Here is a 72089-nt window from a genome sequence, read left to right as displayed (position 1 = left end):
TTTACCTCGTCGAAAACTTATTTGGTCCGAAGATCTCCTGTCCTCTCTTTCTTATATGGATCGGGAATTATTCTATTTTCCTCCGATTTTTTCCTTTTTACTTTCTTCTGATCTTTGATTGGGAATCCTTCTTTTCCTTTCTTTTCATTTCTTCCTTTTCTTTCTTTTCATTTCTCCCTTTCCATTTCTTTCTTTGGGAATTCGGGTTTTAGCATTCCTTATTTGCTCTCTCTTGAGGAGATTCTGTTGTCCTTTTCTTCGGGGGAAAGGATGAGGATTCTTTTCATAGTCCAAGGTTCAAAGTAGCCTAAGGTTGTGTCTCAACATGGTCTTTTCATCGTGGGAGCCCGATCTTGATATATGGGGCAAAACAAACTCGTGTGTCAAGGTGTCGGTCTCGAGTTGAATTTCCATATTATTTCGACGAGGCACGTGTAATAATGATGATTTGGAAACAACGTGCAAAATTAGTCATGGCCACAACTAGGTGGGTACTCAAGCATCCAGTTTATGGCATTGTGATACTAAGGCTTAGGATTTACACAAGTAGACCCAATATTTCCAAATTATGTTCTTTCATCGGTTCAATGAATCCATCCATTCTTATCTCGGTTATCCAGGAAAATAAACTCTTAGCGTCAGTCCCTTTTTCCAAAAGATATGTTTACTCTCTACGAATGATTTATGCTTCCTATGACCATAACATGCCGACCTTTGAGGTCTTTCTTTCTTTTTCTTTTTGTTTCATTTTTTATGTTTACAAAAAACTATACATCCATTGCCATCTATGAGAAAAACTTTCCTTTGTACACCTACATTCCTATACATGACGAACTTTTTCTGTATACACACGCATTAAAACTCTTTCTCTTTACATCAACACGGTCTATATACAAACCCTATTCCTGTTCAAAGATTTCTTTTTTTCATTTTTTCCAACACACACTCGTAGTTTATACAAAAATTTCTTTATATCCACTCATAGCTCACACACAAGAATTTATTTTCACACATTATTTACACACACAAAATCCTTCTATACACATTTTTTCTTTTACATATAAAAAAAACTCTTTTCTTTTCTTTATATATATAGACATGAGATTTGTTCACAACGGTTCTTTCTTTTTTTCTTATTTTTGGCGTTATCATGATTTTTGTTCATTTTATTTTTAGGACGACGTTCCTAAATGAAAACTCTACACGGTTCCGGAATTTCAACAAACACTATTGACAACAACGAAGTAAGCACTAACGTAACAGTTCAAATGACATGTATGCACAAAACAAAGGATGATCGAAAAAACAAAACAAACGTTAGTCCTTCAAGTCAAAGAAATAAGATAACATACAAATGATAAATGATGGAACATACGAATTTGGGGATCCCACGGTCATGTGGCTCCGCATGCCACCGGACTCTTGGGTCACGGTAAAAAAAGGTGGGGTGGTCGACAAAAACAGGGCTTTTGCTCCTACGTATCCTCAATTTGTGATGAGGAACTCAGACCTACGTAGTTCTTGATAACTGTGAGACTAAAAATAGTCTCGGTGTTTTCTTCACTAAAATGCGAACATGCTTTAGTAAAGAGACAAAACTTCCAACTGATCAGAGCAACATATGCTTTTTTTTTTTTGAAAAATGATATGTCTATTGGGGAAGGAGAGTATGCTGATGAAATTTTCTCATAACCATAAATGAGATTTGGGATGTTAGCATTTTGTTTCTAAACGACCATTTAGAGGAAACACTAGGTCCATCAAAGATAGGAGAAAATCACTCAAAGTGTATCAATCTCACACAGGTAAGTGTTTTATCCTAATTCCGAACCATAGATATGTCATGACTTGATTTTGCAAATCATTTCCTATCAAATCAAAGATTACATGCGTGATCATGGATCAATAGAACTTATTTTGGGAATGGTTTTTAGGTGGGGAATTTGGCTTTGAGTGTTTTTTCCTTTTCCTCTTCTGTTTTTGTTTAGTACGTGGCGAAAAAGTCGCTAGCGCACAGGATTTTGTCGGCAATCAAAGGGAGAGGACCACTTTAGGTCGTGGTTTCCTTTTTCTTGTTTACTTGGTGACAATTCTGTATTGTTCAGATATTGTCTGGTCCAAAGACCTTTCTGGATGTTTCTTCTGTTTTCTTTCGATCCTTGATCGGGAATTTTCTTTCCTTTTTTTGCTTTATCCCACTCTTTGATTGGGAATTTTTCTTTTCTTTTTTTTGTTGTTTTCCGAGGGCAAGGATTGACATTCTCACCCTAGGTCAAGGTTTATGATAAGTTGGGATTTTGGCTCAAGGCTTGTAGAACGGTTGGTCATGATATATGTCAGGGTTTGGCCAGCGGTTCGGGGATAAAGGGGACGTCCTACATTATTTCCATGATACACATGCAACAATGATGATTAGGAAATTTTATGCAAAACTGGTCATGCATGCACCTGTGTGGACACTCAAGCATCAAGTTTTTATGGTCATGTGACACTAGGGCTCAGGATTCATTTTCCCTATTATAAGTCAACCCAATGTTTCCAAAATATGTTCTTTTATCAAATCATGCATTCATCCAAATCCATTTTGGGCATTCGAAAAATTTTCACACCATTCACTCTTCAGGTGTATACACATTTTTTTCAAAAACTGGTTAAGATTAGTAAAATCTTTCAAAGAAAAGTTGGAAATGATCTCTTTTCACAAGCATGTTGTTTTTTAGCTAGACAACTTTTTATTTTTTTTTTCTATTTTTTTTCTTCCTTCTTTTTCTTTTCTTGCTCGCTCTTTTTTTTTTCATGAGGTATTTTGCTACCTAAACATAAGTATATTTTTGTGAGGTATTTTGCTATATACATGCGTGTCCAAGGTATCTTGCTACCTAAACATACATATATATGTTTTGTGAGATATTTTTGCTATATACATGCATATCCAAGGTATCTTGCTACCTAAACATACATATATATATTTTGTGAAGTATTTTTGCTACATACATGCATATCCAAGGTATCTTTCTACCTAAACATACATATATATATATATATATATATATATATATATATATATATATATATATATATATATAACAATCACATGCTCATTCTCTTCTAATGACTGCAAACTTGATCAAAACAATTATCTAATCATCCCAATCCATTCAATTCATACATTTTCTCAATCAAATCATTTTCAAACACTCATTTCATACCAAACAAGCCACTGCATACAAGGTTCAACCAATTCACTGTTCAATCAAGCTTTTTGTACAAGCAAACAAACAACTACACTACTAAAATTTAAATGCTTAAATTTAAAGAACTGAAGCATAAAAGCTGAAATTTAAATGACATAAATCATAAAATAACTGAAAATAAACTAAACTGTTTAGAGTGCAAAAATTTAAATGTCCTGCTCCTCCTATGGCTAGTCTTCATTCAAATCCAATGCTAGAGCTGCTGATGAATCCTGGATAGGCTGCTCTGGCTCCGCAACTAGTGTAGATGGCTGGGTCTCTTGAGGAGTAGTCTCCTCCTCTGTTGTTGTTGGTGCTGGTGCTGGTGGCTCCTCAGTCACAGGCTCCTGGGCTGCAGAGGCTCCACCCTCTCCAGAAGAAGAGAGTTGGTCTCCTGGGCAGGCCACCTGAGCATCAAACTCCTCCATGCTCATAATGGAGGGCAAGCCCAAGCCCTGAAGGCTCTGCATGATAATGGACTGCCCCCTATGGATGCTCTGGAGCATAGAGTGCAACATTTGTGGTGTAAAAATAAAATCTAATGGACCTGCAGAGATAGAAACTGGAAAAACAGATATGGATGCAGATGGGACAGATGAGGGAACCTCAAAAGATGGGGGAGCCTCATACCTTTTCCCCTTGGCCTTGCGCGGCCCTCTGAAAGTAACTGAGAGGTTATCTAGGTTCCAACAGTTTTTCTTAATATATGCCAAATTAATGGTAGGACTTAATCTCTCATAGGTCAAGGAAACAGAGTGGACTCCCCAGGCTTTACATAAAGCAGTGATTAGGGTAGGAAAGCCGAGCCTCGAGGAGTCATGCTGGGCCATGAGTGTAATCTGACTAGAAATGAAAGATCCAAGATTCATATCCATCTTCTATATAAGTGCATATACTAACTTGGCCCTATCTAAATTGATGTCAGATGCATGAGAGGTGGGGGCCAAGTTAGAAAAAGAAAAGACACTCCAAGTTTGAGCTAGAGTAGTCAAGTTTTTCCTTAAAATCTTCAAAGGTAGTCCGTCTGAATTCAATTCAAATCCCTTGCCTGGGATACACAAACAGGCTGCTAACTCTTGCTGATTTGGCCTTAACAAAACAAATCTTGCATATGTCGGAAGACTTTCTCCATCCTCTATAACCACTGGTGTTTCCAAAAAAGAGTTGAGGGCAGCTGAGTCAAATGGAATCCACTGCCCCCTAACTTTAACCTGTTTTGGTCACTTGTCTTCAGGATCATAAACATTTGCATAAATCTCCTTTACAAGTGCCACATCTATGCTTCCCTCTACCAAATTGGCGATCTTCTTTTGCTAGTTCCTCATGTTTAACTCCCTTTGAAATTCCTCAAAGTCATTGAACGACAATTGCACATTCCTTTCAGGTATGATCTTTCTGCCGAAGATATTGTTTGTGTAGCAATCCCATGCTTCAGGGGAAGAAAATTTGTGTCTATCATATCTTATCTGAGAAGATGAAGAAGCAAGGGAATTTCTTTTCTGAGAAGCCATCTTCAAAATATAAGACAAAAAACAAGAGATTAGCACATGTTTATTCTCAAGAAAACAAAAAAATTTAAATTGAAAATAGAGTTAGGCGCTTAGCGTAGTATGCTAAGCTTAGCATGCGTTATGAAATACTCACAGGGGTTTTCACCCCTTTTTAGCCACATTGCCCCTAATGGGCTTCTAAACTACCTAAAATACCTAACCCTAAAACTAAGTAACTTACCTAACAGCAACTAACTACAAAAACCATAAATCAACTATCCTAAGGTTTGAAGCAAGAAAAGTAAAAATAGAAGTATGCTAACTTACTTGGATTGTCTTTGAAATGAAGAAAAAATGATGCAGAGAAGCAGTACACACGTAGCAGAAAGCAAAAGAATGCTCAGAGATGAAAAGGTGCAGAGGTTTGGGTGCATAGGTAGCAACCCAAGTGCCTCTGCCTTTGCTTTTTAAAAACTGAATTTTGTATGGTGCGCTTAGTGGGCAATTGTGCTTAGCGTGCCAACGTGACGTTTGAGTTTAAAAACACTAGCGCTTAACCTAGCCTCGTGCTAAGCCCAACTTGAAGTTGTAAAATCCTGTAAGCATTTGGGGATTAGCGAGACAGGCGGCGCTTAGCGCTTTCTGCATCACCAAAAATCTTTCTGCATTATGCGCTTAGCCTGAGATGCAAGGCTTAGCGTAACATCAAGCTTCAAATTACAGTGAGTGATTCAGGCTTAGCGCCACTTCTTGCGCTAAGTGCACTTCCAATGATTTCAAAACAGAACGATGTTGGCGCTTAGCGCATCCTTTTCCGCTAAGCCCAGCTTGATAGCTCAACTTACAGAATGAATCTGGGGCTTAGTGTAGAATGGCGCGCTTAGCGCAGCTATAATAAATTTTCACATAGAGGAAGGGGCGCTTAGCGCATCATCCACACTAAGCCCACTGCTCAAGGTGCAACTTACAGTGAAGATGTTGGGCTTAGCGCAGCGATGTTGATGGAAGCTTGCTTGTGGAGCTTCTATGGACGCTGGATCTTTGAGCTTCAATGAGGTCCTTTAATGGTGACTTTCCACCATGGAGATGCAGCGGAAAACAAAGGAGAAGAGGTGAGAGGAGGCGCCATCCACTAGGGAATAAGCCATGGAAGAAGGAGCTTCACCACCAAGATGAGCCTTGGATAAGAAGCTTGGAAGGAGGCTTCAATGGAGGAAAAGAAAGAGGGAGAGAAAGAGAGAGGGGGGAGCACGAAATTGAAGGAATAAAAGAGGGAGAGAAGTGGAACTTTGAAGTATGTCTCACAAGACTCTCATTCATCAAAGTTACAACAAGTGTTACACATGTTTCTATTTATAGACTAGGTAGCTTCCTTGAGAAGATTTCTTGAGAAAACTTCCTTGAGAAGCTTCTTTGAGAAAACTTCCTTGAGAAGCTAGAGCTTAGCTACACACACCCCTCTAATAACTAAGCTCACCTCCTTGAGAAGCTTCCTTGAAAAGATTCTTAAAGAAGCTAGAGCTTAGCTACACACACCTCTCTAATAGCTAAGCTCACCTCCTTGAGATGAGAAGCTAGAACTTAGCTACACACCCCCTATAATAGCTAAGCTCACCCCCATGACAAAATACATGAAAATACAAAAAAAGTCCATACTACAAAGACTACTCAAAATGCCTCGAAATACAAGGCTAAAACCCTATACTACTAGAATGGCCAAAATACAAGGCCCAAACGAAGGAAAAACCTATTCTAATATTTACAAAGATAAGCGGGCTTATACTTAGCCCATGGGCTCCAAATCTACCCTAAGGCTCATGAGAATCCTAGGGCCTTCCCTTGGATCTCTGGCCCAATCTACTTGGAGTCTTCTATCCAATGCCCTTGCGGGGTAGGATTGCATCATTCCCTCCACCTTGGAAAGGATTTGACCTCAAATCCCTAGGTTCTTCATACTCTGGGCTCCTTCCCTCAACACCTGTAAAAAGAACAAAAACATATCTATTAGTGGTGTTTGGTATGTTGAAGTAAGGTAAGGTCTGAAAACCCATTTCTTGGGCATCTTCCCATGAAGGAACATGGTTTCTCACCAACTCAATGAGTGGTGCTACAAGTATAGAAAAATATGGGACAAACCTGTTGTAAACGTTTGTTAAGTCATGGAAGCCCCAAATTTTTCTTATACTTGGTGGAGTGGGCCACTCAGGAATGACCTTTATTCTCTTAGGGTTCATGGGAACCCCTTGATCACTATTTGAAAAATTAAGAAAAGTAACACAATAAAACATACCTTTTTTTGTATTTTCATATTGATTATTCTTACCAAAAAGTATGACAAACCTAAGGTGTCCCATATAAGTACCTAAGTTTGTATTGAAACTAAAAATAAGAACAAACCTACCTAATGGGTCCCTATGTTCATACATCATGAAGATGTTAGGTGTACGAGTGATTTTACAAAAGAGGGTTGCACCACTAAAAACATTCATCATACCACCTATTTTAGGGACTTGGTGCCTAATAATACCTATTTTGGGCACCAACAAGGCACAAGGATTTAAGCTCTTGCGAACCAAACCCTCATCCAACAACTTCTTTACTTGAGGAATAAACTCAAGCCCAAGAGGTGTGGCAATGCTAGCAAGTGTCTTTTTACAAAAGAGAAAATGTGGAGGTTGTCTAAGAGGGAAAGTTTCTTTAATGTTTGTCTTTATTTCAAAATGACTTTCCTTCTTAACTAACCTCTTGGAGGAGACACTTACCTCCTTACATTCCTCCTTAACCATTAAAGGTTGTCCTTCTTCTTGGGGGTAGATTTCTTCACTAGATTCTTCCCCTTTTGCTTCTTCACTTTCACTAGAGGAAGGTAACGTAGTAGCCTCATCTTGGCTACTATAAATGTCTTGGCTCCTCATAATCATGGTTTTTGTGGTGGGGCATTGAGAAGTAATGTGTCCTCTTCCAAGACATTTAAAGCACTTTATAGAGCTAGTCTTCTCTTGCATACTAGCCTTAGGGGTTGGTTTTCTATTGTCTTCCCCTTATCACCTTTGGGCTTAGAAGGTGTCACCCCTAAGATGCCTTGACCTTGGTCTTTCTTTGGATAAGAGTGAGAGCCGTAAAATTTTGATGTAGACTTCTTTTTAAGTTGTTGCTCTACCCTTATTTTCCAAACTAAGTTAGCCTCTACATTGTCCTTCCCATGGAAGTATGGGAGGTTAATGTTAGCCTCTTGAGGCTTTCTTTCCTTTTCTCTTCTATGGGAGTGAGGTCTAAGATGTGACCTATGCCTTCCTTCATAATAGTCACGAAGTTCTTCACTTAGGCTCTTGCAAGAGTTATGACTACTATAGGAGGCATGTTTTTCTCTTTTCATTTCTTTCATTATTTTTCTTCTTTCTTCCTCTCTTATTTTCTTTCTTTCATCTTGACTTATTTCTTCCACTCTTTTTTTTTCCTTTTTCTTTTCTCTCTTGTTTTTCTTTCCATAACTTGAGGGAACTCAACTCATCTAAGATTCTAGATAAAGGGTCTTTATGACTAGTACCCTCGCCATTAACACTAGATGAATGATGACTCATGTTGGTTCCTAAGTTGTGGTTCTTTCTTGTTGGAGGTTTGAAAACAAAAGATAAAAGAAACTATGGTTGAAACTAGCCAAAATAAACACTAAAAGAGGTGTGAAAGATAAGGGAAAAAACTAATTGGTAAAATGCAAGCTATCTAGGTGGTTTGACAATGGAAGGTAAAGGAAATAAGCTATGAAAGTAAGCAAGAAAAGTAAACTAGGCGAATCCTAAGAGTGTTTGGATGACCACATTCAAGGTTCCCAACAAAACACTCACTATCCTAAGTAAAAATTGTCTAAAATTATTACACACAAATGGAAGTTTGGTAACCTATTGGAGGCTCCCAACACACTTCCAATGAAAGGCCTTTTTGTTACAAAAACTTGAAAGCAATAAAGGGAAGTAAATTGCAAATTACAAAATTACAAAACGGTCCTCAATTTTGGTGGTTGTTCTGTCTTTGGTGATTCACTCAATTTGGAGTGCTTCTTAGTCCAATAGCTCTTAAGGTGGTTGGCCCCTTGCTTTTGGACTCAAATTCTTCAAGGGATGGCACCAATCCTCCTTCCAATTCCCTATATGGCAACCCACAAACAAGGAAACAAAGAGACAAGCAATAACCAAAGACCAAATAAAATGAAATGAAAGCTAAACCAATGGAATTTTAACAAGACAATTTTTCAAGGATTACTCAACAATTAAAGCAATGAAAAGGACATAGAAGCAAGCTAGGACTCAAAGAGAAACTTAGTATGGCTCTAGAGTAGAGTAAAAAAAACTGAAAAAAAAGACTCAAAAAACCTCTATCTTTGGCACTTGTCTTCACACTAATTTTCAATTGAAATTTCCAATTATAGAATAAATTTTGAGCCAAAACAACAAGCACACTTCTCTTTCACCTTTTTTTTCTGGATACTGATTTTCCTGCCAACTTGTGTGATTTTTCGTATTTTTTCCTTTAATCCAAATCACTTGTTTCTTTTTTTCTAACTTTTTTCCAGATGTCTAGAAAATTCAGTAAAAATTTCAGCTCAAAATTCGAAGTAACCAATTCTCAGTAATTTTTACAAGTTTGTATGTCCAAGCTGCCAGCACCAGCGATTTTTTTTTTTAAGCATGGTATATTGATTGCCTTGGGCTTACTTTCAACCTTCCTATGTATGTTGAACTCACTAGGATTGTTTAGCACAGTTTTAGGAGTTCAATATTCACTTAGGATCAACATTTAAGCCAGCAATTCAATCACCAAAACTCAAATTCACAATAGACACAATCATAAGGAAACATAAAAGTTCAAGAAAAGGTTCACAATCAAAGATTCTCTAAGAATTTTGCATGAACATGTTAAGGACTAATTAACATGAAAGATTTGACTCAAATCAAATAATAGGCTAAAAGAATTTCATACACTCATGAACAAATGAGTTAGACAAAGAAACTAGAAAATAAAATTTAGCACAACATAAGAAATCTTATGTGACAAGTTTCATGACTAGACATGACTTCTATGACAAAACTACAATAGGTGAACAAGTCACTCTAGATTTTTGAGGTTTTCTTCTACTTTAATATTTTTGTAAGAATTTTATGGTTTAGGTTTCAGCCACAAAAAATAACAAGACAAAACTCAAAGGAACCTAAACTCAACACAATTCATGGTTCAAGAACAAGAACAAGAAATTTGAACCATAGAAAATCAAATCTAACTTCTATAGCAAGTTTAATCGGTGCAAACTCTAAAGAATCATGTTAAAAACATTTAGCACAAGACATTTGAGGAGATACATGGTGAAAAAAAATGAAGAAACAACAATGGAAGAGAAGGTAAAGCAAAAAATTAATGGAGGTTTAAGGAGCACCTACTTGAAGCTCTTGTGCTCTGATTACCACTTGATGGAAGCTTGCTTGTGGAGCTTCTATGGAGGCTGGATCTTTGAGCTTCAATGAGGTCCTTTAATGGTGATTTTCCACCATGGAGATGCAGCGGGAGACAAAGGAGAAGAGGTGAGAGGAGGCGCCATCCACTAGGGAATAAGCCATGGAAGAAGGAGCTTCACCACCAAGATGAGCCTTGGATAAGAAGCTTGGAAGGAGGCTTCAATGGAGGAAAAGAAAGAGGGAGAGAAAAAGAGAGGGGGAGCACGAAATTGAAGGAATAAAAGAGGGAGAGAAGTGGAACTTTGAAGTATGTCTCACAAGACTCTCATTCATCAAAGTTATAACAAGTGTTACACATGTTTCTATTTATAGACTAGGTAGCTTCCTTGAGAAGCTTTCTTGAGAAAACTTCCTTGAGAAGCTTCTTTGAGAAAACTTCCTTGAGAAGCTTCTTTGAGAAAACTTCCTTGAGAAGCTAGAGCTTAGCTACACACACCCCTCTAATAACTAAGCTCACCTCCTTGAGAAGCTTCCTTGAAAAGATTCTTAAAGAAGCTAGAGCTTAGCTACACACACCTCTCTAATAGCTAAGCTCACCTCCTTGAGATGAGAAGCTAGAACTTAGCTACACACCCCCTATAATAGCTAAGCTCACCCCCATGACAAAATACATGAAAATACAAAAAAAGTCCATACTACAAAGACTACTCAAAATGCCTCGAAATACAAGGCTAAAACCCTATACTACTAGAATGGCCAAAATACAAGGCCCAAACGAAGGAAAAACCTATTCTAATATTTACAAAGATAAGCGGGCTTATACTTAGCCCATGGGCTCGAAATCTACCCTAAGGCTCATGAGAACCCTAGGGCCTTCCCTTGGATCTCTGGCCCAATCTACTTGGAGTCTTCTATCCAATGCCCTTGCGGGGTAGAATTGCATCAGATGTGCGCTTAGCTGAACCATTCAGCCAATCAATCAGGGGTCTTAGCGCTTAGCATGAGCGAGCTCGGCTTAGCGCGTGAAGAGATGGCACTTAGCGCAAGGTTTGCGCTTAGCAGATAAGCAATCTGAAAATTTTTCTAAGTTATTTTTTGCTTATCTCTTCACGTATAATTTAAAAACCCTTTTTGTTCATTACTAAACAAGCTGAAATAAATCACAATCACAAGCAAGATGTTTTAACTACATGCAAGAAAAAAAATGGAGATACAGAAGGGAAAGAAAAGCTGGGTTGCCTCCCAGTAAGCGCTTCTTTAACGTCACTAGCTTGATGCATCATCCTGTTATCTAGGATCCAATAAACTTCAAGGACCTTCTTCTCAAGCCTTCTTTCTCCATCACATGAACTTTAAAACAGACCTTCCAGTCAGGTGGCTCTTTATCTTCATGAAATAGATCAAAGCTTATTTTTTTATCTTCTATGCCCATTTGCAACATCTTCTTTCCCATATCTACTACACAGCTTGTAGTAGACATGAATGGGCGGCCAAGAATGAGATGAATATCAGCATCCTCTTCTATGTCTATCACCACAAAATCAGCTGGAAATATAAGGTGCTTCACCTTCACCAAAACATCTTCAATCACTCCATACGGTCTTGTGATGGAGCGATAAGCTAACTGGAGGGTCATGTGTGTAGGTATTATCTCTATCTCTCCAAGTCGCCGACACATGGAGAGAGGCATTAAGTTGATACTAGCTCCCAAGTCTATGAGAGCTTTTCCTATAACAACCTCACCAATGGAACACGGTATCATGAAAACTCCCGGATCTTTGTGCTTAGGTGGAAGAATGCATTGAATCACAACACTAAAATTTCCTTCCACCATAATTTTGTCACTATGAATGTACCGGTTCTTCTTTGTCAGCATATCTTTTAAAAATTTGGCATAAAGGGGCATTTATTGAAGTGCTTCTCCAAAGGGTAAAGTAATTTCTAGTTCCTTAAAGATATCAAGAAATCTGGCCAAATGTCTTTCTTTCTCTTTCCGGGAAGGTACCAAAGGATAAGGTACTTCCTTGCCTTTATTTCGAGTAGTATCCTTCTTCTTTTCAGTGTTTGCCTCACTCTAGCCTCTCCTCATCTCATCATCAACAAATTTCTCCTTTTGTTTTTCATTTTTCAACTTGATGCAATCCTACCCCAGAAGGGCATTGGATACAAGACTCAAAGTAGATTGGGCCGAAGATGCAAGAGAAGGCCCTAGGGTTCTCATGAGCCTTAGGGCAGATTTTGGGCCCATGGGCTAAGTATGAGCCCACTTATCTTTGTACATATTAGATTAAGGTTTCGTTATTTTTGGACCTTGTATTTAGGGCTTCATAACATTGGTAGGGTACCCTAGAAATGTAAGATTTTTCATCCCTTGTATTTTATAGCACCTAGACTAGTTTTTGTATTAGGGGTAGTTTTGTAATTTCACATGCATTAAGTGAATATTTAATGTGTGTGTTGGAAAATAAATTTAATTGAATTGGGAGAAGCCCAATCCAATTAAATTTTAGAGGGGGGTGAGCATTTGCTTGCTACACCCCATTGCGACATCATATAGTCACACTTTGTGCATGTCCTTCATGTTTTACATGCCTTATGACACCTAAGCACACTTAGTGGAGAATCTTGGACTTGATCTTTGATTAGTGGGCTGAACCATAACTAAAATTCACTAATCATAATTAGTGAAATTTTGGCTCCACAAATTCAATTTCAAATCCAAGTAAAATTCGAATAGAAATTCAAATTTCCCTCCAATTTTGTGTGACACTTAGGCTATAAATAGAGGTCATGTGTGCGCATTTTTTTTAACTTTGATTATTTGAAAATTAAACTTTAGATTTCAAAGCTCTCTTAGAGCACAAAATTTCGTGCTCTTCTCTCCCTCTCCCTTCATTCATCTCCTTCTTCCTCCTAGCTCTTATCCATGGCCCCCTATGGTGGTGAGCTTCTTCTAGACTCAAAACTAACTTGACATGCAGAGAAAAAACAAGGATTTCAATTCACAAAATGCCAAGAAACTCCTATTTCAACAACAATTACCCATTACTTGTACATAACCTACAATTCAAAGAGAACATGCAATGTTGTACACAAAACATAAAACCAAAATTAACCTAGAAAACCTAACAAAATTAAACTAGAATACCCAACAAAATTAAAGAACAATCTTCTCTCCCCCCCCCCCCCCTCACACTTAAACAACACATTGTCCTCAATGTAGCACAATCATAAGATCAAGAACAATCAAAGCAATCAATAAATTTGGACAAGTGCAATAAAAGTAAAGAAGGAGACAGAAAAAGAAAACTCTCTAAGTCATGGCGGAAGAGAAGTAGGGTGCAGTAGGAGGTCTCCTCCACCACTACATCCACGAAGGAGGGATTTGTGAGAAATGGTTTCAGCCGGTGTCCATTGACCTTGAAGCTCTTATCTGTGTACTCACTTTTGATCTCAACTGTACCATAAAGAAAAACATTAGTCACCACAAAAGGACCAATCCACTTTGACCTCAACTTACCACTCATGAGTCCGAGCCTAGAGTTATACAATAAAACTTTCTGTCCAACCACAAAGTCCTTCTTAGCTATCAAGCTGTCATGGAACTTCTTGGTCTTCTCCTTGTACAATTTGGAATTCTCATAGGCTTCTAACCGGATCTCATTTAGCTCACTTAGTTGCAACTTCCTTTCCTCTCCAGCCTGATCAATAGAGAAGTTGCAGGTCTTTACAGCCCAGTAGGCTTTGTGCTCTATCTCTACAAGGAGATGACATGCTTTCCAAAGACAACCCGATAAGGAGACATTCCTATGGGTGCTTTGTAGGCAGTCTTATGCGCCCAAAGAGCATCATCTAGCCTGGTGCTCCAATCCTTTCTGTTCGGCTGCGCAATCTTCTCCAAAATCCTTTTTATCTCTCTGTTTGAAATCTCAACCTGCCCATTAGTTTGGGGGTGGTATGGTGTGGAAATTTTGTGCACGACCCTATACTTTTTTAGCAAGGCATACATGGATTTGTTACAAAAATGGGTGCCTTCATCACTAACGATGGCTCTAGGGACTCCAAACCTGTGAAACAGATTAGATCTAACAAAATCCACAACAACCTTAGCATCGTTAGTTCTGGTGGGTTTGGCTTCCACCCATTTTGAAACATAATCAACAGCAAGGAGAATATAAACAAAACCAAAAAAGACAGGAAAAGGCCCCATAAAATCTATACCCCAGACATCAAACACCTCACAGAATAACATGGGTTGTTGAGGCATTTGTTGTCTCCATGAAAGTGAGCCACCTGCTCTCTGACAAGGCTCACAAGTGCTACAGATTCTCCACGCATCCTTGAAGATGGTGGGCCAATAGAAACCGTAGTCAAGCATCTTGCAAGCTGTCCTTTGTATGCCAAGATGGCCACCTGGTGCGGAAAAATGACAAAATTGCAGGACTGAGTCAATTTCATGGTCCAGAATGCATCTCCTAATAACCTGGTCACTGCACAACTTCCATAAATAGGGGTCATCCCAAATATAATGCTTAGCATCGCTCTTATTTTTATCATTTTGAGCTTTAGATGCTAAGGGAGGAAAAACAGAAGCAACCAAATAATTCACAATATTAGCAAACCAGGGAGTAGGGAAGGAATCAGAAATACTATACAGAATGTACAAATGGTCATCCAGGAAATCATCCTGAATGGGTGAGTCCTCAGACACACGCTCAATCCTACTCAGATGGTCAGCCACAAGGTTCTGCGCACCACTCCGATCACGGATCTCCAAATCAAACTCTTGGAGCCAAAGCATCCACCATATCAATCTAGGCTTTTATTCAGGCTTCTTCAATAGGTACTTTAGAGCTGCATGGTCAGTATAAACAATAACACGAGTACCAAGCAAATATGAACGAAATTTTTCAAGAGCAAAAACTATCGCTAATAGCTCCTTCTCTGTGGTAGTGTAATTTGCTTGAGCAACATCCAAAGTTCTGGAAGCGTAGTAGATCACTCGAGGCAACTTATCAATCTTTTGAGCAAGGACAGCCCCCAATGCATCGCACATTAGCTCAAATGGGGCTGTCCAATCAGGTGCCTGAATGATATGGGTGGTAGTCACCGCACGCTCTTTGCATTGGTCATCAAAATCAAACTCCACCTCCTTTTGCAGCAGATTGGATAGTGGGAGGGCCACTTTGCTAAAATCTTTGGTAAAGCGCCTGTAAAACCCTGCATGACCAAGAAAAGAACGAACTTCTCGCATGCAAGAGGGGTAAGGCAATTGTGAAATAACATCTATTTTTGCAGGGTCTACCTCTATGTCCCTATTCGAAATGATATGCCCTAAAACTATACCTTGTTCTACCATGAAGGGACATTTTTCAAAATTCAGCACAAGGTTAGTTTCAATGCATCTATTAAGAACTCTATCCAGACTATCCAAACATGTATCAAAAGAGGATCCATAAACAGTAAAATCATCCATAAACGCCTCTATGCAACTCTCTAAAAAGTCACTGGAAATGCTAAGCATACACCGCTAGAAGGTACCAGGGGCGTTGCATAGGCCAAAGGGCATCCTCCTATAGGTAAAAGTGCCAAAGGGACAGGTGAATGTGGTCTTTTCTTGATCCTCAGGAGCAATATGAATTTGTAAATAACCAGAAAAACCATCAAGAAAACAGTAATGAGACTTACCTTCCAAGCGCTCAAGCATTTGATCAATGAAAGGCAGGGGAAAATGATCTTTTCTGGTTACCTGGTTCAGCCTCCTATAATCAATGTAGACTCGCCAGTTGTTCTGCACTCTTGTAGGGATAAGCTCATCCCTTTCATTCTTAATCAGTGTGAGGCCTGTCTTCTTAGGAACCACTTGGACTGGACTCACCCACTTGCAGTCAGAAATGGGGTAGATGATTTCAGCTTGTAAGAGCTTGGTCACTTCCTTTTTCACAACATCTAGAATGACGGGGTTGAGTCGCCGCTGTGGCTGCCTCACTGGCTTAGCTCCATCCTCTAAAAGTATCCTATGCATGCAGGTAGATGGGCTAATACCAGTAATGCCTACTAAAGTCCATCCAATGGCCTTCTTGTGCTTCTTGAGCACTAGCAACAACTTGTCCTCTTGCTCAGCATCAAGGGAGGCAAAGATGATCACTGGAAATTTTTCCTTGTCCTCCAAGTAAACATATTTGAGGGTTGCTGGTAAGGGCTTCAACTCTGGTGTGGGTGGTGGCTAAACAGTGGGAGGAACCAGGGTAGGAGAAGTGGAAGGTTCCTCAGCCTGTACCTCATAAAGCAAGTCAGAAGCATATGTACTTCCTGCAACATGGTTAGTGTATTCTTACTCTAAAAAATCAACATCAAAAGGTAAAACACCCAAAAAAATCAGCATAAAAATCAGATACATGATCAGATTCAAACTCAGATTCAGATTCAATGCATAAGGAGTGACAAGTATGCAGATCAGATAAAAATGGATGTTTCCTACCATGAAGAACAAAATCAAAATCAAACATATAATCATCAACAATCTGATCAATTATCTCAGCACGAAAAACAGAATGATTCTCAGATGGATGTTTCATGGCATCAAGAATGTTAAAATGAACAACAATATCACCAAATTCCATAGACAATGTGCCAACATAAACATCTATCTTGGTTCGGGCTGTTTTCATAAATGGCCTGCCTAAAATAATTGGAACTGAACCATGGGAAAATCCCTCTTCCATATTAAGAACATAAAAATCAACAGGAAAAATAAGTTCACCAACCCGAACCAGCACATCCTCTATGAAACCTGCGGGGTAAGCAACACTTCTATTTGCCAAATGAATCACCACATATGTAGATTGCAAAGGTCCAATCAATAAAGAATTGAAAATGGACAAAGGCATGACACTAACTAATGCTCCTAGATCGAGCATGGCATTCTCAAATTTATTGTTCCCAATAATGCAAGGTATACAGAAAGTACCTGGGTCCTTACATTTCTCAGGAAGGTGAGGGACATATTTACCTATCAATGCTGACACATTTCTGCCCATGCTAATCCTTTCATTGCCTTTGAGCTTCCTTTTGTGGGTGCACAACTCCTTTAGAAACTTGGCATATCTTGGAATCTGCTTGATGGCATCTAGCAGAGGTATGTTCACCTCTACTTTCCCGAAGGTCTCCAGGATCTCCTTTTCTGCTTCTTCCATCTTTTTGTTTGGAATTGCTCTAGGTGGGAATGGAAGAGGGATAGGAGGCTGCTGTAAGTCAGAATTACTAGAAGAAGGTCCACCTACATGAAAATTTTTGTTAGGAAGTTTTCTCTTTTGTGAAACTATCTCATCCTCTTTTTCAGGTGTAGAATGAAGCATGACAGGTTCAGGTGCAGGTGCTACTACTGGTGGAGGCACTTGAATTTGGTTGCCGAACCTCAAGGTGATGGCACTCACATTTTTCGGATTTTGCACAGTTTGTGAAGGCAATTGTTAGAATTTTGGGACTGAACTTGGTTCATCTGAGTAGCCATCTGCCCCATCTAATTTGTCAGACTCTGAATGGAAGCTCTTATCTCTTACTGAAATTGCGTATTCTGGATGGTCATTTGCCTCACTAACTCTTCTAAGGAAGGTTGAGGAGGAGCCTTAGTTGCTTGTTGTCTTTGTTGTGAGTACTACTGTATTGGAGGAGGAACATATGGCTTGCTTGGACCAGCAACATTCTGGAAAGGAGGGACAGGCTGTTGTTGTTTTGGAGGACTTGTCCATCTCAGATTTGGATGATTCCTCCTACTTGGATTGTATCTGTTGCTTGAAAGATCATAATTATTCTGTTGTTGTTGGTTTTGCTGTTGAGGAGGTCTATTATAAATGTTTGCAGCATAAGCTTCAGGTTGCTCATTGACTCCAGATTGCTGCAAAGAAGGACAGAGATCTGTATGGTGATCTGCAGAAGAACATAGACCATAGACTCTTGCAACAGGTGCAGATTTCTTATTTATGGGAAGCTGAGTTACTAGGTTGACCAAGGCATCAAGTTTTCCTTCAAGCTTTTTATTTTCAGTAGATGAAGATGAATCCGTGGCCACCTCATGGACTCCTCTAAGGACAATAGCATCATTTCTTGCACTGAATTGTTGGGAGTTGGAAGCCATCTTCTCAATCAAATTCCTAGCTTCAGCAGGGGTCATATCACCAAGAGCTCCACCACTAGCAGCATCAATCATACTCCTCTCCATGTTGTTAAGTCCCTCATAGAAATATTGAAGAATGAGTTGCTCAGAAATCTGGTGGTGAGGACAGCTTGCACACAATTTCTTGAATCTTTCCCAGTACTCATACAAGCTTTCTCCACTAAGTTGCCTGATGCCTGAAATGTCTTTTCTGATGGCAGTGGTCCTAGATGCAGGGAATAATTTCTCCAAGAACACCCTCTTAAGGTCATCCCAACTGAAAATGGACATGGGAGCAAGGTAGTATAGCCAATCTTTTGCCACTCCCTCCAGAGAATGAGGAAAAGCTTTAGAAAGATATGATCTTCTTGGACATCAGGGGGCTTCATGGTGGAACAAACAATATGAAACTCCTTAAGATGCTTATGAGGATATTCACCTGCAAGACCATGAAACTTGGGCAGCAAATGTATTAGTCCAGTCTTGAGAACATATGGAACACCTTCATCAGGATATTGAATGCACAAGCTTTCATAAATGAAATCAGGTGCAGCCATCTCCCTAAGAGTCCTCTCAGGAGGTGGAGGTTGATCCATGTTCTCAGTATGAAAATTAGTAGTTGAATGCTAAAAATCAAAATATTCAAAATCGCCCTCAACAGAATGCTCAAAATGTACAGAATGACCAGGATGCACATTATGCATAACTAATCTATGAAAGGTTCTATCTATTTCAGGATCAAAGGGTTGTAAATCACCTGGATTGCCCCTAGTCATGCACTATATGCAGCAAATAATGTGTTTCTCAACAAGCACCTAACAAGGGGGTAAAACTACAGCTATAATCAAACGATATTAAAATGGGCTGAAATTTTGTGAGGAACACCCTAAAATCATGAAAAGATAGCACAAAAAAATTTCAAACAAAAATTCAAAGTCTAACTATGAAAACTACCTAAGCAAAGTTTAGAAAAAATAGGACAATAAGACTTGAAAAATAAAAAAAACTTAGTAAACGGCTGATTTATGGAGCTTGGGAGACCCCAACCAACTAAAGCAGGTTATCACAATATGGGAAACTTTTTTCTACCCCAAATGCATATATAATAATAGTCGTTCTGATACCCGGAGCAAAAGTTATGGTCGTTTTAAGTTTTGCTAAAAACAAGTCCCCAAAATATTTGTCTCTCAAATATTGCCACACCAAGTGCTCCTGGTATTTTTCACACAAAATATGGATCAAAAGAATCTACCACACAAAAAATCAGCCAAAAATAAGAACTCTGACTATCAAAACAAAAACCGCTAATCAAATTGCAAAATCAGTCGCTAATCACTGTTCACAGCAAAACACAAAGCTGAATCAGTCGCTAAAAACAATCACTAAACAGGGAATGCAACTGAAATGTAAAACAGAATGCTACACAAAATACGATAACTAAACACTATTATGAACCTTTGGCCCACTGTTCCCCGGCAACGGCGCCAAATTTGATCGAGGTCGTACCCGAATCAAATAAACATTAAAAATGCAGTATCAAGGAAGTGATCCTAGGTCGTCTCCCAACGAGCAAGGGTCAACCAAACGTTCATAACAGATAGTAATAAAATAGTAACGAATTGGGGGGGGGTTGTTTGTTTTTGTAAATTAAACAGCAAGTAAATTTGAATTAGAAAATATCAGAATTAAAACACATTGTTTCCCCTTGATGCATAAGCAAGTCTCTTATCCTAAGTTACGAGAATTTATCCTTTATCAGTTCAACCACTTAATCCAACCCTAAATTAAATTACTAAGTGAAATTTAACATAATGCATTCATTATGTGATTAAGCAATACATACACCAATTAATCATGAATGAAACTGATCATTAAGCATGAACGTAAATTAAGCGCAGAGACAATTAATCAAGTACTAAGCATGCATGGATTAATAACAACAAATATAGAGTAATTGGTGAAGAGGAAAAACTGATCAGAATTCAATGGAAATAGTAAAACCTCAAAGAGAGCTATGCTTGATCCTCAAGAGAAAACAACACTGGAGACTTAGCCTTCCATTAATTAGTAGAAACGAAATTGTAGATTGAAGCAGAAAACAAAATTTTATTGCTATGTGAATAGTAAAACTGGAATGGCAAAACCTAAGATTATTCTTTGTCCCTAAAACGAAAAAGACTATAAACGAAAAAGAGAGAGAGAGTAAAACTAGAACCTTGGTGCTGTTATATAGTTCTCAGCCCCAAAGCTTACAAATCTGTTTTAAGTCCAAGCCCATAAATAAAATAAAATCTAGATAAGATAAGATAAAACAAAATCTAGATGAAACAAAATCAAGATGAAACAAAATCTAGATAAGATAAGATAAGATAAGATCTAGATGAAATAATATCTAGATGAGATAAAATCCAGATATGATAAGATAAAATCTAGATGAAATAATATCTAGATGAGATAAATCTAGATAAGATAAGATTTGGTAGAATAAAATAGTCTGCTCTCTTCTAGTCCAAGCCCAATTATGGATTCAAGCCCAATTGCTTATAATTCTCCTGAAATTAAATTAAAAACACAAAATTAATCCAGTAGGCCCAAATGATAAAACTGCATAATTAAATTGGCAATTAAGGCTAATCAGTAATTAAAATGGTGACAAAAAGGGTTAAGAAGTATGAGAAAATGATGACACGTCACTTTCTCCATTGGGACATATAAGGATGAAGTTAATTGTGATATAGTTCCCATGGAGGTAGGACATATTCTTTTAGGAAGGCCATGGCAATTTAATTGGAAGATCATTTACAATGGCCTAACTAATGAAATTACCCTCACCCATCTTGGCACTAAATTTGTGTTGCATCCTCAAACACCTTCACAGGTGGCCAAAGATCAACTAACTATGAAAGATAAGAGGGATGAGGAAGAAAACCTAGAAAAACAAAAGAAAAAGAAGGATAGTAAGGCCTTGTCTTCAAAGGCCAAGGGGAAGGAAAAGGAGGAAAAGGATTCCTCCAAGAAGATTGTTAAGAAGGAAAATCATTTTGCAACAAAAGGTGATATTAAAAGGGCACTCCAATCAAGGGAAACATCCCTTAGCACCACCATACCTCTTGAGCTTGAGGTTATTCCTCAAGTGAAGGAGTTTTTGGATGAGGGTTTGGTTCGCATGAGCTTAAATCCTTGTGCTTTGTTGGTGCCTAAAATAGGTATTATTAGGCACCAAATCCTTATGATAGGTAGTATGATGAATGTGTTGAGTGGTGCAACACTCTTTTGTAAAATCACTCATGCACCCAACATCTTCATGATTTGTGTACATAGGGACTCATTAGGTAGGTTTGTTCTTATTTTTTGTTTCAATGCAAACCTAGGTGCTCATGTGGGACACCTTAGGTTTGTTGTAACTTTTTGGTAGGAATAATCAACATGAAAATACAGAAAAATGTATGTTTTATTGTATCACTTTTCTTAATTTTTTAAATAGTGATCAAAGGGTTCCCATGAACCCTAAGAGAATAAAGGTCATTCCTGAGTGGCCCACTCCACCAAGTATAAGAAAAATTTGGGACTTCCATGACTTAACAAACTTTTACAAAAGGTTTGTCCCATATTTTTCTATACTTGTAGCACCACCCATTGAGTTGGTGATGAATTATGTTCCTTCATGGGAAGATGCCCAGGAAATGGGTTTTCAGACCTTACCTTACTTCAACATACCAAACACCACTAATATATATATTTTTGTTCTTTTTACAGGTGTTCAGAAAAAAAGCCTAGAGTTTGAAGAACCTCAGGATTTGAGGTCAAATCCTTTTCAAGGGGGAGGGAATGATGCAATCCTACCCCAGAAGGGCATTGGATAGACGACTCAAAGTAGATTAGGCCAGAGATGCAAGAGAAGGCCCTAGGGTTCTCATGAGCCATAAGGCAGATTTTGGGCCCATGGGCTAAGTATGAACCCACTTATCTTTGTACATATATTAAGGTTTCATTATTTTTGGGCCTTGTATTTAGGGCTCTATAATGTAGGTAGGGTACCCTAGAAATGTAGGATTTTTTAGCCCTTGTATTTTAGGGCACCTAGACTAGTTTTTGTATTAGGGGTAGTTTTGTAATTTCACATGCATTAAGTGAATATTTGATGTGTGTGTTGGAAAATAAATTTAATTGAATTGGGAGAAGCTCAATCCAGTTAAATTTTAGAGGGGGGGTGAGCATTTGCTTGCTACACCCCATTGCCATATCATATAGTCATACTTTGTGCATGTCCTTCATGCTTTACATGCCTTATGACACCTAAGCACACTTAGTGGAGAATCTTGGACTTGATCATTGATTAGTGGGTTGAACCATAACTAAAATTCACTAATCATAATTAGTGAAATTTTGGCTCCAAAATTTGGCTCCACAAATTCAATTTCAAATCCAAGTGAAATTTGAATAGAAATTCAAATTTCCCTCCAATTTTGTGTGACACTTAGGCTATAAATAGAGGTCATGTGTGTGCATTTTTTTTTAACTTTGATGATTTGAAAATTAAACTTTAGATTTCAAAGCTCTCTTAGAGCACAAAATTTCATGCTCTTCTCTCCCTCTCCCTTCATTCATCTCCTTCTTCCTCCAAGCTCTTATCCATGGCCTCCTATGGTGGTGAGCTTCTTCTAGACTCATCTTCTCCTTGAAGTGGCGTCTCCTCTCTCTCTTCCTTCTCCATTCCACTGCCATTCATCTTCCAAGAAGCAAAGGAATCCATTGATGAAGAAGATCCTAGGCCTACAAGCTCCAATGGAGCTTACATCATGTGGTATCAAGAGCATCTTCATCTAGGTGATGTTCTTTTGCTTCCTCTATCTTTTTGTTCGGTGAATTCTCTTTAATTCCTTGTTCTTCATCTTATTCTCCATGTATATCCTCCATTGTCTTGTGTTTTGGTGCTGTTTAGAGTATATTAAAAAAAATAAACCGATTAAATCTTAGATCTACACTTGTTCTTGCATTTATATGGTTCAAATTTTGTAGATCTACTCTTGAATCATGTTTTTGTGTTGATTTTAGGTTCTATCATTTTTCATTCATAATATTCTTGTGCTGAACCTTAGATCTAAATTTTCTTCCAAAATATTGATTAGAAAAAAAAACACAAAATCTAAGTGTAAATCACTTAATCCATGTTGTCTTAGAGTCATGTTTAGTCATAGTAATTGTCACATTATGTTCTAAGTTTGTGTTGAATTTTTATTTTGTTTATTGAATTCTAGATACATTTGTTCATGTATTCTTGTCATTCTTAGCCTATCTTTTGAATTTTGAGTCTAATTCATGCATGTTATTTAGTTCATAACATGTTCTAAATCAATTCCTAGAAGTAGTCTTGTTGTTGAACTCTTTTTTTTTCTAAGTTTCCTACATGATGCCTACGATGAAATTGAGTTGTGGTGCTGAGTTGTGGCTGGATTTGTGAATCAAATAAGTCTTAAGCTCTCTTTAATTGTGTTATTCATGATAATTGATCATAAGCAAACAAAAATTGTAACTATCCAAGCCTTAAGCAACATAAACACTACTCTTGAGTTCTTATCCATGGCTCCTATGGTGGTGAGCTTCTTCTAGACTCATCTTCTCCTTGAAGTGGTGTCTCCTCTCTCTCTCTTCCTTCTCCATTCCGCTGCCATTCATCTTCCAAGAAGCAAAGGAATCCATTGATGAAGAAGATCCTAGGCCTACAAGCTCCTATGGAGCTTACATCACAAATTTTTTTCTTTTTTCTTCTTCTTTTATTCTTTCTTTTTCTTTCTCTTTTATTGGTGTCTGCTCTTCCTTATCATCTTCAGCCACCTCATTAATCTCTTCAAGTTCTACAAAATCAGAAACGGGTTCAAGTGCTGGCTTAGGTGCCAGATGTTGTTTATGGTTCTCCATCTTCTTCTCAGCTTCACTCTCATCCACATGGATTGCCCTTCTGCTTCTAGTCATCACAGCTTTACACTCCTCCTTGGGATTTTTCTCTGTATTAGCTATAAAACTGCTTGATGATCTATCCGCCAATTTCTTTTCAAGCTATCCCACTTGGACCTCCAGATTCTTTATGGCAGACTCTATGCTCTTCTGGTTGGACATAGAAACCTGCATGAACTGAGCTAAAGTCTCTTCCAACTTCATTGTGCGATCATAGAGACTCGGCCCTTGTTGTTGTGGCCTTGTAGACGGTCCACCTTGATCTCTATTGAATTAATTTCCAGGGTGGTTCCCTCATTGTTCTTGTTGTTGATTGTATTGCTGGCCATGCTGGAATCCATAAAATCCTCCTGCATTAAAATTGTTTTTGGGTTGATTTCCCATGTAATTGGCTTCATGAGTGGGTTGTTCTTCAATAGGGATACAGCATCCAGATTCATGAGCTCCCCCACAGATGGTACATCCTACAACCTGCAAAACAGAAGCATGTGAAGTATGTGCAAAATGAATTTGAGTTGGCAACTTACTTAGTGTTTCAGTCAATGCCTCAATTTGCTTAGACAACAACTTATTTTGTGCCAATAATGCATCTTGGGACGTTAGCTCCAATAAACTCTTTTTAGTAGGAATGTGAGCTCTATCTCTCAAAATAGCAATGTCACTTGTAGCCATATTTTCAATGAGATCCATGGCTTCTTCAGGGGTCTTCAATTTGATTTTCCCACCTGCAAAAGCGTCCAATAGCTGCTTGGACTATGGTCTTAACCCATCTATAAAAATGTTGATCTGTATCGGTTCTGAGAATTCATGAGTAGGAGTCTTTCTCAATAAACCACAGAATCTTTCCAAGGCCTCACTCAAAGATTCATTGAGAAATTGGTGAAAAGAAGGGATGGCGGCTTTGCTTTCTGCAGTCTTAGACTCAAGAAAATATTTCTTGAGAAATTTCTCCATAACCTCATCCCATGTCTTAAGACTACTTCCTTTAAATGAATGAAGCCACCTCTTAGCTTCTCCCGATAAAGAAAATGAAAACAAGCTCAATCGAATTGCATCTTCAGGCACTCCAGCCAACCTAATAGTATTGCATATTTCTATGTAGGTGGCTAAGTGTGCATATGGGTCTTCATTTGGTAAACTATGAAACGGATTATTCTAAATTAGCTGAATCAATGATGGCGGATATGTAATGGTTTGTGCTTGAACTTATGGTTAAACAATGCTGGTGAAAAATTGTGGCACGTTAGAACTTGAATAATCTTCCAGGGTGACTCTTCTTGGCTCATCAGCCATGATGTGGTCTTCGATATGATCTAAATGAGAATGTCCTGCAATAGGAAAACTAGAAGATGCCTCAGAAGATTAAGGTTCTTCCTATGGAATTACTGCTGCTTCTAAATCCTGCAAAAAATTTCTAATTCTCTCTTGATTACGCCTTCTACAAGTGGCGTTAATCTCCAAATCAATAGGGATCAAATCACCTGCAGTAGATCTTCTTTACATACAAGAAAACAAAACAGCAGTTATCTAGTTCAAAAGAACAATGAATGTGCTATAACTACTATGTTAGTCAAAAGAATCAATAAATCAAAGAAAGCAAGAATAAAGCAATGCTGCACAACTAAACTAAACTCTACTAACAACTTAGTTCCCCTGCAACGACACCATAAATACTTTGTTGGATTTCCCCTCCGGTTGCTTTTTGTTCCACTTTTTATTCGTTCAAATATATTCAAGGGAAATCCAGTTTGTCGGAAAGCGCACCGGATCGTCAAGTATTTAAAAATTAAAATGGATGAATCGGAGTATCGAACACAGGGAACTAATGTTAGCCTGAATTAAGTTCAGAAATGAAGCATTGTTGAAAGAACATGTATGATTGATAATTTCAAACAAAATTTAAACTAACTTTTATGCTGAAAACTATAAAATGCAAAGTAAATAAAAGTGACAGCAATAGGTCGAAATGTTGGGTCTTTCTAACAAACAAGTTGATGCATATAAAAATATTTCTCTAATCAATCATGCTCTTATGTTCTATGTTGTAGCCTAAATTACTAAACCTTGATCCCTCATCAGACCGAATCAATCCAAGCTTCGTCCTCAGATCCCTCTTGTTGGACTAGGCCCAATTGAGATAGCCTACTTAGGTTTAGACTAACTTAAACTGAGTTTCGTCCACAAATCCCTCTTATAAGACTAGACTCAGCTCAAGTAGCTTACGAAAGTTTAGCCTAATTTAGCCTAAGCTTCGTCCGCAGATCCCTCTTGTAAGACTAGGCCTAGACTAAACAGCATTATTGTACAACATAATTAAAACCAAAACTTAATCTGCAGATCTCTCTTGTAAGACTAAGTTTCGATCCTGCTTCAATCAAGTTCTAAGGCAATAGTACATTTCCCAATGCTAAAGTCACCTAACTATGCACACAAATGGATGATCGGACCAAAAGCATACAAACATTAAGCATTGAAGGAAGCATTGAACATAGAAAACATAATCAATTAGATATTAGGTATTTACATAAGCTATTCATTAGAAATCCCCAACTAGGGTATTTAGCCAGCCATTACAAAAGAAACCCTAACCATAATAAGCTTATAAAACCTAGGTATCTCTGCCAAAGCTGCTCTTCTTGCTGCCTCCAGAGCTTTTTTCCCGAAGTAGGCACTATGGTGTGCTCTGGAATCTGTGCCAATCATCTACTTAAAGTCTCTACCCTAATTCTGCACAAGATAGGCATTAAATAGGCTCTGAATTCGCAACGTTGTGCTTAGCGCCACCCTCGCGCTTAGCGCGGGTAAGTGGATTCAGGCTTAGCGCCAGTCGTGCGTTGAGCCTGGATGAAGACACCTGTTGTGCTTAGCACACTAATCTCGTGCTTAGCATGCGGCCTTGATGCTGATGCCTTGCTAGATTCTTCTGTCGCACTAAGTGCACTGAAGCTGCGCTTAGCGGTGGATGCGCGCTTAGCCCACTGATGAGCTAAGCTCAACTGTCGCTTTTGGCACTTCATGACTTAGCCTCTTTTTCACCTGAAATTGCACATATTTCATCATTAAATCCAATGGACATATTCTAGAGACAGCTTTATCCATAAAACAAAATTTATTTACAAAAATCACTAAAATAACCATAAATTGGGGAACTATACAAGTTTTGGAAAATGATTTCTATACAAAAGTTAGTCGTATAAGGCGACTAACAATTTGTTGATCATGAGGTTAAGAACCAAGAGTTGCAGCATTTGAAGCAATTGGTGTCTCAATACCAAGAGTAGATTAGAACCCTCGAGGTTTGAATCAACTTTCTCTCTTTTTTGTTCAGCCACAGCTGACCCATTAAGCTAAGGATATAATTATTATCTCTTTTAATTTGGTTTTATAAATTTTAAAAAAATATATTGGAAATTCAAATATAATCTGCTTAAATTTTATGTCTCCTCCCTTCACACGAAGTTTAAGGTGAATTCGTGTACCTACCATTGATGGAATGTTGAAATCGGAACCTTATTAGTTATTATGTGGAACACCTAATGGTTAAGTTAAATCTTAATTAGACAATGCATGTTTTGTCTTGGTGCTGAAATTTCCTCTTGTTATGAGGAATGATTTGGTCTTAGGCTGAAGTATTGGGCTGTCCCATTAGAATAACTTTCAAGTGTTTGCTTATCACACACAGTATCATAGTAACTTAATTTATAACCTCTGCTGAAAGAACCAGCATTTCAGCTGTGAGAAGTGAGAACAACATTCAATGAAATAAATTGTAGCTTGTTGGGTTCTTACGATGGGCGTATGGTGATGAGATTGAATGTGTTGCTCAATCTATCCTCCCTTTTTTACTCTTCACACCTTTTTTTTTAAAATACTCAAACTACTTTGCCTTCTCCCACCCCAACCCTCTCTCCCTCCCACAATCACCCTCCCTTCTCACTTTTCTATCTATTTTCTTCTCTTTAAAGCCACCTTGATCATTCTTTCTCCACACCTCCATTGCTTCCTCACTGGTGCTTCCTTTGTTATTCTATTTTGTATGTCATTGATTTCATGGAAATTAATTTCTTTGTATAAGAACACAAAGAAAATTAGTTTTTCTTGTGTTTCTTGTTAGGATACACAGCTGAAACAACAAAATACACAAAAAAAAATCAGTTTCTATAAAAAGCATTTTCGTTAAACAAAAATTACAAAACAAGTGGTAGAAAGAGTAAAAGGACATTGCGGGTACCAGCCACATACTGGATCAATCTCAAGCAGTGATGGATTGCAAATAGAATGAACTAGAAACCAAAAATCAATGAAGTATATGATAAATAGAATAATGAAAGCAAAAGCTCGATAGAGCAAGAATATAGTTTCTTTTTCCTTCCAAGTAACTCACCTAATAAGAGTTTTGGTGAATACAAATTCTATAGGAATGAACTAATTTATTAAGCTTTACAGGAATTATAAAAGCATAATTTACACCTTGCAATGAACATATAATTGGTAGTTGTAGGTAGATTGAAAGAGCGTATAGATAACACTGAACATTTAGTTGAAATCAACTACCAAATCAAAATCAAGTATGGTTTCCCAATGTGTCTAGCATAAATAGGTATAGTCACCATGCTTAGTATTAGGGACTGGTCTAGAAGGTACAGTTCCAGTTTACCAATTTTTTTTACCAAAAGTCTAAAAGAAAAAGGTAAAGGCATGAAATTATATGAATAATAGTAGTAATAAATTTTTCATAACTGTTTATTCTAGAGATTCAACAAGCACTTTAAATTTATCATTATACATATATTATTGCTGTTAAAGATGTATATAAATAATACTTCTTCCTGCTTATCATAGCTGATAAAAGCCTTTAAATACACAGACTAAAGCATGTATTAACACACTACGGCCAAATACAGCTGGCAACCAGGTGTTAAAGTCCTAGAAGCTTCAAGCTGACAGACAGTTGAGAAGTTTGGATAATCTAACTTCAAGCTGTGAGTTTTCATTGATAATTTTCACATTCGTTCAACCTTCCTTACTCGAGAATGTCTCTGAAATTGCTATTTTTTTAACCATATACTCGATCTGAAATTTCTGCTTAAATGTTTTTTTTTATGAAAATTTGTTTAAAGGTGTTAATTAAAAGGATTAAGCCATATATAGTTTAACATGTATTGATATACCATTTATAGACAGACTGGTTAATCAGGTTCAACTGTTCAAATTTATTATCTCCCTCTTAAGTGCTGACACTAGCATTAGGCATTGCAAAAATCAGAATGTTGTGGTGTATGAGTAGACTTATAAGAATAGATAAGATCAAGAGTGGACATATGAAGAGAGAGCATATAAATAACATCTACTGAGAAAAGGATGATAGAATCATGTCCAAGCCCCAAGATGATAGGAGCAATACTTGAACATCAATTGGAGTTGAGAAGGTGTGTTGTCAATCAGTTGACCACTGGTCTGTGTAACTAATATATAGCTGATTTTTTAATTGCACCCCTTGTACTTATAGGTCTTTGAAATATGAAATTGTATGACTCGAATTCTGATAGAAATACACCTATTAGGAAGGTTTATGAGAGAAGGTGCAAGGTAGCAACAACTATTATGAAATTGCATTCCCGATAGTTTTTTAAAAACCTTGTATGGCATAATGGTAAAATCTGCAATTAGAAGAGAAAACTAGCTAGCTAACTAGGTAATAAATACCCAGGGTGAACATCAAATTATTATATATGAACATGCTTATTAAAGTAATTTATATATGAATTATAGTTCCCTTCTATATATTATATAATATGCATGTGATCATGAATGCTCTCTATCTTCTATCAACAACCTTAATTACCAACTAGCAATGCCTCCCTCTCATCTTTTCCCCTATTCTTCTACACCCCATATGCTGTTACCTCCCCCTAAACATAGAGATATGAAAGGGATGATGATCATCAAAGGAGAGATAGAATATCAAAGAAGAATTCGAGTTTGGATGTTAGATTTCTCACCAGGCAAGAGCACCTATTTATAGGAAAAATGCGAAAAGAATGGGTAAAAGGGCCTCAAAATATTCCACTAGATTAGTTAGCTAGCTAGTACCAATGCAATGACACTTTCCATGTACTCTTCATTTTGTAACCTTATGTAACTTCCTAACAACCCATTCACGTACTACATGTAAAACCATGCACATATGTTAATCCACTTCTTAAATTATGCATGCACATGCATAGATTTTAATCTCACCCTCCTTACTTAACGTATATACATGGAACCCACTACATAGGAATACTAGTGTTATTATTTTTGAGACACTAATGGCATGAATTAATTAATTCAAAATATAGTGCAGCTAGCATGCACTACAAGATCCCTCCTTGAAAGATTCATGCAACAGTACCAGTTATTGATATGATACTGATTTGCACCCATGTGCAATAGGATTGCTATAAATCGTGTGAGATCATGATATTATTTCCAAGTGTTAATAGTCCTGTGATGCTACTACACATAGTTGTTGTGATTCTCATCATATTATCGATGACATGTAACCACTGCATAATATCTTATAGGACATAATATTTGTTAGATCAGAAAGCACCTAGTAGAAATAACAATAGGATACTTTAAGCCAACTCACTGTCACATATTAATATCTAATGTTTTTTGGAATGATGATTGATGTAGGTGGTCATTGAGTTATTTATTGGATTGTTGCTTTGATTTTAGACCATGTTGCTCATCATCACAGGTACAAATGTTTGTTACCAATGTTGTTATTACTTGTTCATTGCCGTTAATGACAACTGATATATGCTATGCAAATTATGTTCATGATGAGTAAACCTTAGACTCCCGTTTGAGATTGAATACAATGATTCTTGCGGACAATTTGCATTAATCATTGTATTCAATCTTGAATTGTCAGTTTGGATAGTTTGGGAAGACTAATATTTTTACGGTAGATTCATGTGTTAAGGTTAACAACATTTTGTTTAATTTGATGAAATTTTGGTACAATGCATTTCTAGTTGTTCTCTGAGTGCATACTTGATTATCGGGGAATTAATCTCACCGATTTCATGTTGTGTACTTGGAGACCAATGCGATATGCTGCCAAAATTTTGTCAAATTTAACAAAATAGAATTAACCTTGACGTATGAAGCTACCATAAAAAAATGTCTTCCTGAATGGGATAGGGCCACACCTATAATTAAAAAGTGAAATTTTCATGCATCGAATAACTTTGTGAGTATCATGGAGTGATTATTTAGATGTATCAAAGTTGGATGAACGAAAATAGCATGAGCCCTGCATATGAGGAAGGTGTCGAAGTGTTCTTGCAATTTGCCTCCGAAAGAAGTCAACCGGATAAAGACGGAAAATTTTTTTTGTCCTTGTATAAATTGTTTGAACGGGAGACGACAAATATTGGACGACATACAGGAGCATCTGTTGTGTGATGGAATTAAGAAGAATTATACAACATGGATATGGCATAGTGAATTGACAGACATACAGAGTGGGTCCTAATCTGAACCGTTTAATGTAGAAATAGGAGATCACTTGGAGGATATGATTCATGACCTTGGACAAGAGTCTTTTCAGCAAGCACATGCCCCTATGTATGATACATTGCAAACTAATTCAAAGAAGCCTTTGTACCTTGATGCTGTTGTCGACGATGTTAAGTCTGGTTAATGTGAAGGCCAGATATGGGTGGAGTGGCAAAAGCTTTAGTTCATTGCTTCAAGTAGTGCACCATATTCTTTCAGAGGAAAACACGTTGCCTAAAAGTTACTATCAGGCCAAGAAGATACTGTGTCCGATGGGTATGGAGTATCAAAAGATTCATGCTTGCCCGAACGGTTGCATACTATACAAACATGAATTTCACGAAATGCCCAAATGCCCTAGGTGTGGGGTATCATGCTACAAAGTGAAGGATGATGACGAATGTAGTAGTGACAAAAACTCAAAGAAGGGCCCCCTAGCGAAGGTGTTGTGGTATCTTCCTATCATTCCAAGGTTTAAGCGCCTGTTTGCTAATGGAGACAATGCAAAGACCTTACATGGCATGCAAATGGGAGAAATTGTGATGGAATGCTCTGTCATCCGGTTGATTCCTCCCAGTGGAAGAAGATTGATCGTTTGTATCCGAATTTCAGCAAAGAGGCAAAAAATCTTAGGCTTGGACTAGCCACTGATGGAATGAATCTATGTGGCAGTTTAAGCACTCAACACAGTTCGTGGCCAGTTTTGCTAGTAATTTACTATTTTCCTCCTTGGTTGTGCATGAAGCGAAAATACATGTTGTTGTCTATGATGATATCAGGCCCAAGACAACCAGGAAATGACATCGATGTTTATCTTAGTCCCTTGATTGAATACTTGACAAAGTTATGGGACGAGGGGGTTTTAATGTTTGATGGCTTTCGAAATGAGACTTTTCATTTGCGTGCAATGCTTTTTTGTACCATTAATGACTTTCCAGCATATGGGAATTTGAGCGGTTACAGTGTTAAGGGCCATCGTGCATGCCCCATCTGTGAAGAAGACACAAGCTACATACAACTAAAACATGGTAGAAAAATAGTCTACACTAGGCATCGACGTTTTCTAAAGCCTCATCACCCTTACAGGCGATTGAAAAAAGCATTTAATGGAAGTCAAGAGCATGAAACTGCGCCGATACTGTTAACTAGTGACCAGGTCTTCCAGCGGGTTCAACACCTGAATAATATATTTGGAAAGACCCAAAAGAAGGAAAAAAGTAAGACTTGCATATGGAAGAAGAGGTCGATTTTGTTTGATCTTCCGTACTGGTCTTATCTAGATGTTAGACATTGTATTGATGTTATGCATGTGGAAAAAAATGTATGTGATAGTGTCATTGGGATGCTCCTTAACATTCAAGGCAAGACGAAAGATGGTTTGAATACTCGTCAAGATCTAGCTGAAATGGGTATACGATCGTAGTTGCATCCAAGATCTGATGGTAAAAAAATATATTTGCCTCCAACTTGTCATACTTTTTCCAGAAAGGAGAAGATCAATTTTTGTCAGTGTCTGTGCCGGGTCAAAGTCCCACAAGGATACTCTTCAAATATTAAGAGCCTTGTGCAGTTGAAAGATCTTAAGTTGGTAGGCTTAATGTCTCACAATTATCACGTGTTGATGCAAAAATTGTTAGTCGTGGCCATACGAGACATTTTGCCTAACAAATTCAGGCTTGCCATAACTCGGTTGTGCATATTTTTCAATGCCATATGTAGCAAAGTCCTTGATCCTGTCATGTTAGATGAGCTGGAAAATGAGGCTGCTATTATATTGTTTCAGTTGGAGATGTATTTTTCTTCTACTTTCTTTGACATCATGGTTCACTTAATTGTTCATCTGGTCAGAGAAATCAAATGTTGTGGTCCAGTTTATTTGCAATGGATGTACCCGGTTGAGCGATACATGAAGATCTTAAAAGGGTATACCAAGAATCTACACCATTCAAAAACATCTATTGTGGAAAGGTACATTGCAGAAGAAGCCATTGAATTTTGTTTAGAGTACATTGAAAAAGATAAACCTGTTGGCCTTCCCGAGTCTCGGCATAACAAAAGAGTGGGAGGTAAAGGTTCAAGAGGACTGCATGTTATCACTCCAAGTGTAGAAGATTTGCAACAAGCTCATTTATATGTGTTGAATAACAGTAATGAAGTTTTGCCATACAAACTTCGCCATGAAGGTTTAGTGAAAGAAAGTAATCCGAGAATGTTGAAGAACAGGGTCTTGAAAGAGCATAACAAGACTTTCCTAGATTGGTTTAAAGATACAATCATTGTCGATGATAATGCTTCTGAAACATTAAGAAAGCTAGCATATGGGCAGCCTAAAAGAAATGTTACAACTTGGCAAGGATACAATATAAACAAGTATTCTTTTTACACAAAAGCACAAGATGAGAAAAGTACAATGCAAAATAGTGGGGTTACCCTAAGGGCTAAATCTCAACACTTCGCTAGTGTACATGATGACAATCCCCGTGTAGCTTCCATCCCTTACTTTGGTTTGATTGAAGAAATTTGGGAGCTCAAATATGTCAAATTTACTCTCTGTGTTTTCAAATGTAAATGGGTTGATAGCAATAAGAGTGTGCGGACTGATGATGTAGGATTTACGTTGGTAGATTTAAAGAAACTCGCTTACTAGAATGACCCTTTCATCATAGCAGAACAAGCTAAACAAGTATTTTATGTTCAAGACCCTTGTGATGAAAGGTGGTTAGTGGTTCTACACGGGAAAACAATTGGTGTTAATGTTGAAGATGATGATTCATACCATGTTCCTTCATGGGAAGATGCCCAGGAAATGGGTTTTCAGACCTTAGCTTACTCCAACATACCAAACACCGCTAATATATATGTTTTTATTCTTTTTACAGGTGTTTAGGGAAGAAACCCAGAGTTTCAAGAACCTCTGGATTTAAGGTCAAATCCTTTTCAAGGGGGAGGGAATGATGCAATCCTACCCCTTAAGGGCATTGGATAGAAGACTCCAAGAAGATTAGGCCAGAGATGCAAGAGAAGGACCTATGATTCTCATGAGCCTTAGGACAGATTTTGGGCCCATGGGCTAAGTATGAGCCCACTTATCTTTGTACATATTAGATTAAGGTTTCATTATTTTTGGCCCTTGTATTTAGGGCTCCATAATATAGGTAGGGTACCCTAGAAATGTAGGATTTTTCAGCACTTGTATTTTAGGGCACCTAGACTAGTTTTTTGTATTAAGGGTAGTTTTGTAATTTTACATGCATTAAGTGAATATTTGATGTGTGTGTTGGGAAATAAATTTAATTGAATTGGGAGAAGCCTAATCCAATTAAATTTTAGAGGGGGAGGTGAGTATTTTCTTGCTACACCCCATTGTCACATCATATAGTCACACTTTGTACATGTCCTTCATGTTTTACATGCCTCATGACATCAAAGCACACTTAGTGGAGAATCTTGGACTTGATCTTGGATTAGTGGGCTGAACCATAGCTAAAACTCACTAATCAAAATTAGTGAAATTTTGGCTCCAAAATTTGGCTCCACAAATTCAATTTCAAATTCAAGTGAAATTTAAATAGAAATTTAAATTTCCCTCCAATTTTGTGTGACACTTAGGCTATAAATAGAGGCCATGTGTGTACAAAATTTCGTGCTCCTTCTCCCTCCACTCATCTTCTCCTACCTTCAAGCTCTTATCCATGGCTTCCTATGGTGGTGAGCTTCTTCTTGACTCATCTTCTCCTTGAAGTGGCGTCTCCAATCATCTTTCTTCCTTCTCCATTCCTCTTCCATTAAACTTCAAGAAGCAAAGGACTCCATTAATGAAGAAGATCCAAGGCCTAAAAGCTCCACAAGGAGCTACATGTGGTATTAGAGCATCTTTGTCTAAGTGATGTTCTTTTGCTTCCTCTATCTTTTTGTTCGGTCAATTCACTTTAATTCCTTGTTCTTCATCTTATTCTCCACGTATATCCTCCACTGTCTTGTGGTTTGGTGTTGTTTAGAGTATATTCAAAAAAATAAACTCACTAAATCTTAGATCTACACTTGTTCTTGCATTTCTATGGTTCAAATAGATCTACTCTTGAATCAAGTTTTTGTGTTGATTTTAGGTTCTATCATTTTTTTTTTCCAGTCATAATCTTCTTGTGCTGAACCTTTAGATCTAAATTTTCTTCCAAAATATTGATTAGAAAAATAAAAACACAAAAATCTAAGTGTAAATCACTTAATCCATGTTGTCTTAGAGCCATGTTTAGTCATAATAATTGTCACATTATGTTCTAAGTTTATGTTGAATTTTTATTTTTTTGATTGAATTTTAGATACATTTGTTCATGTATTCTTGTCATTCTTAGCCTATCGTTTTAATTTTGAGTCTAATTCATGCATTTTATTTACTTCATAACATGTTCTAAATCAATTCCAAGAAGTAGTCTTGTTGTTAAACTTTGTTTTGTTTTCTAAGTTTCCTATATGATGCCTATGAAGAAATTGAGTTGTGGTGCTGAGTTGTGAATCAAAATAAGTCTTAAGCTCTCTTGAATTGTGTTATGCAAGACAATAGAGCATAAGAAAACACAAATTGTAATTATCCAAGCCTTAAGCAACATAAACATTACTCTTGATTTCTAGGTTGAAATTGCTGGTGCTGGCAGCTTGAACATACGAACTTGTAAAAATTACAGGGAATTGGTCACTGCGAATTATGAGCTGCAATTTTTACTAAACTTTCTATACATCTGGAACAAAATTATAAAAAAAGAAACAAGTGATTTGGATAAAAGGAAAAAATACGAAAAATCACACAAGTTGGCAAGAAAATCTGTGTCCAGGAAAAAAAAGTGAAAGGGAAATGTGCTTGTTGTTTTGGCTCGAAATTTGTTCTACAACTGGTGCCTATTTTATACCAATATTAGTTTTGAAATTTCAATTGAAAATTAGTGTGAAAGCAAGTGTCAAAACTAGAGGTTTCTTGATTTTTTTTTTGTTTTTTTTTTACTCTACTCTAGAGCCATTCTAGGTTTCTCTTTGAGTCCAAACTTGCTTTTGTGTGCTTTTCATTGCTTTAATTGTTGAATAATCCTTGAAAATTTGTCTTGTTAAAAATTTATTGGTTTAGCTTTCATTTCATTTTTTTGTTCTTTGGTTATTGCTTGTCTCTTTGTTTCCTTGTTTGTGAGTTGCCATATAGGGAATTGGAAAAAAGGATTTATGTCATCCCTTGAAGAATTTGAGTCAAGAAGCAAGGGGCCAACCACCTTAAGAGCTATTGGACTAAGAAGCACTCCAAATTGAGTGAATCACCAAAGAGTGCACAACCACCAAAATTGAGGACTGTTTTCTAATTTTGTAATTGGCAATTTACTTACCTTCATTGCTTTCAAATTTTGTAACAAAAAGGCCTTTCATTGGAAGTGTGCTGGGAGCCTCCATTAGGTTACCAAACTTCCATTTGTGTGTAATAATTTTAGGCAATTTTTCCCTTAGGATAGTGAGTGTTTTGTTGGAAATCTTAAATGTGATCATCCAAACACTCTTAGGATTCGTCTAGTTTACATTTCTTGCACTTTAATTTCTTGCTTACTTTCATAGCTTATTTTCTTTACTAGTCACACCTAGTTTATCTTGTAATTACATAATACTTTCTTCTTGCTTATTCTGCTTATCTTGAGTTCTTTTGAACCCTAGCTTTTACCTTTTATAAGCCCCCAACAAGAAAGAACCACAACGTAGGAACCAATATGAGTCATCATTCATCTAGTGTTAATGGTGATGGTACTAGTCATAAGGATCCTTTATCTAGAATCTTAGATGAGTTAAGTTCCCTCGAGTTATGGAAAGAAAAACTAGAAAGAAAAGAAAAAAGAAAAGAGATGGTAGAAATAAATTAAGATGTGAGACAACAAATAAGAGAGGAAGAAAGAAGAAAAATAATGAAAGAAATGAAAAGAGAAAAACATGCCTCCTATAGTAGTCATGACTCTTGCAAGAGTTTAAGTGAAGAACTTAGCAACTATTATAGAGGACGCCATAGTTCACATACTAAACATCATTCCCAAAGAAGAGAAAAGGATAGAAGGCCTCAAGAGGCTAACATTAGCCTCTCATATTTCCATGGAAAAGATAATGTTGAGACCTACTTAGATTGGGAAATGAAGGTTGAACAACTCTTTGCTTGCCATCATATTAGCAAAGAAAGAAAAGTTCCATTGGCTACCCTTAGCTTTCAAGGGTATGCCCTCTATTGGTGGACTTTCCTTGTTAGGGAATGAAGGATTCATGGGGATCCTCTAGTAAAGTATTGGAATGATCTTAAAAGTGCTCTTAGGAAGAGACACATTCCCACTTACTATAAAAGAGAGCTTATGGACAAGCTCCAAATGCTTAGACAAGGGAGTATGAGTGCTGAAAAATATAGACAACAAATGGAACTACTCCTTTTAAGAGCTGGACTTAGGGAGGAGGAAAGAACAAGCATAGCTAGGTTCCTTAGTGGGCTTAATATGGAAGTGAGGGACAAGGTTGAACTCCTTCCATATAGGGACCTAGATGAGCTAGTCCAACTTTGTATAAAAGTGGAGCAACAACTTAAAAGAAAGCCTTCTTCAAAATCTTATGGCTTTCACTCTTATCCAAGGAATGACAAAGCCCAAGGAATTTTGGGGGCTGCACCTAGGGATGGGAATAGGCTAGGCTGGCCTACAGGGGCCTACGACCTGGCCTACATAAAGCTTGGCTTGACCTGGCCTATTTAATTAAAAGGCTAGGATCATGCTTTTTTAAAAGCCTATTAAATTAAATAGACCAGGCTTAGACTTATTAAAAAGCCTTATAAGCCTGATAGGCCGGCCTATATATATATATATATACTTATATTATTTTTTGGATACAATTAATATTATTTTTTAAAAAACTAGTAGATTCTATCCCTATAATTAAATAAAATTTTAATTACAATGTGTGAGTCAGGTGTTCCTTTATATTTCTCATTATTTTTATTAGTTTTCCTATTTCTGTTAACAGTTCCTTTTTTTATTCCTATTAGGTTTCCTTTTTCTTTTATTACGTTCCTGTATTCTAGAGCAAATGAAAATCATATCCTATCATATCCTATTACGTTCCTATACAAAAATCATACCCTATCATATCCTATTACGTTCCTATACAAAAATCATATCCTTTTTTATCAGGTTTCCTTTTTTTTTTTTTAACTTTCCTATTATGTTTCTAACCAAACAAAAATCATATCTTATCATATCCTATTATGTTCCTATACAAAAATCATATCCTATCATATCCTATTAAGTTCCTATACAAAAATCATATCCTTTTCCTATCAGGTTTCCTTCTTTTCCTATTACGTTCCTAACCAAACAAAAATCATATCCTTTTCACTTCAAGCTTTTTGATAGAGGTAATTAACATTCTATGTTTAGCCTATTATAGAAGGTGTGTTATTTATTATTTTTTTTGGAAAAAACAACTAGGAATATTAAAGATTTAATATGAAGAAGACTTTTAAATAGGCTTTTAAAAAGGCTACCAGGTCAGGCTAGGCTTTTAAAAAGGTCAGGCCAAGCCAAAATAAAAGCCTTTGATAGGCTATAGTCCAGACTCAGGCCTCAAAAATTAATCGTAGGCTAGGCTTAGGCCTTTTAAAGCCTGGCCTGGCCTATTCCCACCCCTAGCTGCACCTTCAAAACCCAAGGAAGATAAGGGTAAGACCATTGAGAAATCCACCCCTAAGACTAGTTTCCAAGAAAGGACTAGCAACATTAAATGCTTCAAATGTCTTGGGAGAGGTCACATTGCCTCTTAATGCCCCACAAAGAAAACCATAATTATGAGGGGTCAAGACATTTATAGTAGTCAAGAGGAGAGTACTTCTTTCCCTTCCTCTAGTGGAAGTGAAGATGAAGTAAGGGGTGAAGAGTCTAGTGAGGAAGTCTACCCCCATGAAGAAGGTGACCTCCTAATGGTTAGAAGGCTCCTTGGAGGTCAATCTTATGATCTATCTCAATCCCAAAGAGAGAACATCTTTCATACAAGATGCAAAATTTTAGATAAAACTTGTTCTCTCATTATGGATAGTGGATCTTGTTGCAATTGTTGTAGATCAAGATTAGTTTCCAAGTTGAACCTCACTATCATTCCCCACCCAAAACCTTATAAACTTCAATGGCTCAATGAGCAAGGGCAAATAATAGTTAACCAACAAATGAAGGTACCTTTCTCCATTAGGACATCTAAGGATGAAGTTAATTGTGATATAGTTCCCATGGAGGCAGGGCATATTCTTTTACGAAGTCCATGGCAATTTGATAGGAAGATCATTTACAATGGTCTAACTAATGAGATTACCCTCACCCTGTTGGATCAAGTGGCCTCAGAATAATTAAGAAAGGGGGTTGAATTAATTATTCCTAAACCTTTACTAATTAAATATTTACTCTTCTGAGGCTTTTACTATGTTGTTAAGTAAATGAAGAATAGAAAAGAAAATTAACCAAAAGTAAAAAGCAGGAATTAAAGTGCACAGCGGAAATTAAAAGAGTAGGGAAGAAGGAGACAAACACACAAGAGTTTTTATACTGGTTCGGCAACAACCTGTGCCTACATCCAGTCCCCAAGCAACCTGCGGTCCTTGAAATTTCTTTTCAACCTTGTAAAAATCCTTTTACAAGCAAAGATCCACAAGGGATGTACCATCCCTTGTTCTCTTTGAACAACCTAGTGGATGTACCCTCCACTAGAACTGATCCACAAGAGATGTACCCTCTCTTGTTCTCAGTCAACAACCCAAGTAGATGTACCCTCTGCTTGTACCACAAAGGATGTACCCTCCAATGTGTTAAGACAAAGTTCTCAGGCATTTAAACCTTTGAAACTTTGGGAATGGGGATACAAAAGAATTCTCAGGCAGTTAGTCCTTTGAAATCTTTTGTATATGGGAAAGGGAAAAATCAAAAGAATTCTCATACTCTGTCGTTTTGAATTCTTTGAAAAGGGAGAAGGGAGACACAAAAGAATTCAGGCGGTTAGTCCTTTGTTCTTTTGGAAAAGGGAGAAGAGAGACACAAAAAGAATTCAGGCGGTTAGTCCTTGGTGAATTCTTTTTGGAAAAGGGAGAAGGGAATGAAAAAGATGAATAGCACAAGTTTTTTAACAAAGAACTTTTCTTGGAAGAGAAAGTTTTGAACAAAAAATTTTAGAAAGATGAAGAGATGATGAAACAAAAAAACTGTTGAAAGAGATGAAAGAAAGTATTGAAAGAGATGATTGAGATGAATGTGATTGTTAAAATGTTTCATGCCAAGGTCACATATGTATAGTTTCTTGATGACTCAAGTAAAAACTTGTAACTCTTGGCAATTCCTTTAAAACTAATCACTTAAAAAGATATGACTTTTGAAAGAATCTCCATAAACAGGTCACTTGAAGAAATGTGACTTTTGGAAATGAATTTTTCGAAAACAGTCACTGGTAATCAATTACCATAAAGGTGTAATCGATTACACATCAACAGATGTGACTCTTCATTTTGAATTTTGAAAATCTTAACGTTTTAAAACCACTGGTAATCGATTACTATAATCTGGTAATCGATTACTAGAGAGTAAAACTCGTTGGTAATGATTTTGTGAAAACTTTTTGTGCTACTCAATGTTTTGAAAAACTTTTTAATACTTATCTTGATTAAGTCTTCTCTTGATTCTTGAATCTTTGAGTCTTGAATCTTGATCTTGATTATTCTTGAATCTTGAATCTTGATTCTTGATTCTTGAAATCAAATTTCCTCTTGATCTTTGAAGTGTTCTTGACTCAATCTTGAACTCATTCTTGAATGTCATCATCTTTGTTATCATGAAGTGATCTTGACTTTTGAGCTTTTTGTCATCGTCTTTGTTATCATCAAAACTCCTTGAATCAATCTTGATTCATCATGAAGCTTGCTTCTACACACCCATCTTGGCACTAAATTTGTGTTGCATCCCCAAACACCTTCACAGGTTGCCAAAGATCTACTAACTATGAAAGATAATAGGGATGAGGAAGAAAAACTAGAAAAACAAAAGAAAAAGAAGGATAGTAAGGCCTTGTCTTCAAAGGCCAAGGGGAAGGAAAAAGAGGAAAAGGTTTCCTCCAAGAAGATTGTTAAGAAGGAAAATAATTTTGCAATAGAAGGTAATATCAAAAGAGCACTCCTTCTTAAACAATCTTTCTACCTTCTCCTATCAAGGGAAATATCCCTTAGCACTGCCATACCTCTTGAGCTTGAGGTTATTCCTTAAGTAAAGGAGTTGTTGGATGATGGTCTGATTCGTAAGAGCTTAAATCCTTGTGCTTTGTTGGTGCCCAAAATAGGTATTATGAGGCACCAAATCCCTATGATAGGTGGAATGATAAATGTGTTGAGTGGTGCAACCATCTTTTGTAAAATCATCCATGCATCAAGCATCTTCATGATTCACATACATAGGGACTCATTAGGTAGGTTTGTTCTTATTTTTTGTTTCAATGCAAACCTAGGTGCTCATATGGGACACCTTAGGTTTGTCATACTTTTTGGTAGGAGTAATCAACATGAAAATATAAAAAAAGGTACATTTTATTGCATTACTTTCCTTAATTTTTTAAATGGTGATCAAGGGCTTCCCATGAACCCTAAGAGAATAAAGGTCATTCCTAAGTGGTTCATTCCACCAAGTATAAGGAAAATTTAGGGCTTCCATGACTTAACAAACTTTTACAAAAGGTTTGTCCCATATTCTTCTATACTTGTAGCACCACTCGTTGAGTTGGTGAGGAACCATGTTCCCTCATGGGAAGATGCCCAGGAAATGGGTTTTTAGACCTTAGCTTACTCCAACATACCAAACACCACAAGCATATATGTTTTTACTCTTTTTACAGGTGTTGAGGGAAGAAGCCCAGAGTTTCAAGAACCTCTGGATTTGAGGTCAAATCCTTTTCAAGGAGGACGGAATGATGCAATCCTACCCCCCAAGATCATTGGATAGAAGACTCCAAAAAGATTGGGCCAGCAATGCAAGAGAAGGCCCTAGGGTTCTCACGAGCCTTAGGGTAGATTTTGGGCTCATGGGCTAAGTATGAGCCCACTTATCTTTGTACATATTAGATTAAGGTTTCATTATTTTTGGGCCTTGTATTTAGGGCTCCATAATGTAGGTAGGGTACCCTAGAAATGTAGGATTTTTCAGCCCTTGTATTTTAGGAATCCTAGACTAATTTTTTGTATTAGGGGTAGTTTTGTAATTTCACATACATTAAGTGAATATTTGATGTGTGCGTTGGCAAATAAATTTAATTGAATTGGAAGAAGCCTAATCCAATTAAATTTAAGAGGGGGAGGTGAGCATTTGCTTGCTACACCTCATTGCCACATCATATAGTCACACTTTGTGCATGTCCTTCATGTTTTACATGCCTCATGGCTGGCACCTAAGCACACTTAGTGGAGAATCTTGGACTTGATCTTGGATTAGTGGGCTGAACCATAGCCAAAATTCACTAATCAAAATTAATGAAATTTTGGCTCCAAAATTTGGCTCCACAAATTCAGTTTCAAATTCAAATAAAATTTGAATAGAAATTTAAATTTCCTTCCAATTTTGTGTGACACTTAGGCTATAAATAGAGGTCATGTGTGTGCATTTTTTCAACTTTGATCATTTGAGAATTACACTTCAAAGTTCAGACCTCATTTGAGACACAAAATTTCTTGCTCATTCTCTCTTTCTCCCTCCACTCATCTTCTCCTACCTTCAAGCTCTTATCCATGGCTTCCTATGGTGGTGAGCTTCTTCTTGACTCGTCTTCTCCTTCAAGTGGCATCTCCAATCATCTTTATTTCTTCTCCATTCCGCTGCCATTAAACTTCAAGAAGAAAAGGAATCCATTGATGAAGAAGATCCAAGGCCTACAAGCTCCACAATGAGCTACATCACCCTTCGTGGGAGGTAAGTTTGTGATTTTCATTGTTTTGAACTTTAAATTCACTTAGTATTATACATTGTAATGATAACTTTCAATAATGTTTAATTTTTATAGGATGTGTGAAAAAAGGCACAACACAGGCCATCCAGAAACAAAACACTGCCCCTCACATGTTGTCTCGTGGGGGTTATGAATATCTAGAAATCAAGTTGATGGAGGAGAAGAAAAAGAAAAAAGTGGAGGAAGTTGCTCAATCTGGAAGCATTGACACCGTGATTGATCCCCTATCTCCCATCAGACGACATGTGAAGTGGAAGATGGCCCACATCATGAAAACTAGCCAAATGACGTCTGAGGCAGCAAAGGAAATTGCTGACAAGATTGTAAGTCACTTTCAATTGTTAATTGCAATTATTTATGTTTATTGTGTGATTGAGTAAACCAATAAATGTGTTCCTTATAGGATTCGTTGGAGGAGTAAGCCTCACAGGGTTCCTTTGTTGCCCATGGACGTTAGGATGTATTGACAGTTGCCATTGGGCAACTAGAACACCCTGGTCGTGTACGTGCTGCTGGAGCCAGTGTCACGATCAAGCAATACTTTGGATCAGCTCCAAGGACCTCCTGCACATCTTCCTCCATGGCTCCCGAAGACCTGGAGCAACTGACGCAAAAAATCAGGGACCAATTGGAGGAGCCGATCACAGAAAAAGTGACTCGACAATTAATGTTATCCTTCAGCCAGATGCAATCTCATTTTCAATCGCAGATGCAATCACAGGGACTCACACTACCTCCTGAGCCTGAGGTTAGTCCTTCATATGCTCGTGTCAGCACAAAGGAGAGTTGTGTTGATCCCTTAGGAAATGATCCAGACAAGGGTGACTCGGAAAAATATGGGTTATACGTCGAAGAAAATCCTCCCCGCCTGGTTGCCCTAGGAAGACTTTATGAGGGGTCCACAACTGTTCACAACATTCCTTTGCTCCATGATCATGTCAAGGTTGGTGTTGAGGAGGTTAAAGATGCAGACACTCTCATTCATGTACCCACTGAAGAGGTTAAGTTAGTGGGGCAAACACTAAACACCTTCCTTACTTGGTCGACACATCTTGTCAAGCGTTTATCAAAATAGGTATTTCAGTGTCATTCAAAGCTTTTTTTTTTCAATTAAAGTGTTCATTGTAATTAAATTACGTTAGTTAACCGTGTTGGATAAACAGGGAGTTGTGGGACCGGCGAAACCTGCAGATAGGCTGGATCATGATCCCCTATATCTAATGACATTGACCATCCCACAGCTTTTTCTGAAGTCGTTGCAGGTTATGTGGGATGCTACCGTGTTTGGGGTGTTTAATGACAACTTCCCCTTATACATAAAGCATGAAGATTTGTCTAAAATAGCACACGGTGGTCAATGTCTCAATATCTCTGTTATACAGTTGTGGATTTTGTAAGTCAGTTTACATTATTGTTTATTACCTAACTTATTGTTTTAAATTTATATATAATTTACTTTATGTTAACAACAATAGGCATATGACTGAGACAAGTATGCGAGCAGGGAATGCCGATGTGTATGGATTCCTTGAGCCACAGTCCATACAGAGATTTGGGCAATCCCAATTTGAATCAGAAAGTTATATTAAGAATTGGATGCAGAAATCAAAGAGGGATGTGTACCTAGCAGCCTACTTGAATGGGTAAGTTAAACTGAACAAATGAATTTAAATAATGTATAATAGTATAATAACCTATATTGGTCTCCACTGCAGTGCACATTGGCAAATGGTCATCATATTGGCTAAGGAAAATGTTGTCATCTGGTTTTTTTCGTTGCATAATAAGCCAGACAACTACCTCAAAGGAATAATTAACAGGTAAGTGTTGTTTTTCAATACATTTGCATTACCATTAGTCGGGAACATCAATATTTTAATTGTACAATAAGCATCCATGTTTGTATTCAACAGTGCTTTGAAAGGACTTGACGATACTCCACAAAGTAAATCCAAGGCTGCTGCTATGTGGATTGTTGTTAAAGTAAGTGACTTAAACAATGCTTCTAGTTATATTTTAGTATTGTGTAGACTAATTTGTACTTAACGTTAAATATCTAAATTTCATAATGTATTTAGTGTAATAGACAAAAAAGGAAGCACTGAGTGTGGGTATTACGTCATGCACTAGATGTCGACTATAATCTTAGGAAGTTTCAAGAATAATTAGGAAATGGTAATTATTTAATTCAAACAAATTTCATTTTGTTATCATTGGTATTATAATATTAACTTATATTTTATATCATGTAGTATTTCAATGATGCTAGACCATTGGAACCAGAGAGATTGAAGGCGCTTTGCATCCAATGGGCAAAGTATTATTGGAAAGTTAAAAATGAAACCTAAGATGTTTAGGCAATTTTGTAATTGTAGTTTACTTACTTTACATTTTTTACAATTCATGTCTTCTTAACATTAGATATTCTTTTAATTCATAGTAATTAATCAATTTTTGATGGAATTTCTGGTAAAAATTGTTTCAAAACAGAATGAAAATTATATGTTGTGTGATCTGCTTTTAAAATTTATAGGTTAATTTTGGGGTTATTAAAAAAACAAACACCATATTAAAAAAAATCCTAAAAAACATCATTTTTAAAAAAAAAACAAAGTTAAGTTTCATTAACAACATCGATTTTGGTAAAAATCGATATTGATGGTAATAACACAACATCGGTTCTTACCAAAAACTAATGTCTGTTATCAGAAAACAACATCGGTTTTTTTATAAAAATCGATGTTGTTTTATTACCATGAACATCAGTTTCAAAACCGATGTTAATATAGACATACAATATCGGTTTTTACTAAAAACCGATGTTGTGTTCATATATTAACATCGGTTTTGGTTAAAACCGATGTTGATATGAAGATATATAACTTTTTTTTTTATAATTCTTATTATATAACATCGGTTATTTAAATAACCAATCTTGTAATTTTATAATAACATCAGTTTTGGAAAACTGATATTAACGATAATACTTTCAACATCGGTTAATAACTAATGTTGAAAGTCCTTAATAATAGATGTGGAAATCCTATTTTTTAGTAGTGTTTATTTATTTATTTACACACAATTGAATTGAACAACGAATTGCTCCTAACCAAACAAGGACTTATTTATTAGCGACTACCGAGTTCTGCATCATCAGCTTCAGCATTATTTCTTGCGCCATTTCTTGTGACTTTTGTGTTGCATTATGCTCACGAGTGACCAAATTCCTATCAATTATAATGAAAAAAAAATTAGGGGCATGTCAAATTCTAACCCTTTAATTTTCTTTCTTTTCATGTAACTATCTCTTAGAAAGAAAATTAAACATACTAACAATTTTCCAGTTTTCTTTTTTTATTCCATTGAAAAGAAACAGAAACACGTATAAAAGTTAAAGTGAAAAATTTGTCTCACCCATGATGTTTTTCTTGAGTAGTCTTTTCACTTCCCTCACTCGACTCAATAAGCACCACGTTGTTGACAAGTTTCTGGTAGTGTTCTGTGATCTCCGCCAACGACTTGCTAGAAACTCGAGCCACGATTTTCTCCCCCCACTTCTCGTCGTTCTCTGGCACAGCGAGGAGGACTACCTCAAAGGCCTTGTTCTATGACCAACTCCACTTTTCCCTTCTCTAATCCATCTGAATTCTTCTTCCTCTCACTCATCTTGAACGCTCCAAATTTTCTCTCTCGAATATCAGTTTGCTTTGTTGTTCAATATTCTTTAAAAAAAGAGCTTGGCTAGTATCAAACGATTTAATCTTAATTTTATATATTAATCACTTGTGTCCAATAACTTAATTATTATCTCACACTCTAATCAAGGTAAGTAATTTTCTTCTCACCTACCTGTTACAGTTGTCAACCTTGTTAGAAAAAGAGAAGGGACTAGAAATTCACAACTACAAAAAGAAGCTTCTACATCGGTTGAAAACCGGTATCTACGACGGGCCCCACACCGTCTTTGTTCCAGATGTCGTTGTATGTCGACAACAACAACATCGGTCATCCTAGGACCCGTCTTTGTAATGCAAGAATACAACGTCAGTGGCTATAAAAGAATAGACGTTATAAAAAAGGATTCAACGATGCACATATTAGACAACCCGTCGTTGTTTTGGTCCATTTCAACGTCGGGTTAGCAAGACTCGTCGTTGTTGTTGTCCATATCAACGTCGGGTACGAATAACACCCGTATTTGTTTTGTTTCCTATCAACATCGGTGGCGGGCTCACCACCGACGTTGTTTGGTAGTATGTCAACGTCGGTGGTGAGGACACCATCATTGTTGTTTGAGGTTTCAACGACGGTGGCTCGAGCACCCGTCGTTGTTGGTAAATAAGGCTATAAAGACGGGTTTTCATAAGGACCGTCGTTGAAGTATTTTGCCTGCTCACAAAATTTGGGTTATACCATTCAAATTTCAAAAACAAAGCTACATTTATATACAGCAAACATATATAAATACATTTAAAGGATAAATAACACAATCATGCATCAACCAAAAGAAAAGGGATATCGACGGTGACACTCACAGTGAGAATGTTATAGGTGGTTCAAAGTTCATCAAAGCCTTTCATGCATGCATTGTTTATATATATGAAAATAAAACAAAACCAGAAAGGGTATATATATATATATATATATATATATATATAATTACCACTCGAGCCAATAAGCAAAGGGAGCAATGGACACAGTAGCAAAGAGTTGTCGATAAGCAACAAGGACAAGAGGGCTCATTCCAGATTCTATTGCAAGCATTTAAGTAATGTTCATCACTGCATAGACCAATTGCACAAGAACCATTAAGAGGAATGCAAGTAGACCGGCACCCATATTAATTGTCTCTTTCTCACCCCTCAGTCTTAATTTGAACTTTGGAGAGAGTGTTGTATGTGATGAATGAAATGCATGAGAGTGATGAAGTAACTTATAACTAGTTGATTCCAGTCATGTGCATGTCAACAAAATTTAATGATGCTTCTGATAGAAAACAAGGCAGCAAGTAGGGTTCACCGCGAATATTGAGAAGATAGATAGAACATACCTATATACAGCTGCGTTGAACCATTGCTATTCATAGAAATTGTTACTAGTCTTCTGTGTTGGGCCAAAGATCAAATTTGCATCCTTTCAGGCCAAGCAGAATTTAACCTTCGTGCAAAATCTTCCACTTCCCTACAAGAAAAGAAACAAAGTCATCAAATGCAACATAAAAGACAAAACAAAAAAATAAACCACTCAACAATTAGCTGACAAGATTATCCTCTTTCATAGGTTATATTTTGATATCACCATTCCACAAGTTGTCAACTAAAATTAAATAAATGAATGAACTACTACATAAGACAAATGCAGCACGCTCAACACTGAAGTCAATTAAGCAAGACTCCTCTTGATTAATAATATTTTAAATGGAATGCAATCAATGAAACATGCACTAAACCAGTCAGGAAGATTCTGCATTTCATCAAATGACGATATTAATTGCATGCAGCATTCAAAATATGAGAATTTCACCCAACTGCTTTAGCACTAATTACCTGAGCATGTGACAAACTCCTCAAGAACTCTCTTTAATCATATTTTTCATCCCCTGGTCCCCTTCCCTTGGAATCCCTGCAATCTCTTTAATCATAATAATGATAATATCAACCAAAATATTATTAGACTGAAAAAATGACACTAAAAGTTGATATAATGTATGCCTAGCTGATCAATTCAACAATTCATGTAAGCCTAGCTAATCAAATTTTATAACTAGAACATTTTTCAGTTTCATGTATTAACTTATAGTTCATGAATCCACAAACAAGGAGGAAACACACCTCTTCAATGCTTGTGCTGCTAGTCACTTTGCTGCTACTGAACTTTAGGAGCGGAATCAAAGCAAAAGCAAGGTCAAATGATAATATCATCTGCTCAAATGATAAAATCACTTATTAGAACAATCTTATGGTAGATAATCCACATGTTGAATAACTAGTCTTCAACCCAAATTTAGGTATATAATAAACAAACAACAACAAAAGATTATCTCAATTACCTTCAAAATAACACTTGAGGCAGATTCAACCAAAATCTCCAGCCCCAAGGTAGCCATCAGTCATGCAAAAACAATGATACCCTGCACAGGAAATCTTATTAGTTATTAGCATGTACCTCTACCAAGCAACCATCCAATGACTGTGGACACTTCATTTGTTCACTTAACTGCTGCAGTGGCAAGCTTGGTGGTACTATAGCTGCACTAAATTGTTGTTGTGGTAATCAAATGCAGATGCAATGCAGTAGAAGGGGGTAAAGACAATATATTACTACAATTATATGAAATTGAGTAGGTAATACTAAGAATAGAATATTAGTAGCATGACCGAAAATAAAATAGCCATTGTGTCAAATAACATAACAATTGTCTCAAATACAGGGAAAAAAAATACTCCAACGCCATCATTAGCCGTTTTGACTTATTGCTGTCTTTAAAAAAAATGTTGCCCATTTCTTTCGAATTGTGGTGATGATGCCGATGTCCAACGGTGTGTCATTAGCAAACCACTGCAAGTATTCATAATTGTAAGTTAGTACTGCAAATATAAAAATTCAGTTCCAATTGTACTGAAGTTTATGCATACCATGGACCGATCACTCTTTATGTCGCTGGCTATGATGTTCCAGATCCAATGCATTATGTAATATCCACATTCATAACAGCCGGTTTGAACGTGACTCTACATATGGAAAACATTTGAACATCGTATACATTACATAAGTTCATGACTTAACTAGACAACACTAACACATGGTACATAACTGACTTACCTTTACTTCAATCCACTTTGGTGCAACTGCCTTAGTTTTAGGAGACAAGGTCTTCTTCAATTTTGTCATTACACTGCTTTTAAAAAACCACATCAACGCATATACAACAAAATGTCAATCAATAATGACCATTAAAGAAGGCTTGCAAAAAGTTATATGGTATGAGATAACCTATTAATTGTAGCTTTGATATGCATATCAGGTTTCCTACTGTTGAAAATCAACCTATTGTTCATATGGAATTAGAGGTCAATTTGTTTTTTTAATAGGGCAGAAACATTTATCAGGCTGGAGGGGTAGAGAAGTGAATGTGCAACGGGATGGGTTGAGGTTGAGTACAACATGTTGGATTCTATATCCAGATGATGCAAAGGCCCAAGCTGTTCACTCAACAGAGGCAATGGAGCCTGATAGGGGGGCACATCAGGATTGACTGAGTTATATCCGAGTGCCATGGTACACAGTCCTTGAAGCTCTGAACACAGATGGAGCTTCATAAAGGGCTACATCATGGTTAGTCAAGACATATCTGGACGGTACACTAAGCAAATGGTTTTTTTTTCCTAAAATACCAGAGAATGGAGTTCTTGCTCATAGTAATGCCACCAAAAATAAGAATCCAAGGAATGTAATTAGAAACCTTGGAACAAACACCCCCTTAGATATTGGGAAAAAACTCTAACAAATGAATGAAATTAGAAACCAAGGAATGTCTATTTTTCCTTGATTAGTAATATCAGCCTGTAGAGATTATTAAATTTGATTGCATCATACAAAGAAGGATTGGTGTAACAGAAAAGTGCAACAATGAAAGCTTTCTGAACCAAATTCTCATACAAGGATGTGAGAAAATGGGCTTCAAAGTAGAGTCTGTGGCTATAAATTCCTCAGCAGATGACTATTGTGGTTCATGCTGTTATGGTTGCAGAACAGGAGATAAGAAGGGAACTGACTCCACTTGGTTGGTTGATTCTGTAGGCAATGGTGCAGTGATCCTCACTGGATGTAAAGCTGAGAGATTCATACTTGAAAATGTAAAGAATGGAATGAAGAAAAAGAAGTGCTTAGGAGTGATTGCTGCAGCAAGTTGGAGGAATAAGGTAAGAAAGAAACTCCAAATTCAATACAAGGTAACCATCTCAGCATGTGGCTTTCTCAAGACTCGTCCTCTAATGATTTCTAGTGGACTAGTATGCTACGAAGACATAATTTGCACCAAGAAAATAATTAACTAGAAACTAAAAGTTTGCAGTGCAAACCTCCTATCATTTATGCTAAAACACACTGCATTATCCCATCTTCGCGATGAGTCCATGACAACTAAGAATATAGTGAGATTTCAACTCATGTAAGCAGACAAGAATAGACCATAGTCAATGTTTACATTATTTCCTGTTTATATAAATTTCTCGTTAAATATTTAAAGAAAAGGAAAATAGTAAAGTAGAGCTATTCACCAAAATAAATTTTAATATATAAATAACAATAATAAAGAAAATCATTAAGGATTACGTTGTTTATGCCCCTCAATAACTAAAAATTTTCAAATTGAAATTCTATATTTTGTTTCAATTATTTAAATTATTAATAATTGGGAAATAAATAATTTTAAATAATATTAAAAATGTTGTAAGGAATATATCTAGTGGGAGAGCTATTTTTAAATGATTGTGAGTAAAAATAGTAGGCTTAAATATATTTTTGATTCCTGATAAATATCTGCTTTTGCGTTTACTCTTTACTAAATTTGTATTTTGCGTTGAGTTCTTAATGAAAAAAAATAATTTTATTTTGACCCTTAACACTTATTCTTAGTTCCTAATAAATTAGTAAATTTTGTATTTACTCCTTAATAAAAAAAATTATTTGTTATTAGTCGACACTAAAAAAAAATTATTATTTTATTATGGAGTAAATACAAATTAACTAATTTATGAGAGACTAAAACAAAATATCAAAAATAAAATATAAAATTGTTATTTTAGTAACGACTCAGCGTAAACCAAAAATTTATTAGAGACCGAAGAGAAAAATGAAATATTTATTACAAATCAAAAGCCAAAATAGTAAATTTCCTTCACTTGTATGATTTAATTAATTTATGATATTTAAAATTTATAATAATATTTTGAATAATATGTAAATATAAATAACAATTAATTATATGAAAACTATTAAAATTAAATATTATTTAAAATAAAATAATTAATCTTTTATTCTTTAATAGACAATTCATATTTCATTAGTAATTTTGTTACAAGAGTTGCTTAAGGTGTTTATTAGCAGTATCTTGTACTTGCGAGAGAAAAACATACTAATTGTTATATTTTGTAACATAAGTATTTTTTTTTCTTAACATAATCATACAACATTAATTGATCATAGAAAAAATATATTAATTGTAATAAATATCTACAAAAATGATATTTTTCGAAAAAATTCAATTAGTCTTTCATTGAGGGTTTCTAATGATATTAATATTGCTTGTTGTAAGTATATTAAAATTAAAAACTATAAAAAAAAAATTCATTGTTATTAATCAACACATTAAAAAATAGAAATTACATATTATAAATTAATCAAGTAGAAACACATGTGACAAACATGTCTACTAAAATGAATATCTCTACACATGAGAAGGTTATTAAATAGACCTCACTTTGAATTTCAATCAATAAATAATTTTTTTGTAAATATAAAAAAAGCAAAAAAAAAATCACTTAAATATTATATATTTTAAAATCTAAAATTTTCATGTTCTTCCAAAGAAATTGCTGGACACAAGAGAAAGCACCACCAACCAATCTTTATTTGATTTCAAATCGTGAAGGTGGCCATTGCATATGGAGAAGATACGGGGAAAATTCTAAAGTGTATCCTGAAAAGCTTTGAATTGGTCTCTGGTCTTAAGATAAACTACAATAAGAGAAAATTTGGGTGTTTGGGCAAATCCGAGGACTGGTGTAGGGAGGCAGCATCTTCTCTCAATTGTAGTCAAATGGATATTCCATTCTCTTACCTTGGAATTCCTGTAGGGGTCAGCTCTAAAAATAGGTCTGTGTGGCAGCCCATTATTAGCAAATGCGAGGCTAAACTTACAAAATGGAAGCAAAGAAATCTATCAATGGGGGGTAGAATAACCCTCATTAATTCAGTCTTAACAGCCTTACCCATTTATTTGCTATCCTTCTTCAAGATTCCTAAGCTTGTGGTGCAAAAGATTACATCTATACAAAGGAATTTTTGATGGGGCAGCCTCCAAGACTCCATTAAGATTCCTTGGGTGAGGTGGGACATAGTCTGCCTACCTAAGAGTAAAGGTGGGTTAGGGATCAAAGATTTGATTAAATTCAACGAGGCTTTGCTTGCTAAATGGGGGTGGGAGTTGGCAAATAATCAGAATCAGTTGTGGGCCACAATTCTATTGTGTAGATATGGTGGTTGGAGGGATTTGATTTCTCATAGGAACTGCAGTTTAGACTCTCCTTGGTGGAAAGACCTCAAGGTTATCTTCAAGCAGCAGCAAAGCAACACAATTTGTAAAAATAGCTTTATTTAGGCCATAGGTAAGGACGGTCCATGGAATACAAACCAAGTACTTATTGGTTGACAACAAAAAAAACACTCATTGGAAATATATATGTTTAGCAATTAGCATAGACTCGCTGAACAGGAATGGAGAAATATGACATAATTAGATTTTTCCTTTCACAAAGAATGTAGAAGAAACTAAAGACCTTCTCTTTTAGGGGTACAAATAATTTGAAATATAAGTAGAAATTGGCCTTCTGGGCAGAGAAGATGCTAATGAGGATGACAATTTGATAACACTAGTGCATTGACTAGAACTTGATTTAGACTTGGTCATGCAAATTTCATCATGCTTATGTGTGTTACATTACATGTATTACAGGTGTATGCATGTGAAAACAGAAGAGAATGTCCATGACCTTGAATGGAGGAAAGAGATACAAAAGCAGAAAAATTGCATAAAACTGGATGATGTTGGGCTTTCACATAATAGAGGAAGAGAGAATATATATATGTGTGTGAGTGTGTGTCAATCTCCTGCAGAAGCAGAAGGAACAAAAAGAAGTGGAAACCAAGCAAATCCAAAGTGATGATGCACAAAGAAGAGAGAAAAATTTGAGTGACCCAAGAAGAGATGTTTTTCTTTCTTTAAACTGACCAGAGGAATATTTTTATTTTTTATGTTTAATTTTTTGCTTTTTTCTCTTGCAGAGGGAACAAAACAACTATAAAGGAGCCTAAAGAGTGTGTGAGAGAGGAGTTATGGGGTCTATATATATGAAGATGGCAAGGCAGGTGTTGAAAAAATTGGGTCGGAAGAATAAAAAACTCGCAGTGAAAACTTTTTTTTTTAAGAAAATGTTTCATAAATACTCCATATATTATCCTACACTTAGAGAGAAAATAAAAAAGAAATAAAAAATATAAATATAATAAAATTTATAATGTGATAGCAAAAAAATATTGATGATGTATTTAAAATGAAAAATGATTCACCTACAATTATTTTTAATCATAAAAAAATGTATGATTATTTTTTTAATTACATTACGTAAGAAAAAAAGGGTGGAATTTGGGGTGTCAAAATCTGAGTGCATGACACAGATAAGAGTTGTTAAAATACATAAGAAACCAGTTCTGGACTTATCAAGGGCTGTGTGAAACCAGTTCCAGTTAAAGAAAAATGTACATGTATTTATATTGTTCACATTAAATTTTCAAGTAGTATTATATTATTTGAAAATTTGATATTTGTTTCAATAAAAGAAGCTAACGGCCTCACATCGCTAACCTTTCGCAACGGGAGAAGGTGGAGTCAGAGTTGTCTACCCTACGTTGTTAGGAATGTGGTTTCTAGATAATCAGCAAAAAGAAACTTACTAAGATTCGCCATATTTTTTTTAGTTAAATAGTTATTATTAAGGGTGAAACTATTTTTTATTCTATAACATGTATGTTTAACTTTTAACTGCAAATCATTTGCTGAATCAATGCTGAAAATAATATTTACTTTCAGTGATCTGGTTAGAGCACAAATAACCAAGGAAATTTTTATTTAAAAAAAATAGCTTCAGGGGTTCTTCACTTCTTGACTTACCAATACACTTTGAGGCTTGAGCTACTATTTCAAAATAAACAAATAATTGGCAAAGTTAGTTGTATATGTGTTTTCTAGAGTCAGCATCAGTAGTTATTACAAACTATATAATAACATTTTTTTTCTTTAATTCCATATGTATATATTGTTCGTTATCAATTCGGCCTAACAAATCTTACTATCGAGATTTCGTGGATGTTTCAAATTAAATGATATAACTAATCTTGTACATTTCTTTCAACAATACTTTCTACTTTTGAATGTTAGGAAGAAAAAATTAATTTGATGGGGGAAAAAAACAAAGTGATAATATATATCTATCTTTTAAAAGGATCTTAGTTCTACTATCACAAATATTCTTGGTATGAAAAAAAAAGGGAAATGATAGTGGAAATGATGGGGGAGGGTGGAGTAAATGAATAAAAATGCAGTTTTTTATAGGTTGCATTTGTTATTTGCTTCTAATTAATAAGAAGATAAATATGCAACCTTACGCAGCACATTGAAAAAATAAGAAAGTAAAACCCTTGTAGAGGAAAATTTTCATTTGGCAAACATAATCCATGAGAAGGAAAGATAGAAAAAAAATCCAGTTCTCATAATTAATGTCGAACTCACCTATATACCCATCGGGTCAAGTGGCATAAATAGATGTAAAAGGATGTGTTGTATTGTCGAGCCTTTGTCATGTCTCAATAATGTTCGTTATAAAGGTGAAGGGTCTAAGGTGTTAGGGAAGCGGAGAAAAAGGAGACAAACTTTTTGCCAAGAACATAAAGAAAAAGGAGGGAAGTGAGGTGTGTGAATGCGTGGGTCAGAGATGAGACAGATATGCCGTGGTCATTTGATAGCACTTGTATGCAGACACAATAACGTGGGTGGGTATTTGGCTTGGGCCTCTCTCTAGGAGCATGTGGAGTCTGTCAGAGAGTGAGGGAAAAACTAACAAAAAAGAAAGGAAGAGGTATAGTATATTTTGGTGTGCTTGATACTTCAAAGAACTTCTATTCATTTTAGAGGTTTATTTACAGACATTTTTATCAATGAAGTGTATGGAGTAACTAATAGTCTTAAAATTCAAGTATTAAGTATATGGAAGTGGGCTAAATACTTTAAGCAAGAATTTTTCCACTTATAATATATGTATTCAATTTGACTTAATCACTACTAAAAGAGAAGGCCTTTAGTTTCTTCTACATTTCAAATTATTTGTACCCCTAATGGAGAAATATGAAATAATTAGATTTTTCCTTTCACAAAGAATGGAGAAATAGGCAACCAAAGCAAGATTTTAGAAACACTTCATTGTGATGCACAGGAGTTGAGAAACCTCCAAATCACCATACAAGATTTGATGAAAAAAGTAGACATAAATGAGAAGAGCACAAAAGGAAAAAGTGTTGAGTTTGGTGAGGTGAAAGGGCATCAATCAAGATTGACATGGGTGCATTTAATACCAACTTACTGTATTGCCAGTAAGATTGCTGAATCAACCCCATGGTAACCATTCAGTCTACATCTTACTGTATTGGCAGTAATATTGCTGAATCACTTGGCAAAGCATCAATCAAAATTGACACGCATGCATTTAATACCAACTTACCAATCAACAAAAAAAACTAAGATACACAAAGTTACCAACCAATAACAACCCATAAGAAAATTTTATATTTTTAATCATTTCTAAACGCACAAAGTATATTTAATAAACAAAAAGTACCTTGTGGTTGTGGCAGCAATAGATTCAAAAGCTTGTTCAGTCCTTATGCTTGTGGCAGCAATACGTTCAAAAACTTCTTGAGTAACTCTTCCAATTGATATAACTTCCTCTGAAAAATGTAACGAAATTAATTCAAACCCACAATAAGAAGCTTTGTTCACTGCAGTTTCAAATTTCTGCTTTATTAGTCTTCTTTTTTTTTATCAGCAAAGATAAATTATATATATATAACCTGGAAGTACCAGAGGTACTGATTACAGAGTTAGTCACCATAAAAATGGTTCCTCAGTCAGACATCATAAGTCTGATTGGGAACCAAAATATGGGAAGCAAAGTATACATATATTGATCCCTACTCCCTAATGAAACCCCTACTGCTGCAAAAAATGATGTCTCAAGTTACTAGACCATTGACTAAAATGTAATATAAAGTCCTTCTCCAAATTATGGAGCCAAGTCCACATTAAGAAAGTCGCGTCTTCAAATTACCGAGATTGAAGTTCTTCTAATAATATCCCTAATCATATAACAATATTTAATTGTTTGTTGTTAAGCACATTACTATTTATACACTTTAAATTTATGAAGCTACAAAGTATAAGATTTTTATGATGATATGTTAAAAATAAATTCTGAGTCACTATATGAAAACAAAAACAATGGTATCAATTTTTATTTTGATTAGCAAAGATATTATTTTATAGATATGTAAAGAGTTACCAGAGGTACTATATTACAGCAGTATGGGTACCATAGAAATGGTTCCAAAGTCAGACAAAACAGGTCTGAGAGGGAACCAGTATATGGGTACAGTAAATGTACATCTATTAGTCAAAAATATGTATCCTCTACTGATGCAAAAGCCGTGTCTAATGCTACTTGACCATTGATTAAAATGGATAGTAAAATCTTTCTCAAAGTGCCTGAGCCACGTCCATAGAGTGAATATTGCATCTTCAAACAGTTTGTTAGCATTAAAGGTTGCATTAGAGAACACTATGTTGTTCCTAAGCTTCCAAGTGGACCAAGTTAGAGCCAACCACCAGCATTGCCATCTCTGCATCCTAACACTATGTTGTTCCTAACACTATGTTGTTCCTAACAATGGTATCAATTGAATAATAACTACAATTAATGACTCTAATTTGTTAGGACTAAGCTCAGACATATTTCTTTCTCAAAGTTCTATTCCAGCCATGACCCAAGAGCATTTCTTTTAGACTTTTCCAAAACCTAGTGCCAAATAATTATCCAACTCGAATAGCAGTTGTTGGACTCTAAGTTTCAGTTCAAGCTTAACAATCAGTGTCATACTATTGATCAAAACAAAGCAGGTATAAATATGCAATACTAGACTCAAAATATGCAACAAACACTAGACCTAAATCAGTGTCACAGAAATTGGAAGAAAATATTTTATCCAAGCACAAACTTCAAGCCTTATTCCATGTATTGGGGGGAAGTTATGGCTGGCCATATGGGTAGAGGTGTCATAGAGGAGCAGGTATGGAGGAAGGGACCTTGGACTGCTGAAGAGGACAAGTTGCTTGTTGAGTATGTCAGGTTGCATGGTGAAGGCAGATGGAACTCTGTTGCTAGGCTTGCAAGTAAGAAACACCAAACTTTTTTCACTGTTTTGTTTCTTAATATATATGATTGGATTTTCACATTTATAAGTGACAATATAGCAAAAAAACAACTGAAATTGTTTTCAACTTCTACTGTTCATGTTGGCTACATTCATGTTCACCGGAAGCTCTTCATTTTGAAAATTATACTATTGTCTGGTAGAAATTATGATATGATCTATGTATCTATAGTTTTAGTCAATCTCTACGTGATACGTAGTTGAGTTTTTCAATTCACAATAAAGACTAGATAAAACTCAATATGTATCATGGTTGAAACCATTAATCTGACACTATATATATCAAGACTAGATAATCCTTTTGGCATATTCAACGATGACATTGTTAGGGCAACTCAACACATTAATAATCACATTTTAAAAGTCTTACTTAAGTAAACCCCTAATACTATAACACATATATATCAGCAAACAAGAACTCTGAGTACTTCGACATCCTTACCTTGACAGTAGCAAGATCGCGACACCACTCCAAAGAGCACGACTTCGGCTATGGCGGTGGTGGGAACAACAGGTAGCTAGGGTGGGCACGACGGAGGTCAGGGAACGGCGATGTGAGGGTGGGCACAAAAGAGATCGAGTGGGATGAGTAGAATGTGCGCTAGGTTTTAGGTTTTCGTCGTAGAGTTTTCGAATACAGGAGATGAAGTGTTGAATCAATGGAAAGACGAGTATATATAGTACAAAATTTAAGACGGTGTATAAGCAACACCGTCTTTGTATCCTTTTATTTCTACGACGGTGTATTCAAAAGCACCATCTTCGATAAGTTGAACCAAACGTACAAAGCCGGGGTTATATTCAAACGTCGTTGTTTACGAAATGTATCTTTTAAAAATCGTATATAATTACGTAAATGCCACCGCGTTGACTACTACGTCGGCTACTGAATGACCGACGTAGAATGTGCGTCGTAAAATAGGATATTTTTAGTAGTGATTAGAGAAGATTCTCTTTATTTAGCACACTTAGCTACATGGTTTGATGCTCTATTTATAGTAGAGTAACCCATAAGCATTACATAATTATTCAATTAAGACACTAAATAGACGTAATGTTATAACCCTTTCAATATATAGTGATTACAAAAAAAATAATGTCCTTTAATTCTTATTAACTCAGATTCATTTATCTTCTAATATTAACTCACGACCCTTTATTTTGTAATTACTATTATTATTTCTAACAAACCTAACTACTGTCATGCAGATCCACTATTGTCAATGATTTAATTTCTACTCCTACTGGAATATCTCCTCTTTAAACAATAGCTAAATTTTTTCGGGTGACTAAATTTTTAACCTCTAAAAATAAAAAGTTTGACCGGCCATGTTGTTCAATTTTTTTGAAATTTGGCTTTTAATCCCTAAAAAAAATTGACTATTTAAGGCCCCTTAACTTTTTCATCTTTAAACTTTTGAAAAATTCAATTTATAATCCCTGAATCTCCTTAAATAAATAAAAATAATATATTCAAACTTATGTTTTAGGATAAAAAATTGAAATTTCTAAAATTTTAGCCGTCTTGACCAATCAAACGAAGGTTTAAAGACAAAAGATCTTAATGAAAAAAGTTAATATTAATCAATTTTTTATTTAGGGACTAAAAATTAAATTTCGTAAAAGTTTAAGTAATAAAAATTTAGTTAAGCCCATTTTTTATCTGTTAAACATTTGCTAAATTAATTTTTCAACTATCTTTCCTCAACAAAGGACGGGGTAATAGCTAAGTGTATGTTATTTTTAAACAATACACCATATATTGTTCGTCCATTTTAAAACAACGGACGAACAATTAATTTTAAACAATAGCTAACTGTATTTTTTTTTTACTTTATTTTAAAACTTGATTGAAAATCTTTCACAATATAGTATAGGATTAATAGAAGAATACACCATATGAAAAAATTATATATAATAAATGAAACTAAAAAAAGCATAGTTGATCTATAAATAAAAATTACAAGAGTATAAACTTAATTAAAAACTAAAATTATAAATACCCCAAGGTATATTTTATCAATAAAATTAAATTAAATTAATATAAACATATTTATTTTTTTCCTTTTATATTTATTAATTGTTTCAATAAATAGCTTTACCGCTGACAAAAAAAAAACAATAGTTATTTTTATCAAACATTTATAATAATTTAATAAGTAACCTTAACAACTTTGAACTACCAGCTACAAGCTTTCAAATTTTTGGGTAATTTTTGCAAACATAACCTAAAATTTGCATATTTTAATATATACTTTTAGTAGTCCTAGGATACAATGTTTTTATTATTTTAAGTTGTTGGCTATGTATCAAATTAAGTATATATATAATAGTTTAACTTTTCATATTACACGCGATATAAAAATTATTCTATTTCACTAAATATCTATAACATAGAATATATGTAGATAATATTATAAAAATTTCTTTACACCTATATAATTCAAATCTAACAACTTATATTTTCCTTTTCAAATTAAATAATTGTTTGAACAATTTTTTATGTGTACGATCATGCACAAGATAAGTGAAAAAGGGAAAAAAGAAAAAACTGAAGTTTTAAAACATCACAGCAGATCTACAAGACCATTAATCAGCCGCCCACTGACCCTCTTAGAATGTGTCTTTTAGTGATGATCCTTTTTAAGTTTCCCAAGTGCACCCATTCATTGTTGCATGGATTATATTGAAAAGCTATTGATATATTGTGGTAGTTGCATTCGACTCTGCAAAAAATAAATTCAACTTCAGTTTGTTAATTAGTTGATCAAATATAGTAAACTAGATGATTAAATTTACATGGACCGGCCTAATGGTAAAAGTTGTGATCTTATATATATTTTTTATACATTTTAAATTTAAGACGAGGGGATGACCTCCCAGTCCAAGACTGGAAAAATATCTGGGCTCAACAAACGATTACAGAAGTACTTAATTACATTTATCGCATTTCAAATGGAACAGCAGGGGTTCAAACTTGCGACCTGTCAGATACGAGATCCTATCTTACTCTACTCGGCCAATCTCTTGGGGTTATTTGTGATATTATACGTGAGATCACAGGATCAAATTTTATTGTAAATTAAATAAGTGATTAAATGTGGGAAGAAATTATAATATTGACAAAAGGTAACAATCATGTCTGTAAAAAATAATAAAAACGGAAAGTCAATCAAGTAAAAATATGCATTCAAATGCCTAACACACGCACACACGACATGGCTACAAATTTAAGTGGTGTTCATATTTTCTTGATTAGAAGTTTATGACATACCTTCCATGGTGAACTAAATCTATTTTCCCAAGGTCTACTTTCCTAACTCCGCGTAGCTTGGTAAGTTCAATGTGAGCTATTTCAACATCAATTACAGAGGGATCTTCAACTAAAATTTCAAATTCAATTGCAAAGTCATCTAGTGAATTCTTCTGCATCATTCCACGTTCTTGATTTTGTGCTTGCAATCGCTGCAATTCTGTATGTTTGTCCTTTAATGCTATGTCATAAATGCTTTTTCTTTTGCTCTCTTTTTTCGTAACTTTCATGCGAAGGAAATATTTTTGGGCATGACTAGCTACTTGAATATGAGTTCTTGACTTGACACAATGTTTTGAAATGTTTTTCCAATCTCCTTTGCCATATATTTTCAGTCCAAGAAGAAATAACCTATCATTAAAAGCAACAGAAATGTTAGAAATTTAAATTTTAAGCAACAGATGAATGAAAAATATTGAAACAGCCATCTCAAAACAATGCAAGTATACTGCCAACTATAATGATCTTCCATTAAACATATAAATGGTTAGCGAGTGTGTCAAATGAAATAAAGACCAAAACTAACAATTTCAGATTTTTTAAGGAAGAAATGAAAACAGCAAAGATCATAATAAAAGTTCAGTTATTTTGCAAGGATTAACAATTAACTTTTAACTCTTGTAAAATAAATTATTAAATCTAGTCAGAAGCAAAAAATAAATAAATAAATAAGTCATAGCAATGATATCAGATAGAAAAATCATTAAAAATTCAATCAAATACTCTCTATTTTATATGAATAAATAATAGAAAATATTACATATTATATTCCTTTCTCTTGAAATATACATATTACACCACCCTCTCTTCTATTGTTAAAATGTACACTCCCCTTATTTGAGATTCGAGTATATGGCACTTTACTCTATTTTTAATTTTTATGTTACACAAACACACACACACTCGATTATTCAGGTAGCATTTTATTGTGTTATATATGTTCTTGTAAACATATAAATAAACTGATTTTTAATTATAATACTAATTATTATATTTATCAAATATAATCTATATAATTTATTTAATGATATTATTAAATATTATCTTTGTTGAATTTTTTAAATGTAATAATGCATATATATATATATATATATATATATATATATATATATATATATATATATTACATGAATAAATTTTATAAATAATAAATATACACATATTAAAACTCTAATATTAAATTAAATTTATAACTATTACAAAATTTAATACTTATATAGAGAAAATAAAAAATTATTACTTCAAAAATATTTTAAAATAAAAAATTAAAATAATATATACATATATAATTTGTCTCAATTTCTATTTTTATTTATTATTTTAAATTTAAAAATATATTAAAAAATCTCGATCAAATTAGTGAATGATAACTAGATAAATTAAAAATATTTTAGTATATATTTTAATTACAAATAAATTTTACTTGACTTTTAGTCTGTGAACAAAAAAAAACTATTTTGTGTTTCGTTCTTACAATTACATTGACTTTGTTAATTTGAAACATCACCATCCGATGCTAAAAATATCAACAATTGTGAATAAAAATAATTCAGAGATCAAACGAAAAATCTAAAAATATTCCATGAATCACTTAAAAGAGCCAACATTATGACAAGTATAAAATGCAAAATAAAATATTTTTACAGACACAAATTCAAAAAAAATATTAAGGATCAAATACAAAATCCAAAAAATTTCTGAGATGGCCAAATAAAATTAAACCTAAATAAAATATGTTATGAAACTGTACAAGATTTTTTTTTACACTGTAATTTTTTTAAAACATATTATATACCTGTGTTCTTGTTCAGTCCAGGGCTTCCAGGATTTCCCTTTTCTTCTCCTAATAGACTTTGGCGACCTAGCATCATCCACCGGCGAGTCATCCGAGTCAGCTGGCAACTCAACCCGAGTCGACTCAGTATGGATCGTATCACGAAACAATGCTTGATGATAGCGTTTCATGATCTCCTCAGCAACTTTCTCCCACTGACCCTCCCCTTCCTCCTCCGGGAACATGGGGAACACCTTGTTCTGGGACCGAGTCCACTCGCTGGATGAGAAGTACTGAGTCTGCAACCGAGTCCACATTTGATTCTGTTGTTGCAGATATCTGTTCATTCTTCTTTGTTCTGCGTTGAAATTTAGAAGACTTGTAACTAATAACTTATATATATATATATATATATATATATATATATATATATATATATATATATATATAGAATATAGTAAATAATTAAATTTTTATTTAATTTTTTTATTGTTTTCTTAAAAAATTTAAATCAAACATGGATAATATTAATTGCACTATTTCATTTCATTTCAAATATTTTTGTAAAGAAATTAAATTGTTTTTAATTAACACAAAATATATTCACAACACACTTTTTTTTTAATTAGGATAATTAAGATTTTTTATTCCCAGTTAAACTTCAAGTATTCTTACAAGTTTTAATTTTTTAGATCAATTATAAAATTAATTCTTAATGTAAAACTTAATCACACTTAAAATTCTTCATCTTTTTTTAAAAATGTATTTATTACTACCTCCGCTTCTTAGAACTTATTTTAAACTATAACTTTTTTCTTATAAGGAAACAATATATATTTATTATGTCTTAACTATATTCACATTACAGTTAATTTATTTAACAATATATATTTATTATTTCTTAAATTAACCTCATGTAAAACTTATAAAGCTTACATATTTAATAGATAATTGGGTTTTTTTTAGTTTTTGAAAAGTATCAGCTGAGACAAGTGTTAATAAACTCAATTGAATTTTTTTTATTAAATTAACTTTATAGCTACTTCTTCCATAAATGGTTTGTATAAAGAGTAAGATTCTATTTTTTTTATAATTTATTAATTATTTGCTTATAAAAATTTAGAGTAAATAACTTCTCTGCTCCCCTTACATATGCAAAAACTGCCTTCTCCCCTCTTCTTATGTTAAAAATTACAACCACTTATTCCCCGGACATGTATTTTTTTGTGTGTGAACTAAAGTATCTTTCAGTCCAAAGTCAAAAATTAATTTTGTAAAGTATTCAAATTTATTTAAAAGGTTAATATCTTCTAACATATATTTTTTATACACACAAACCAGTAACTAATTCCTACAGTATTTGAATACATAATAGTTTACTCTTTTTATAAAAAAAAAAATCATTAAACTTTCGTTAGCTTCCATTACAAATAAAAAGATATTACCAAAATATCTTTTATATATACTACTATCCCTCAAAATGCAAGTATTCCCTCCTTTCTTGTATTAAAATACACAATCTCCTCCTTTAACTAGTACCATTAATATATAATGTTTTACTAAATATATACGCAGCACATATTTATTTATTTAATAATACCAATAACATTTTAATGTTTATTATACATATATTAACATTTCATTTAGTAAAATTAATAAATATCTTACATTCAATCAATATAATATTAAAAAAATACTAAAATTAACTATATATTAATATATGTAATAAATATAATAATTAATAGGCTTAAATGTAATTCTAATCCCTGTATTTTGTTTAATTTGTAACTTTGGTCCCTTCATTCTAAATTTAAGTTATTTGGTCCTAGTATTTTTAAAGATGTGTGATTTTAATCTCTTTCTTTAAAAAAAAAATACATTTAGTCATTTAATTTCAAAAAATTCACAATTTTGATCAAATTCTTAATTTTGTGTACGTTTAAATTCTTTTATTTTGGTCCAATTAAACCTTAAACCTAATATATTCATTGAAGGTACCATCAAGAAATGATTTAATTAATTATAAAGTAAGAAATAAAAGAAATTTAAAACAGGTAAAATTAAAGGTTAAACCAAAATTGTGAATTTTCTAAAATAAGGAAACCAAATATTTGTATTTTAAAATAAAGAGATTAAAACTATAAATTTTTTAAAATAAGAAAATCAAATGTTTCATATTTAAAATAAATGGATCACAATTACGGATTGAGTAAAGTGAAGAGACAAAAATTACAAATTAACATTATGTAGGAAAGTTAGTGGAGGTGGAAAAAATGAGCTGGGCTAGCTAGGCCAACCCGAACACCCGATGCAGGAATTAGGATTAAAATTTTGAGCTCAAATTAAATGTAGACCTTTATAGCCTGATCCGATCATAGTCCAATGTGGGCTAAGCCTGCAAGAGCCCGCATGGCTTTTTCCAGGGTTAGGGGCTTCATTTTTCAGGCTCGAATTAAATCTAGGACTTTTTGCCCAACCAATTATAAGCTGCAACATAAATCGGACTAGCCGGTATTGGGTCGTGTAGCTCATTTTGCCTTCTAAAAAGTTATTATTTAATTTAAATATCGATATAAATACTATATATAGTGATAACATCAATTAAATACTACTTTAATAGTTGTGGTTAATCTTAATATACATGCATACACTCACACACACGCACACGTGTTATTTTTAATTTGATTATTTTAAAAGATGTTTTGCAAAAATAATAATTATAAATAAAATTAATATATAATTCAATTTATCATAATTCATAATAATTTATTTAAAATAAATTTGATAAACTAGTTTTTTTAGCATATTAAAAAATAATATATATATATATATATATATATATATATATATATATATATATATTATTTTTGTAAATGATATGCATATTTGAGAACTAGTTGTGTAAATGATATTTTAGTCATGTATATTTTTTGTAATGAATGTTAATGGAACTTTAACTTTTAAAAAAAATGTCATGTACTCGAATTTGCCAAGGGGGCAACAAGTGTAATTTTTAGCATAAGAGAGGAAGTTGAGGTCATCTCTTAGGGGAGAGAAGCATAATCTATTCATAGGGACTAAAAAATTCACTTATTAACTATAGGGACTAAAATGAATAAGTTTGAAAACTATAGGGACTAAATGAATAATTAAACCAAAAAAATCATGTAAATAGTATAAGATAAGAGAAAGTTTAAAATTTTGTAATATTGAGAAAAAAATTGTTTACATAATTTTAAAAACATTTTTTAATAATCTAAATAATTTAAATATAAAAATAAGAACACACACATAACATTGGATAAGGAAAAATTTAAGGTTTTGTATTAATTAAGTGTGGAATCACATGCTAGGCTTGAAGTCTCATGCCCAACCTCAGCAATCTCACTCTCAACCTAAAGTCCTTTGAACTAACATTCTAACAAGTTGTCTCGTGTTGGGTGTGAGAAACCCCATGTTGAGCATAACTTGCAAAATTGTATCAAGATGTGTGCCTTGTAGTAGAATAAGGAGCGTGGGAATCACTTTTTGACCAATCTTAAAAGATTGATAAAACTATTCTTGAACAACAAGAAGATAAAGCCCATTCATTAATCCTCTTGTCTTTGATTGATGAAGTTTTTATGAAGTTTCTGAAGAACAAACTGCATTTGGGTTATGGCTTAAGCTGAAGAAACTCTTCATGACAAAATCAATCTGCAACAAGTTGTTGTTGAAACGATGTTTCTTTGGCCTTTGCATGAAGGAAGGTACGTCCATGAAAGAACATTTGGATGAATTAAATTATGTCTTGTTAGAGCTTCACGACATTGATGTCAAAATAGAAGATGAAGATGTTGCAATGATTCTATTAGCCTCTCTCCCTCCTTCATATGAAAATTTTGTGAGTTCTCTAAGTGTTGGAAAGGGTTGTATCATGCTTGTAGAAGTCAAGTTGAGTCTCTATTCAAGATAACTTCAACATAAAGCATCCGGAAATGGTGATGAAAGTGTTGCTTCTGGGTTAACGATGTCAAATTCTGAAAAAGGAGAAAATGAGAAGAAGGGAAAAGGAAATAAAAAAGGGAAAAGTTAAACCAAAGGATATTTGTAATTATAGCAAGGAACCAGGTCACTAGAAAAAATATTGTCCAAAGAAAAGAAGGAAAAAAAAATCTATTGCAACCACTGTTCAGAATGATTCCTCATCAAAAACTGATTTGGTGTTCTCTGTTGTTGATCAATAACGACGTCATTTTGAATTTGGGTTCTTGAATTAGATTGTTCTTATCATATGTGTCCACATAGGAGCTGGTTGGTGACCTATGATAAGAAATCCGTAGGTAATGTTATGATGGGAAGCAATCCCTCTTGTAAGACTATTGGGATTGGCTCTATACAAATCATAATGCATGATGGAATTGTTAGAACCTTGACCAACTTTCGTCATGCTCCAAAGCTTAACAAAAATCTTATTTGTGTGGGTGCCCTTGATTCAAAAAGGTGGACTGATACAAATCAAAGGCAAATGGAAGTTTGTTGTAATGCAAGGAACCAAACAAGAAAATTTGTATATCCTTCAAGGCTCCACTATGACAGGTTCAATTTCAACTCTTTCACAAGCTGAAAATCATTCTTCTAATAAAAATTCTTTGTGGCACATGCGAATTGACCACATGAGTGACAAATGATTGGAGATTTTAAGCAAGAAGGGTTACTTGGAAGCCATAAGAAGGAATCTTTTTAGTTTTATGAGCATTGCGTCTCTATTGGAAGCAACATAGGATGAAATTCCCAAAAAAAAATGCACACCACAAAGGCCACATTTTTTGGAGACCTTCAAGGGTTCCATCCCTAGGTGGAGCTAGGTATTTTGTCTCAATAATAGATTATTACTCAAGGATGACATGGGTATTCATGATGAAACAAAAATCAAAATCTTTTAAATTCTTTAAGAATTGGAATATTCTACATGGAGAATCAAACTAGTAAGAAAGTCAAGTGCCTTAGAATAGACAATGGCTTGGAATTTTTTTCAAGAGAATTCAATGAATTTTGTAAGGAGGAAGGCATTGCTAGACAGTACATTATTCGTAACACTCCTAAGCAAAACAAATTAGCTGAAAGAATGAAGAGAACTTTACTAGAAAGGGCCAAATGCATCTTGTCCAATTTAGGATTGAATATATGTTTTTGGGCTAAAGCAACCAATACAACAAGTTATTTGGTGAATTGTTCTATGTCCATTGCCATGGATTTTAAGACCCCTATTGGCATATGGTCTAATAAACCTACTAACTATACTCAATTTTGAAAGTGTTTGGGTGTCTGACCTACTACATGTAAATAAAGGCAAGCTAGAGCCTAGAGCTAAAACTGGTGTTTTTGTGATCTATGAAAATGGAGTTAAAGGATTCCAAATTTGGTATTCTTCAGAAAGAAAAGTAATGCAGGGTAGAGATGTTACTTTTGATGGAATCTCTATACTAAATTCTAAGTTAAAGAAGATTCAAACAAGACAAAAGATGTCATGAAGCAGGTGAAATTTGAAGGCTCCACAATCAGATATCAAAATGAGCAATAACATATAGAAGTTTATGATGAGACTGATAAGAACATTCTGATGCAATCATAATAGTAACCCTTAGAATATTTGGATGGGTATGACTAGTCAAGTCAAAACCTTCTAAGGCAACCTAAAGTTATTGCAACCAAAAAGTCTAAAAGGGAAAGCAAAACACATGTAAGATATGGATTTAAGGATATGGTGGCTTATGCTTTGTAGGTAGTAGAAGAAGTTGATTCATTGGAACCAACAACTTATCATGAAGCAATTAATTGCGCCGAATATAACTAATGGATTGTGCCCATAAATGAAGAGATGGAATCCTTAAAAAAATTAGAGTTGGGATTTGGTTGAGTTAGCTGAAGGCATAATTGTTGTTGGGTGCAAATGAATTTTCAAGAAGAATCCTAGAATGTCAAGCACTGATGTGATTAGGTACAAGTAGAACTGTGCAAATGAGATTGGGCTCGCGGGTAGCCCACAGCCTACACGGTATATGGGTCTTGTTTTTTAGAGCTCATTTAAATTGTTTGCTTTTTAGCCCAGTCTATTTAACACATGGATTAAGCAGGTTTTACCAACATGCTTTTTATAATTTAATATAAAAATATAGAATACTAATATACAAGGGATATAAACTGAGTAAACATGATATATATATATATATATATATTGAATTGAATTGAAGTACTTTATATATGGTTAAACGGTTGATGAATGGTAATAAAATATTTTAGTTTGGCGTAGAATTATAGATTACGTAAACATGGTTTAAAAAATGCTTTTAATGTGGCTTAAAATGCAAATTATGTTACCATTTTGGGCAAATAAATTTTTTATTAGACATTTCATAGTTAGTTTTTAAAATGTGTCGCAACCTACCCTTCGGAGGGAGGGCGACACGAGACTCACGGGTGTGTCTTCCAAGAAAGGAAAATGCGCGAAGTCGCCACCAACGTTTATTTGAGGAAAACGTCGGAAAAATCGGAAAAAAGACGTGGTCTACGAACTTTAAGTGAAAGGTTTGGGAGTTGTATTTATGCACGGGGAAGGTATTAGCACCCCACGCGTCCATCACAAGGGATGACAGCCTTTTAATCAAGTGTGCAAACATGACTTCAATTTCTTTTATGTTCTCTTTTTACGCCTTTATATCTTTTTGTGCCTTTTATATCTTTTATCTTTTTGTGGTCGACAAGGGTGTTTCCCTTGCTCCTACGTATTCCTCAATTGTGGTAAGGAAATCAGACTTACGTAGTTCTTTGAGAACTAAACGTTGGTTAAATTATTTTTATCCTTTTTTGCAAGATATATTTTGATTGAATGAAAGGTCATTTAAGGCGTTTGGACCATTAAACAATCTTTCGATTCTTTTGAAAGGAGAGAAAACATTAAGGCATTGGACCATTAATGATCTCTTGCTTTTTTGAAAGAGGTGACAAAGCTACGTGTTGATTTTAGGCTTTAGAAATCCACGTTTAACCAATAAAAGCGGAAAAGACCATTTCAAGGCGTTGGACCTTTAAAATGGCTTTTTAGGTGATGACAAAAGTTTGATTTATGAATTGATTTTAGCCTTAGTTTCACTTTGGTTATTAGTCAATTCGATTAAGAAAGAAAAATCTCAAAGAAAAATGTCCGATTGATTTTTTTATTATTATTTTATTAAAAGATATTTTTTTGATTATTATATTATTATTATGCCTCTTTTTGGTTTTAAACATGGTTACGGCATGACAGAACGGTCGAATTTCATTTTAACAGAAATTAAAAGAAGTTACAATTCAAATGAACGGTGGAAATTTATTTTATTTTTGATTAGGCGAGAAAACGACTTAAATAAATGACTAAAGCACGTCAAAAGGGGGTACGGAAAGTAAATGAAATAAAAGTAAAAGCATGTGAAACAAATGGGGACCTCTAAGGGTACATAGAATGAATTGAAAAGTTCGATTTGGGGAACTTACCGGTTGAAGACCGAAGAACGATGAAGAACGAACGAAGAATGATGAAAAACAGTGGAAAACCTTCGCGAAATTGCCCACGGAAACGTCTCGGAAGCGTTATGGAAGCGCCTCAGCTTGGATTTTCTTCACAGAAACAATTTTTCTCACTAATTTTAAGTGATTCTCAGATACCAGGAGGGTTAAACATTTTTGTTCTGCCCTCCTCCCCCTATTTATAGGGAAAAGAGGGTGGTGGTTGCCGCCTAGCTCGCCCAGGCGAGCTGGGTTGCTTCCACCAGAAGGCATCGCCTTCTGTTGGAAGATCCTGGAAGGCCCAAGTGGGCCTG

At 35.0% G+C, this 72089-nt stretch overlaps 2 protein-coding genes, 1 long non-coding RNA gene and 1 other non-coding gene across 4 annotated transcripts; 2 read left to right on the top strand and 2 right to left on the bottom strand.

Annotated features, from left to right (window-relative positions):
• Positions 1-18437: 18437 nt before the first annotated feature.
• On the top strand, positions 18438-18544 carry LOC112998209 (small nucleolar RNA R71). The gene has a single exon (XR_003263249.1). It is a non-coding gene; the product is annotated as a small nucleolar RNA R71 (small nucleolar RNA).
• A 26781-nt stretch (positions 18545-45325) lies between these two features.
• Positions 45326-45796, top strand: LOC106794938 (uncharacterized; the record flags this gene model as incomplete). The annotated part of the gene is made up of 3 exons (XM_014762848.1): positions 45326-45489; positions 45562-45666; positions 45760-45796. Coding segments are annotated over exons 1-3 (306 nt in total), but the record flags the coding sequence as incomplete, so codon positions are not given.
• A 2954-nt stretch (positions 45797-48750) lies between these two features.
• Positions 48751-50079, bottom strand: LOC106794905 (uncharacterized). The gene is made up of 4 exons (XR_001382969.2): positions 49896-50079; positions 49678-49767; positions 49393-49477; positions 48751-49027 (listed from the first exon to the last, which is right to left on the bottom strand). It is a non-coding gene; the product is annotated as an uncharacterized lncRNA (long non-coding RNA).
• Positions 50080-62419: 12340 nt separating this feature from the next.
• Positions 62420-64568, bottom strand: LOC100776492 (transcription factor DIVARICATA-like). Its single transcript, XM_014762815.3, has 2 exons — positions 64273-64568; positions 62420-62828 (listed from the first exon to the last, which is right to left on the bottom strand). The coding sequence occupies exons 1-2, from the start codon at positions 64566-64568 to the stop codon at positions 62420-62422; spliced, it is 705 nt and encodes a 234-aa protein (XP_014618301.1).
• Positions 64569-72089: the final 7521 nt, after the last annotated feature.

Source organism: Glycine max, chromosome 10 (genome assembly GCF_000004515.6).
Source record: "Glycine max cultivar Williams 82 chromosome 10, Glycine_max_v4.0, whole genome shotgun sequence".
Lineage (NCBI taxonomy): Eukaryota > Viridiplantae > Streptophyta > Magnoliopsida > Fabales > Fabaceae > Glycine > Glycine max.
Note: the sequence above shows the minus strand (reverse complement) of the source record. Positions and strands in the feature narration are given on the sequence as shown.

Coding starts and splice junctions, on each gene's coding strand:
- LOC100776492 (XM_014762815.3), bottom strand. CDS start 64,568: ATGTGGACTCGGTTGCAGACTCAGTACTTCTCATCCAGCGAGTGGACT. Junction 62,829..64,272: donor TGGACTGAACAAGAACACAG/GTATATAATATG, acceptor TTTTAATGATAG/GTTATTTCTTCTTGGACTGA.